Source organism: Nomascus leucogenys, chromosome 19 (genome assembly GCF_006542625.1).
Source record: "Nomascus leucogenys isolate Asia chromosome 19, Asia_NLE_v1, whole genome shotgun sequence".
NCBI lineage: Eukaryota > Metazoa > Chordata > Mammalia > Primates > Hylobatidae > Nomascus > Nomascus leucogenys.
In genome coordinates this window covers 67,319,010-67,390,055 of record NC_044399.1, presented here as the reverse complement: position 1 = coordinate 67,390,055, position 71,046 = coordinate 67,319,010, and the positions used below count along the sequence as shown (strand labels likewise).

The following is a 71,046-nucleotide window of genomic DNA, read 5'->3' as shown; positions in this document are numbered from 1 at the left end:
TTGCCAATACTTACTATCTCTTCTCTTTTTGATAATAGCCATCCTAACACACATGAAGTGACATTGTGGTTTTGATTTGAATTTTTCTGATTAGAGATATTGAGCAACTTTTCATATATTGGTTGGCCATTTGTATGTCTTCTTTTAAGAAATTTAGGTCCTTTGCCCATTTTTAAATAGGGTTATTTGTTTTCTTGTTTTTGAGTAGCTTGAGTTCCTTTTACATTTTGGATATTAGCTCCCTATCCAATTTATGATTTGTAAACATTTTATCCCTGTATTAGTCCATTCTTACACTCCTAATAAAGAGATACCCGAGACTGGGTAAGTTATAAAGGAAAACGGTTTAATTGACTCAGTTCAGCATGGCTGGCAAGGCCTCAGGAAACTTACAATCATGGCAGAAGGGGAAGCAAACATGTTTTTCTTTACATGGTGGCAGCAAGGAGAAATGCTGAGCAAAAAGGGGAAAAGCTCCTTATAAAACCATCAGATCTCATGAGAACTCACTCACTATCACAAGAACAGCATAGGGTAACCACCCTTATGATTAAATTACTTCCCGTCAGGTTTCTACCATGACATGTGGGGATTATGGGAACTGCAATTCAAGATGAGATTTGGGTGGGGACACAGCCAAACCATGTCATTCTGTTCCTGGCCCCTCCCAAATCTCATGTCCCCACATTTCAAACCAAAATCATGCCCTTCCAACAGTCCCCCAAAGTCTTAACTTATTCCAGCATTAACTCCAAAGTCCAAGTCCAAAGTCTCATCTGAGACAAGGCAGCTCCCTTCTGCCAATGGGCGTGTAAAATCAAAAGCAAGTTAGTTACTTCCTTGATACAATGGAGGTACATGAATTGGGTAAGTATATCTGTTCCAAATAGGAGAAATTGGCCAAAAAAAGGGGGCTACTGGTCCCTTGCAAATCTGAAATCCAATAGGGCAGGAATTAAATCTTAAAGCTTTGAAATAATCTCTTTTTATTCCATGTCTCACTGATATAAGTGAGACTTATATCAGGTCACACTGATGTAAGTGGTAGGCCCCCATGGCTTTAGGCAGCTTTGCCCCCATGGCTTTGCAGGGTACAGCCTCCCACCTGGCTGCATTCATGGCCTGGCATTGTCTGCAGCTTTTCCAGGGGCATGGTGCAAGCTGTTGGTGGATCTACCATTCTGGGGTCTGGAGGACAATGGCCCTCTTCTCACAGCTCCACTAGGCAGTGCCCCAGTGGGAACTCTGTGTGGGGGCTCTGCACCCCCATTTCCTTTCCATGTTGCCCAAGTAGAGGTTCTCTATGAGGGCTCTGCCCCTGCAGCAAACTTCTGCCTGGACACCCAGGCATTTCCATACATCTTCTGAAATCTAGGCAGAGGTTCCCCAATTTCAATTCTTGGCTTCTGTGCACTTGCAAGCCTAATACAATGAGTCGGCTGCCAAGACTTGGGGCTTGCATCCTCTGAAGCAATGGCCGAGCTGTATCTTGGCCCTGTTCTGTTTAGCCATGGCTGGAGCTGAAGCAGCTGGAATGCAGGGCACCATGTCCTAAGGCTGCATAGAGCAGGGGGGCCTGAGCCCACCCCACAAAACCATTTTTTCCCTCCTAGGCCTCCAGGCCTGTGATTGGAGGAGCTGCTGTGGAGGTCTCTGACCTTCCATGGAGACATTTTCCCCAATGTCTTAGTGATTGACATTTGGCTTCTCATTACTTACGCAAATTTCTGCAGCCAGCTTGAATTTCTCCCCAGAAAATGGAGTTTTCTTTACTATTGCATCATCAGGTTGCAAATTTTCCAAACTTTTTTGCTCTGCTTCCTCTTGAATGCTTTGCTGCTTAAAAATTTCTTCCACCGGATACCCTAAGTCATCTCTCTCAAGTTCAAATTTCCACAGATCTCTAAGGCAGGGTCAAAATGCCACTTGTCTCTTTGCATAGCAAGAGTCACCTTTAATCCAGTTCCCAACAAATTTCTCATCTCCATCTGAGACCACCTCAGCCTGGACTTCATTGTCCATATCACTATCAGCATTTTAGTCAAAGCCATTCAACAAGTCTCTAGGAAGTTCCAAACTTCTCACATCTTCCTGTCTTCTGAGCCCTCCAAGTCTCTAGGAAGTTACAAACTTTCCCACATTTTCCTGTCTTGTTCTGAGCCCTCCAAACTGTTCCAACCTCTGCCTGTTACCGAATTCCAAAGTCACTTCCACATTTTTCGATATCCTTACAGCAGCACCCCACTCTGCGGTACCAATTTACTGTATTAGTCAATTCTTACACTGCTAATAAGGACATACCCGAGACTGGGTGATTTATAAAGGAAAGAGGTTTAATTGACTCACAGTTCAGCATGGCTGGGGAGACCTCAGGAAATTTACAATCATGGCTGAAGGGGAAGCAAACATGTGCTTCTTCACATGCTAGCAGCAAGAAGTGCCAAGCAAAAGGTGAAAAATTCCCTTATGAAACCATCAGATCTCATGAGAACTCACTATCATGAGAACAGCATGAGGGTACCTGCCCCTGTGATTCAGTCACCTCCCACTGTGTCCCTCCCTTGACCTGTGGGGATTATGGGAACTACAATGCAAGGTGAGATTTGGGTGAGGACTCAGTCAAACCATATCACTCCCAGTCTGTGGGTTGGCTCTTCATGCCATTAACTTTCCTTTGCTGTACAGAAAAGCCTTTTAACTTGATGCAATCTCATTTGTTTATTTTTGCTTTTGTTTTCCATGCTCTTGGGGTCATACCAAAGAAATCACTGCCCATATCATTGTCATGGAGATTTTTTCCCCATGTTTCCTTCTAGTAGTTTTACAGCTTCAGGTATTATGTTTAAGTCTTTATTCCATTTTGAGTTAATTCTTCTATAAATGATGAGATAAGAGTCTATTTCACTCTTATGCATGTGGATATTCAATTTTTCCAACACTATTGAAGAGACTATCCTTTCCCTATTGTGTATTCTTGGCATCTTTGTCAAAAATCAATTGACTATAGATGTGCAAGTCTATTTCTGGGCTTTCTATTCTTATTCCATTGGTCAGTGCATCTGTTTTTATGCAAGTATCATGCTATTTTGATTACTATAGTGTATTAGTTCATTTTCACACTGCTATAGGGAACTACCTGGAACTGGGCAATTTATGAAGAAAAGAGGTTTAATTGACTCAGCTCTGTAGGCTTAACAGGAAGCATGGCTGGGAGGCCTCAGGAAACTTACAATCATGGCAGAAGGCAAAGGGGAAGCAAGGACCTTTTTCACACAGTGGTAGGAGGGAGACAGAGAGAGAGAGAGAGAGAGAAAGTGCCACACACTTTTAAACCATCAGATCTCATGAGAACTCAGTTATTATCACAAGAACAGCAAAGGGGAAACCCACCCCCATGATCCAACACACTTTTAAACTATCAGATATCATGAGAACTCACTCACTATCATGAGAACAGCAAAGTGGAAATCCACCCCCATGATCCAGTCACCTCCCACCAGCTCCCTCCTCCAATTTGACATGAGATTTGGGCAGGGATACAAATCCAAACCATGTCATATAACTTTGTAATGTATTTTGAAATGTGGTAGTGTGATACCTTCAACTTTGTTCATTTTGATCAAAATTGCTGTGACTATTTGGGGTCTTTTGTACTTCCATACAAATTTTAGGATTTTTTTTTCTATTTCTATAAAGAATGACATTGGAATTTTTATAGGAATTGCATCGAATCTGTAGATCACTTTGGGTAGTATGGACATTTTAACAAAATTTATTCTTCCAATCTATGAACATAAGATATCATTCCATCTATTTGTGTCATCTTCAACTTCTTTCGTTAATGTTTTATGGTTTTTGGTATACACATATTTCATTTCGTTGGTTAAATTTACTCCTATATTAGTCTGTTCTCACTCTGCTATAAAGAAATACCTGAGACTGAATAATTTCTAAAGAAAAGAGGTTTAATTGGCTTATACTTTTGCAGGCTGTACAGGAAGTATGGCGGCTTCTTCTGAGGAGGCCTCAGGAAATTTACAATCATGGCAGAAGATGATGGGGAAGCAGGAGTGTCTTACATGGCTGGAGTAAGAGGAAGAGAGAGGTGGGGAGGTGCTACATATTTTTAAATGACCAGATCTTGTGAGAACTCTATTACAAAACAACACCAAAGGGATAGTGCTAAACCATTTATGAAGGATCCACCCCTCCCCCACCAGGCCCCACCTCTGACACTGGGGTATTACAATTGAACTTGAGATCTGGGTGGGGACACAGATTGAAACCTGTTGGGGGAACCAGCCCCCGATAATTCAACATAGGTTCTTTTCTATTTTCTCTAAGTGTCGGCTGGTCTGAGAAATAAAGGGAAAGAGTACGAGAGAGAAATTTTAAAGCTGGGAGTCCGGGGGAGACATCACATGTCGGCAGGTTCCGTGATGCCCCCTGAGCTGTAAAACCAGCAAGTTTTTATTAGCAATTTTCAAAGGGGAGGGAGTGTACGAATAGGGTGTGGGTCACAGAGATCATATGCTTTAAGGGCAACAAAAGATCACGAGGCAGAAGGTCAGGGCGAGATCACAAGGTCGGGGGGAAACTAGAATCACTAATGAACTTCCACGTCCCACTGTGTACGCATTGTCATTGATAGACATCTTAACAGGGTTCAAGAGCAGAGAACAGATCTGACTAGAATTTGCCAGGCTGGAATTTCCTAATCCTAGCAAGCCTGGGGGTGCTGCAGGAGACTAGGGCATGTTTCATCCCTGTCTACATCTGCATAAGGCAGACACTCCCAGGGCGGCCATTTTAGAGGCCCCGCCCTGGGAATGCATTCTTTTCCCAGGGCTGTTAATTATTTATATTCCTTACTGGGGAAAGAATTCAGCCATATTTCTCTTACCTGTTTTTGGTAATAAGAGAAATATGGCTCTGTCCTGCCCAGCCCACAGGGAGCCAGACTTTAAGGTTATCTCCCTTCTTCCCTGAAAATCGCTGTTAATCCTGTTCTTAAGGTGCCCAGATTTCATATTGTTCAAACACACATGCTCTACAAACAATTTGTGCAGTTAATGCAATCATCACAGGGTCCTGAGGTGACATACATCCTCAGCTTATGAAGATGATGGGATTAAGAGATTAAAGTAAAGACAGGCATAGGAAATCACAAGAGTATTGATTGGGGAAGTGATAAATGTCCATGAAATCATCACAATTTATGTTCAGAGACTGCAGTAAAGACAGGCATAAGAAATTATAAAAGTATTAATTTGGGGAATTAATAAATGTCCATGAAATCTTCACAATTTATGTTCTTCTGCCATGGCTTCAGCCGGTCCCTCCATTCGGGGTCCCTGACTTTCCACAACAGAAACCATATTAACTTCTATGTGTATTTGTTTTTAGATGCTATTGTAAATGGGATTATTTCCTAATTTTTAAAAGATAGTTGTTTGTGTACAGAATCAGTAATATACACTGCTGATTTTTGTATGTTAATTTTGTATCTTGCAACTTAGCAGAATTTCTTTGCTAGTTCTAACAGTTTTTTGGTGGTATCCTTAAGGCTTTTTATATATAAGATTATGTCATCAGCAAACAGAGACAATTTCACTTTTTCCTTTTTTATTTAGATGGCTTTTTATTTTTTTTTACTTGCATAATTGTTCTGGCTAGGACTTCCAGCACTATGTTGAAAAGAAGTAGTGAGAATGGGTAACCTTATGTCACTCTTGATCTTAGAGCAAAAACCTTCAACTTTTCACCATTGAGTATGTTAGCTGTGGGGTTGTCGTATATGGTCTTAATTGTGTTGAAGAACATTCCTTCTATCTATATCTATGTCGTTGTTTTTATTATGAAAGAATTTTGAATTATATTAAATGCTTTTTCTGCATGATTGAGATGATCATATGATTTTAATCCATCCTTCATTCTGTTAATGTAGTATGCTATACGTATTGATATGTATATATTGAACTATCCTTGAATTATAGGAATAAATCTCAGTTGATCATGGCATATGATCCTTTTAATGTGTTGTTGAATTCAGTTTGCTAGTATTTTCTTGAGGATTTTTGTATCTGTGTTCATCAGGGATATTGACCTGTGATTTTGTTTTCTTGTAGTGTTCATATCTGGCTTTGATATGAGAGTAAGGCTGGTTTCAAACAAATGAGATTGGAAATGTTCTCTTCATTCTTTTGGAATAGTTTGAGAATTATTGCCATTAATTGTTTCATTGCTTGGTAGAATTCACTTGTGAAGCCATCTGCTCATGGGCTATTCTTTGTTGGGACTTTTTGATTACTGATTCATTTTCCTTGCTCATTATTGGTCTGTTCAGACTTTTTATTTATGCTTCAGTCTTGGTAGGTTGAATATTTCTAGGAATTTATCTGTTTCTTCTAGGTTATTCAATGTATTGACTATAGCTGTTCATAATAGTCCCTATGGTTCTTTATATTTCTGTAATATGAGTTGTAATGTTTCTTTTTCATTTATAATTTTATGTATCTGAGTCCTCTTTTTTTCTTGGTTAGTTTAGCTGAAGAATTGCCAATGTTTTTATCTTTTGACAAAACCAAGTCATAGTTTTGTTGACCTTTTCTACTCTCTTTGTAGTCTCTGATTCATTTATTTCTGCCCTAATCTTTATTTCTTTCTCATTCCTTCTTCTGACTTTGACCTTAGTTTATTTTTTTTCTGATTTCTTGGGGTGTGAGATTAGGTAGTTTATTTGAAGTCTTTTTTTTTCTTAATGTTGGTATTTATCACTATAAATTTCCCTCTTATAACTGCTTTTTCAGCATCCCATAAATTTGAGTGTGTTGTATTTTCATTTTTATTTGTCTCAAGATATTTTTTTATTTCTCTCTTTGATTTCTTTTTTGATCCATTGGTTGTTCAGGAGTGTTTTTTGTAACTTTCACATATTTGTGAATTTTTCAAAATGTTCTTGTTATTTATTTTTAGTATCATACCATTGTGGTTAGAAATAATACTTGATCTTAATATTTTTAAACTTGTTAAGACTTGTTTTGTGGCCAAATATATAACCTGTCCTGGAAAATGTTCAGGTGCATTTAAGAAGAATATGTATTCTGTTGTTTTGGGATGGAATGGTCCATATATGTCTGTTAGACCCATTTGGTCTATATTGTTATTAAATCTGCAGTTTCCCTTCTGATTTTCTGTCTGGATGGTCTATCCATTGTTAAAAGTGGGATATTGAAGTCTTCTATTATATTGCTGCCTATTTCTTCCCTTAGTGTTGTTAATATTTACTTTATATATTTAGGTGCTCTAATGTTGGGTGCATATATAATTACAATTGTTATATCCTCTTAATGGATTGATTCTTTTATCATTACATAGTGACCTACTTTGTTTCATGACAGAATTTGACTGAAATTAATATAAGTGTAGTCACTCATGTTATTTTTTGGTTACCATTTGCATGGAATAACTGTCTATCTCTACTTTCTGTCTACGTATGTCCTTCAGACTAAAGTGAGTCTCTTGTAGACAGCATATTTTTGGATCATGTCTTTTAAATCCATTCAGCCACTCTGTTTCTTTTGATTGGAGAATTTAGTCTATTTATATTGTAAGTAATTATTGAAAGGACTTACTATTGCCTTTTAATTGTTAATTGTTTTCTGATTGTTTTGTAGATCTTTTGTTTCTTTCTTCTCTCTTGCTGTCTTTGTGATTTTTTGGGTTTTCTTAGTGGTACATGTTGTTTTTTTTCTATTTATCTTTTGTGCATCTACTATAAGGGTTATTTTTGTGGTTAACATGGGGCTTACATAACCTTCTGTTTTTAGTGGATAACAACTTTAATCATATACAAAAACTCTACACTTTTATTTTTCTCCATGTTTTATGCCACAGTTTACATATTTTTATGTTGTGTATAAAAATTTATATATATTAGTTTATATTAAATTATTATAGCTATAGTTTTAAAATCTTTTTGTATTTTAGCTTTTATACTAGAATTGGAAGTGAAATACACACCACTATTACAATATTAGAGTATTCTGATTTTGACTGTGTATTTAACTTTCCCTTTGAGTTTTATACTTTCATATGTTTTCTCTTTTCCTTCCCTCTTTCCTTCCTTCCTTCCTTCCTTCCTCTCTCCTATTTTTTCTTTCTTCTTCCTTTCTTCTTTCTTTCTGTCTCTTCCTTTTCTTTTCTTTCTTTCCTTCTTTCTTTCTTTTGTTCTTTCTTTCTCTTTCTTTCTTTCTTTCTTTCTTTCTTTCTTTCTTTCTTTCTTGTCTTGCTCTGCTGCCTAGGCTGGAGTGCAGTGGCATGATCTTGGCTCACTGTAACCTCTGCCTCCTGGGTTCAATCGATTCTCCTGCCTGAGGGAGAATCAAGCAATTCTGCTGAGTAGCTGGGACTACAGGCACGAGATGGGGTTTCATCTTGTTGGCCAGGCTGGTCTCAAATTCCTGGCCTCAATTGATCCACTTGGCTTGGCCTCCTAAAATGCTGAGATTACCAGCATGAACCACCATCTCCGACCTCATATGTTTTCATGTCGTACTTAGCATTCTTTCATTTCAATCTGAAGAATTCCCTTAAGCATTTTTTGTTAGGCAAGTCTTGTAGTGATGAGCTCTCTGAGCTCTTGTTTGTCTGGGAATGTCTTTATTGCTTTTTCATTTCTGAAGGATACCTTTGCCAAGTACAGTATTTTTGCTTGTAGTGTTTTATTTCAGCACTTTGAGTATGTCATCCCACTCCTTTCTCACTTGCAGGGTTTCTGTTGAGAAGTCCGTTGTTAGCCTTATGTAGGTTCCCTTGTATGTGATGAGCTGCTTTTCTCTTGCTTCTTTCAAAATTTTCCATCTTTGACGTTCACAATTTTATTACAATATCTTGGAATATTCTTTTTTTGGGTTAATTTGTCTTGTGATTCTTTGAGTTTCATGGATCTGGATATGTATATCCTTTTCAAGATTTGGTAATTTTTAGCTAGTATTTCTTTAAATAAGCTTTTTGTCCCTTTTTCTCTCTTCTCCTTCTGACACTGTCATAATTTATATATTTGTATGCTTCATGGTGTCCATAGTCCTTTATGCTTTTTCTGTTTCCTTTTTTGATCCTCTAATTGACTAATTTCTGATGACAGATCTTTGAATTCACTAATTCTTTCTTTTGCATGGTTGAGTCAGTTGTTGAAACTTTTTATTGAATTTTTCTATCTTTTATTGTATTATTCAGCTCCAGGATTTCTGGGTCTTTTTTGTCTTTACTATAGTTTCTATTTCTTTGTTAAACTTTTCACTTTGTTCATGCATTATTTTCCTAATTTTGTTTAGTTGTCTATTTTGGTTTACTTGCTTCTCATTGAGCTTCTTTAAGATTATTATTTGAATTCTTTTTCATGCAGTTTATAGATCTCCATTTCTTTGGGGTTGGTTATTGGAGCTTTATTAGTTTCATTTGGTGGTGTCATGTTTACATGATCCTTTGTTATCTGTGTAGTCCTGCATTGGTGTCTGAATTTATTCAGGTTTAGTTCTTTCCACTCAAATGTAATAGGGTGTAGAGAATGGCAGAGAAATTTAGGGAGTTGTCAAGAGAATGGCTATAAAGATAGGTTATGAATTTTTCCTTAAATGGAAAGAGAAATGAAGATAAAAAAGAGGCTGATTTAGATAAGAAGTAAAGAGACCAAATACTCAGGTGCTAATGGGGTTGAAGAAATGTTATGTTGGGAATAGTCCAACAAGCAAGGTAGGAAATCAGAAAGGAGATGTTTATGTAGTTAGTTTGGAGAATGGAGATTGGGCAGTTTTGTGATATTTTCTAGAGTGAGACGAGACTATGGAAGAGGAGTAGTGGTAGAGAAGGTAGTTGAGGTGGAAGTCAGTGTATTTGATGAATCATCCATGTGGACATTGAAATCTCCCAGGAATGTGGTAAGGATTGGGTGGAAAGGAAAAGCAGGTGCCAAAATCTTCGATGAATGAAAGGTTAATAAATGACCACAGTAGGTATGTGGAATAGCTAAATAATATGAACTTCAAAGAAGGAAGAGTCTTCTATAGGAGGATAAGCAACAAGGGGAATTGAGAGGAGTATTATTTCTAGCTTAGGACTAATGAGTTCTTGAACCATGAGAGAATAATGGCCACCTCTTAAGAAGACTTACAGGGAAGGATTTTTATCAGGGGGAGGCAGATTTCAATTTAAACCAAGAAGTGGATTGAGGGGAATATTCCAAAGAGCATAAGAGATCTCATGTTTTCCAGAAGGGTCAATGTTAAGTGAGGGTACAGCTAAGATTTGCTACCATAATCAGATCCGTCCATCCTTTCCTGACTCTTTGCTTAACATATGCCCATTTATTTATCCACTTTTCTCATTGTGAATAACCAAAGGAAATGGCAATGTGTAATTGGAATATTAGGATATAAACTTTGGGAGAAAACTGGATATTAAAGTCTATTAAAATTATTTTAAAGTCCAACCCAAGATATAGCATTACAATAGTGAGTTGTTTCCAGTAATCAATAGAAAATAAGTGGAGGTGCATAATGACCCAGAGAGAATCTTCCCCAGGAACTGAGGTCCAGAGATGTATGACTGGATATTTTAACCTACTGGATCATAAGATTAGAAACATTTAATTGTATATTGTTCCTTTTAAGTAGACTGGGTACTATTCTCACAAGACCTTTGTTATATCTTTAATAGATGAGATACTTGCTATTTTACTTGCTCATGTTGTATGAAAAATTGACATAGGTGGAAGGCCCATGCTACTCTCAGTACAGGTAAACCTGTGGTAGTAATACCACGGTTACAACAATGATGACAATAATTGCCATAGCACTATAGAAAGGCACAATACAGACATCTAAATATAAAGTGATGAGAGTAGGGTACTGACTTCAAAAAATATAAACTGACCTATTGCTATCAATATACTTACAAGGAAGAAATCCTTGTAAAATACAAAAGTATCCAAAGAGATAGAAGACATAATAGAAACATATTTCTTAACAATTTTTAACTCCTGGTTACCATTTGATTGTGATAACCAAGGAGGGGGCACAATCCAGCAAACTAAACATCTGTAGATAACAAAAAACTAAAAATCTCTTGTATTTAGAAAAGGCCAGAAAACCTACAGAACATGCTTCCCTCTCAAGGGATTCTGATCCCAATTAAATGGTTCATATAGTGAAGAGTTTGCATTTTAAATATTTTTGACAATACTTAAACTTAATTTTTAAATTTTTCTCATTTTATGTAAATAACATGTTTTAATTTATTTTTACTCAGCCTTAGGATGAAGGATTTCCTATCATTTTATGAAGAAAATCCATAATTTCATTGACAGAAACCAGCTATGTTTTGTCAAGTAAGGTTTACCAAATATTCTATGTTTTATGTGCCTGTGGTATACCTTTAGGTTCACCTACTTCCCATAGGGACGCATATGGTGGCACTTACCGGGTCGGCCTAGCTGCTCCCTATCATGTCTTAATATTGGTGACTAAGCACTTTTCTGTAAAATGTAACCAAAATGTTGAGATGTTTTTCTTTTCTCGGTACTTCTAAAGACAAATTGACATAGAGAGGAAAAAGAGACTCACAAGTTTTTGGCAGATAAATTTTTTATCTCCAAAAGTCATAAGTACAAAATGGAGTGACAAAGATTTTCACATTTTGTGCATTTCTTTGGTCACCTTTCAGCAGTTAGATAAATTACTCTTCACTTATGATTTTTGTGTGAACCTCCCGGCTCTTCACGCGCAGCTTGTTGACCTGGGACTCAGCAATGTCAGCCCGTTCCTCGGCCTCCTCCAGCTCGTGCTGGATCTTGCGGAATTTGGAGAGGTTGATGTTGGATTGTTCCTCCTGTGAATGGAAATCCATTTATGAGGGAAGAAAGTTCAGAATTTTTCCATTCTTAGGTCAATGGATCTTGAATTTCCTTTTTACTTAAAGATGATTCACTCTAGCAGATATTTTAAGAAACCTAGAGAAATGCTCTTGAATTTTTATTTTTGTTATTTTTGCATTCGCTTCTTGAACTCATAGATAACAAGGAAGGACAGGTGACCTTTGTATCTGAACTTTTAGAACAGCAGAACATCCTAGAGCTACTACTAAATATGCCAGGTGTCCAGCTTTGTTTTTTTTTTTTTTTTTTTTTTCAGAATCCTGAGAATGGAACCAAGCCTTTTAAGAATGCAAGTATGCAATCTATACCAAACCAAACCATTAAGCCTGAATATAAGTTATTGCCATGTGAGTTTAAATTATTGCCACTTAAGTTTAGAAATTAAGCAACAAGTTTGTTTCCTAAAATAGTCTGAGCTGTCTCTGATTATATTTAAATATATAGCAGAGAATTTGAGCAGGTCAGTTCTAGTTTAGTCTCTGGTAACCATTCTTATTTAAAAGTCTCAGTAAGAACCTCCAAAATGTGGCATTCAAATTTAGAACAGACATAAAGCTTAGAATCATTAAATAGTATAGCTTGAGAAAAAACCTCAGCATTTCCTCTTACAGATGAGGAAAGTAGGAACTGGAGAAAGATAAAGCAATTTGTCCGAGGTATGGACAGTAGTTTGTGTGTTTGTCTGTGCACACAAGTGTGTTTGTTTTCTCTCCCTCCCTCATTCCCCTCCATTCCCATCTTTTTCTTTCTCTTACCTTAGATGTCAGGGGTAAAATAAAAACCATCAATGAACAGAGGAACTCATTTGTGATATGTAACTATGCATATTTATATGTAGGAAGTTGAAACTATTTGGTTATTAATCCAGATGAATCATGGGATATGGAAATGAGATAAAGTGGAGTGTTAAGAATCTACTGATTTGAACATAACCAAGACCTTCTGAGTTTCAGAATCTTATATTTAACTATTTACTTGACATATTCACTTGTGTATATGTGGTATTATGTATCTAAAACAGAATTCCTGTTTCTTTCTTGCCCTGCAAATCTGTTCTTCCCTTTGTTCGCCACTTAAGTGTTACATCATCCACCTGGTTACTCAAACCATAAACTTGATAAATTACTCTTAATTGCCTTTCTTTCATCTCCCAAGTGCAACCTATTAGCAATCTTGTAGTTTCTACCTCCAAAATATGTCCTGAATTTCTCCACTTCTCTCTGCTCCACTCTCTTACCCAAGCCACAGAACCAAGCTGAAAAGCTTCCTAACATGTCTCTCTGCACCCACTTGTGTTACCCAATGACCCATTCTTTACATAGTATCCCGAATGCTCTTTTTAAAAAATATAGATCAGGTAATGACTGACCCACATTAAAACCCTCCCTGGCTTCCCAGTACCTTATTGTTCTTACCATGGCCTGGAAGACCCAATGAGCTGCCTCCTACCTGGCTCTCCAGCCCCAGCTGTGGTGCTTTCCTCCTTTTTTTGTCTGCTTCTTGAGCCAGACTCTTTTCCACTCAAAAGCTTTGCATTTGCTCTTCCCCATCTCTAGAACATCTTCTGCTGGCTTGTCAGGCGGTTGGTTTTACCTCAGCCTTGGACCTCCATGTAGCCATTTGTTTTCTTTTGATCCTTCCTCATTTTACTCGTCTTTTCTTTTGTCACTTTAAACTGGCCTGGTCATGTCTGAGAAAAATCACCCCAAGGGGTTGTGAACTCACCGCTTCTTCAGCTTGTCTCTTGTAGGATTTCACCTTTGCTTGCAGTTTGTCCACCAGGTCCTGGAGCCTGAGAATATTCTTGCGGTCTTCCTCAGTCTGAAATAATGTTTTCAAGAGTAAGTTTCTTGAAAGTACAAATATTACATTTTGTCATACATATGGCTTTTAATCCCATGTAGACTAAAGTGAAAACCTAGACAGGCCATTTTCCTTACTTGGTAAGTGAGTTCCTTCACTTTTCTCTCATGTTTGCGTAGACCCTTGACAGCTTCAACATTGCGCTTCTGTTCACTTTCAACTTCACCTTCAAGTTCACGAACCTACAAGAAGATGGACATTTTAAAGACATTCATTTGACCAATTTCTGCTTCTTCACATGACCCACATACTTCTTTTACTCTGCTTTATATGTAGTTTTTAATGCCCTAGTTCAGTTTTCCTTATTATGAGCTTTTGGGCATGAGGGAATAGCTCTCCCTCATGTCAGTATGCCCCACATCATCTAGCAGTGCTAGGTATTCAGAATCATGTGTTGGATTGGAATGAGATAGGAATACATGCTGATTAGGAGACCCACTCTGGCCTCCAGTTTCTGGATCTGCTTCTTCCCGCCCTTCAGGGCCAGCTGCTCAGCCTCATCCAGACGGTGCTGCAGGTCCTTCACCGTCTGTTCCAGGTTCTTCTTCATCCGCTCCAGATGGGCGCTGGTGTCCTGTTCCTTCTTCAGCTCCTCAGCCATCATGGCAGCCTAATTCGCAGTAAAACAGAATGGGTTAAGACAGCTAAGACAGCACATTAAGATTCAAGTTTGACCACCACCGTGTTACCCTTCACTCACATCAGTGATGGCCTTCTTGGCCTTCTCTTCTGCATTGCGGGCTTCCTGGATGATGTCTTCCATCTCTCCCTGGATTTGGGAAATGTCTGTCTCCAGCTTCTTCTTGGTGTTGATCAGGCTGGTGTTCTGTTTAAAATGTGAAATTTAGAAATATTAGGCACATGAGAGAAAAATTAGGAAGCCTCATGTTCTAATGAACCCATAAACGAATTAACTAAATGAATTCATTAATATTCCTCCTTGTTTCATAAATTATCTGAGTTGACATATGTTTAAAAGACAATCAACTGGCCAGGTGCGGTGGCTCACGCTTGTAATCCCAGCACTTTGGGAGGCCGAGGCAGGTGGATCACAAGGTCAGGAGATCAAGACCATCCTGGCTAACACGGTGAAACCCCATCTCCACTAAAAATACAAAAAATTAGCCAGGCGTGGTGGCGGGCACTTGTAGTCCCAGGTACTCCGGAGGCTGAGGCAGGAGAATGGCATGAGCCCGGGAGGTAGAGCTTGCAGTGAGCCGAGATTGCACCACTGCACTCCAGCCTGGGCGACAGAGTGAGACTCCGTCTCAAAAAAAAAAAAAAAAAAAAAATACAATCAACTATGGATGTTATAGTTCAGATAAACAAAAATATAGATAATCAAAAAAATAAAATATTTTAAACTTTATCCTTCATGAAATCTTATAAATAGATTTCTTAATAGTACCAAGATTTCAGCAAGAATGTCATTTTCATACCCTTGTATTTGTTGCTATTCTATTATTACATGCACCTGGGTGTGCAGGAGCTGAACACGCTCACTGGCATCCAGGAGCTCCTGTTCTGCGATTTTCCTGCTTCTCTCTGTCTGTTCCAGAGTGGCCCGCAGCTCCTCGATCTCAGCCTGCAGCAGGTTGGCTCTGCGCTCCACCATAGCCAGCTGCTCCTTCAGGTCCTCCTGGCTCCGGAGAGCATCATCCAGGTGGAGCTGGGTATCCTGTGGAACAAACAGTCATTGAGACACCATGTATTCAGGGTTGCAGGCACCCCAATTGTCCTGGGACCATCTCTTGGACATATTTACCTTGAGGATGGCTTGGGTGTTCCTGTAGTTCCTCAGGGCCTCAGCAGCCATGCGGTTGGCATGGTTCAGCTGGATTTCCATTTCATTGAGGTCTCCCTCCATCTTCTTCTTGAGCCTAATGGCATCATTCCTGCTCCTGATCTCAGCATCCAGCGTGCTCTGCATGGACTCCACGATTCTAATGTGGTTTCTCTTAAGCTGGTCAATTTCCTCATCTTTTTCAGCAATTTTCCTATCAACCTCAGACTTGACTTGGTTTAATTCAAGCTGGATGCGCAGGATCTTTCCCTCTTCATGTTCAAGAGATGCCTTAATGACAGCAAGAGGTGACATTAGTAGGGTAATGGAAGTGCGTGTATTCTAGAGATAAGAATGATTTATCCTTCATGAAACCTTATTTATAAATAGATTTCTAAGTAGTAGTAAGATTTAAGCAAGAGTGTCATTTTCATGCCTTTGCATTTTTTTGCTATTCTCTGACACACATACTGTCTGCCTTTGTGCTGCCATCATACATTTTTATTTTGTTGTTATAGAAATTTCTACAAATTATTGAATGTTATTGTTGATTTTATATGCTTTTATCTCCCTAGGTAGATTGTGCCCTTGAAAGCAGGGCCTTTAACTGATTCATCTTTGTTTGCTCAGTGCGTAGCACAGTTCCTGACATATGGTTATGTTGGTTGTATGCATGATCAGTTCTCCATTCTCATCCCTAGTTCATGGAGCAAAAATTATTTTTCGGTTCTCTTGATTCACCATTCCTTGCATTTAATAGACCCCAATTCCTCTTCTAATTGGTTTAGAGTATGCAATAAAATGCTTACCTCTGCCTCCTCTAAAGCAGCCTGAAGTTCAGACTTTTCTTGCTCAACTTGCTTCTTTATTTTTTCCAGTTCATGGATACGCTTTCCTCCTTCTGCAATCTGTTCAGTGAGATCAGAAATCTCCTCTGTTGGTGAACAAAAAATATAGAAATTTGTTTATAGATGGAAAAGATTCTTTCAAATCTTTTATTGTTAAAGAAAAGGTAAAATGTTCTCACGTTGCAAATTCTTATTTTCCCGCTTCAGGGTTTCAAGTTGGTCTAAAGATTCCTCATAAGCATTCTTAATCTTAAATAGTTCTGTGCTGAGTGAGCGGGATTCCTTTTGAGAAGCTTCAAGTTCAGCATGAGTTTCTTCACACTTCTGTTTCCATTCTGCCAGGATCTGAAGATCAAGGAATGGACAAGAAATTTATTGGACAAAATTTGATGAGATAAAAACCATCTATTCTAGCACTTCTCAGAGTTGAGGTGTTCTGGGATTGAAAAAAAAATTACGAATGAGAAGGATAGAAACCACAGGAGCACTTCCCCTCTCCACAGACAGCTGCTGATGGGTCAAGAGCTACTGAGAACAGCCCTCAGATTGTTTGAATTGGGCACACTGAAGGTAGCAGGCTATTGTTAATTCTATGTTGAAAGTTGAAGCAAAAACTGGAGAGAATACCTTATCGAAGTTCCTTTGCTTTTTGTCCAGGGCGGCACAGGCAGCATTTGTCCTCTCAACATCAATCATGAGGTCCTCAACTTCATTCTGGAGCCTCTGCTTCGTCTTCTCAAGGGAAGCACATTTGGCATTCACAGCTTCTACATGTTCCTCAGCATCCTGCAGACGCTGAGCCAGCTTCTTCCTAAAAAGTGAAATATGGGCAATAAAAGTGAACGGCTGTCAACTGAATTGGGTGTTTCAAAGTGGGTACAAGAGAGTGAATTCCACAATCAGACTTCTTTAATACTTTGCTTCTCAAGCTTGTTTTGTAGGTCCAGTTCTATATTAACTCATTCCCGTTATCCTACCACCAAATACCAAAAACAACCCCAATTTTGGTATTGCCATACTTCATAGAGTGACTTTAAGGCCATCCATGACAAGTATGAGCTAACATTTTACCCTTCCACGTAGCTGGCTTATTCCTCTTCTATAGAATATTAATATCTACCTTGAATTACTGGTTTGTTTTTCTGTGTCTCCACATAATTTTAGTCCTCAAAGAGAAAGTCTGTACTGTACTAATCTTTGTATTCTTGTAGGCTGTCCAACATATTAAGGGCTCAAATGTTGGATAAATTGAATTCAAATGAAATAAACTTGATTTTGTCTGTCTAATTGTATTCCTTATTTGTGCTAGTTTTTAATTAATCCATTAATAATGAAGCTTTTCCACATCAATATACATTTTGCATCGAGAACTCCTCTCAGAATCTCTTCTAAGGCATCTACCAAAACATTAATTCCAACAATATGGCTGTATATGGTCCCAGAATGTTTTTTCCCTAGTTTTTCATATTTTTTGAGAGCAAGGAAACTGTTTGCCCTTACAGTTCCATTTTAACTAAGTCTGGAACATACTTGGCCTCCTCCAGCTCCTCTGTGCGCTGGATGGCGTCTGTCTCGTATTTGGTCCTCCACTGGGCAACCTCACTGTTGGCCTTGGACATTGCTCTCTGTAGCTCGGCCTTGGCTTCTTGCTCCTCCTCATACTGTTCCCGCAGCAGGTCACAGTCATGGCGGGAGGACTGCAGGGCATGTGCCAGGGCACTCTTGGCCTGAGAACATAGAGATTGGTGACTTAATTTTATATATTTAAAGTGATGTTTGATTCCTGATCTCCTATAGGCCACCAGAAGAAAGTCTGTAAAAGTAAGCGAAAAACAAATAACAAGAACAATAATGACAAGAACGACAACAATAAGTGGAGCTTACCTTTATCTCCTCTTCAAGTTGCCTTTTCAGTTCCTCAATCTGTTGTGTAAAGGCTTGTTTGCCCCTTGAGAGCTGTGAAACTAATGTATCCTTTTCATCTAGCTGGCGTGAATATTCACCTATAAAAGACCAAGTCCAGAAAACTCAACCTTACTTTGGAAATTAAAACTCTAAAATAAAAACTTGAGCAGGGAAAGGGAGCCGAGTTTGAAACTTGATGGAGGGCATGGGTGACAACAAACCACCAACATCCGCTTTAACCCTGATAAGCAGATCCACGTAAAAATTAGAAGCATGGAGAAATTTGAGGCAGATTACATGCTTGTGAACAGGACAAAAGATTTCAAGAGATATTTATGATTATTTGATCATAGTCAAAATTGATGAAGAAATGTGAAAAAAATGTAAATCAAGCCAACAAAATATTCTAGTACTTTTTACTTTATGTAAGGCAGTAGTGTTGTCTAATTTGCCTTCCATTGAAAGTTGGTTGAAACAAAGGATTTATACTGTGGAAAATAAGAGACTTTGGGCAATTTCTTCTGTAAGTAGAAATGATAGTCAAAAGAAATTCTGGAAAGATTTTTATATTAAGAAATGATTAAGTAGTCTCCCATCCCCAGAATGAATTGGTTTCTGGATAAGTACTTTCCAAACTAAATGGCATTTACACATGTCTTCAATTTTTTAAGTACCATAATGTAGAAAATGCACTACATTATGTTAGAAAGATAGGAAAACTTTTGCACACCATTTTTAAACTAGTTATCTTGAACTTTATCTCTGGCATTTAATAAGAATTAAATATTTATTCTGAACTTTGTTATAGAAAGAACAGTATTTGAATACCAAAAGTGTAGAGTCATTTTCCAACACTTTAACCTGCCTATTACTTTAATAGCCTAAATTACCCATAAAACAATTTCCATTTTGTTACCTCTACTTGGGGAGATAGAACTTTGGTAGAAAGTTGGACAAGTCAGTAGGAGGGGGAATAAATGCAGAGACTTTCCAATTTCTCTAATCAAAAATCTACAAATCTTACTTGAATGTTTCTCAGCTGGGTTGTGGTCTTGAATATTTCCCTACTTAACCATGTTAGTTACAAGTAATTGGCAAGACTTCAGGAAAAAGACTGGAGTAAACATTCTTGGACAAGTCGCTTCATCACTACCATAATCCACTGTCTTTAAAATGGGGATAGTATTACACAGACTAATGAGGAAAATAAAGTAACACATAGCTTGCGAAAGCATTTTGAAAAGTGAAAAGAGGTACTGTAAGGATACACTTTGTTTTCGATAACTTTTTGATTAAAGCCAAATCTCCCTTAAAGTCTTCAAAAATAAAAGGGCCTGATTCTATTTCTCTCTCTCTCTCTCTAAATATAAATATATATATAATATATATGTATGGATATATATACACACATATATATAGACATGTATTTCTCTCGTATATATATATGAAAGAAAGCAACCTCATGCCAGTGGTCAATAATGTGTTCATATTAGTGGGGATCTCCCAGGGAGGTAGTATATGACCTCAAGTAAATAAATGCAGAGTTTTTCAGCAGATTGCACATGCAGGGTGAATTTGTCATTCAAGGTCAGTACTGGTACATGGCCCACCTGATTCTGTTTGCAGGCGCGCTCTCTGTGCTGTGAGGTCATTGATCAGCCGCTGCTGCTCCTCTTCCTTGGTCTTAATTTCACTCAGTTGATCTTCTAGAGTGCGGCACATCTTTTCAAGGTTTCCCTGCATTCAAAAAGTGGTAGAAGGCATTTCAAGTAAGTAGTTGGACCAAAGAAAGTTTCAGTAATCTAAACATTCCGTAGGAGCTGCAGTACTCATTTATTTTGAGAAGAAACTATCTTTACAAACAAAACCAGCAAAGGTCTTAGATTGTGATGGAAAGAGTAATAAGATACATAGTCCAAGCATACAGCCACTGAATTGCTTGTTAATCTAACTACTTAACTAAATTGTTAAGTTTCTCATATCAGTGATATGAGAAAAAGGGTGCCTGATTTAGTCATGAGACGTTTTTGAGATACAAATCATATTTGTGCTAAAGGGAAAAACAAAAAACCAAATAATCAATGTGAAGTGTTGATTGTACCTTAGCTTTGGAGACAGTCTCCATGTTACTAGCAAGGTCATCGATCTCCATCTTCATCTCACTCTTCTCCTTCTCCAGCTTCTGCTTCACTCGCTGCAGGTTGTCAATCTGCTCCCCAAGCTCGGCCACGCTATCTGCGTGCTTCTTCCTCAGGGTGGCCGCTGTGGCTTCGTGCTGCAGGGTGGCCTCCTCCAGGTCCCTGCGCATTTTCTGGAACTCAGCCTCCCGCTTCTTGTTCATCTCAATCTGGGCTGAAGTGGCCCCACCGGCTTCTTCCAGCCTCTCGCTGATCTCCTCCAGTTCCCGGGAGAGGTCAGAGCGCTGCTTCTCTGCTTTGGCCCGGGAGGCCCGCTCTGCCTCGATTTCCTCCTCCAGCTCCTCAATGCGGGCCTGGGAATGGTGAAAAATATTAATACGAACTCTTGGTGTCAGTAACTTTTTGATGTTTAATTAGCCTCGTGAAAATCATTTAACGTACTTGTAACTCCTTGATTTTCTTCTGCAGCTGCATACCAAGGGCTTGTTCATCTTCAATCTTGCTTTGCAGACCGCTCATTTCAAACTCTTTCCTATTAGAAAAGCCCTTTATGTCAGTCTCAGAAATATTAAGAGTAATTTCCTCACAAAACTGTTGTCCTAAAACTGCTTACTTTTTAAGCTTTTCATCAAGTTGTTGTTTGTCATTTTCTATATCCATTGTGGATTCTTGAGCCAATTTTAGGTCTCCCTCTAGTTTTCTCTTTGCTCTTTCTAGATCCATCCGAATTTTCTTTTCTTGTTCCAAAGATCCTTCTAGCTAAAAGTTAATAATCCATGAATACGGTTCTTAGAATGGTACCACCTTTTGACCCAGATTAAATTTTTAAACATTATATCTATTCAGCAAACTATTTTTCTATGAATTAGGCAGATTTGTCCCATTGACTCCATTCTCTTTGGTATTTACCTAGTCGAAAAAGTTATCGTTTAAAAGGTAAAATGTGCCTCTTTTTCACATTGTTATAATAAGTTACTAGTGAGACATTATGCCTTCTGCATCTCCCCACTGGAATCCAATACTTTTCCAGCTGGGATGGACACCATGCTAATACTTCCAAACCATGAACTTTTTAAATGCCTCCCTTACTCAGGCATTTTCAGTGGGTTCTCTATTAGATATCAGATCATGTTTAAAGCCAAACTTATCTTCCACATTGCTAATTCTGAGTGTCCTTTGTTGCTGTGAGAGAAAACCTTATTGATCATTACAACTTCTTTGCTGCTGCTATGCTGCCTGCTTAGAACACCCTCCCTCTTCTGTAACTGCACATAGCCACTTGTCTTTCAAGCCCAGCTAAAGACGTGTTTTGCTTGTATAGCTTTTCTTTGTGAACACATTAACCTTCCTTTCCCTCAATTCTTTTTATCCATATTGTCTATTATTCATAGTTAACTTTCTTTATTGATTTTAAAAACTTTCTTGTGTGTACATCTTAGTCCTTGTAATAGGGATGATGTTCCATATTCCTCATTCATAGGAGGCACTTGATAAGTACTGACTGTATCATAACGACACAAACTCATGCTTACTTAGTTTGTTACAAAATTTAAAAAATCATGTTTATATAATGTTAGGCTTACATCATCCACTTGTTGTTCAAGTTTGATTTTAGCTTTGGTCAGGGTGTTGACTTTGTCCTCCTCTGCCTGCAGGTCATCCAGGGTCTGCTGGTGGGCCTCCTGGAGAGCCTTCTTCTCCTTGGTCAGCTTAGCGATGGTTTCGTCCAGACCTGCCATCTCTTCTGTGAGGTTTTTCACCTACAAAGGTGAAGAAAGTAGCTTAGTTGTATAAAGCAGCTTAGTTAGGTGGCAGAACCTCTATACAGTACTGTAGAATATGATTGATACCTTGTTTTCTGTGGCATGTTTCTCCTTCTCAACCTTGGCCAGTGTCAGCTCAAGGTCATCAATGTCTTTCTTGAGTTCTGAACATTCATCCTCCAGTTTCCTCTTCTTGGCTGTCAGCTCAGCATTGATCTCTTCCTCATCCTCAGCTCTCTCAGTCACCTCTTTGATTTTGGCCTCTAGCTGGATTTTGGTTTTGATCAGCTGGTCACACCTTTCCTCTGCATCAGCCAAGCTGTCAGCTTCCTGAGAAGAGGCAATCGATATTTTAGATTTTAGTTTCCTAGACATTTTCAGATTTTATTAATATTTCGAAACCAAACAAGTAAATTGTCTTAAGGCTTCAGGTTAATTTTTATTAGCTGTCTACCATTCAGTAAATATTTATTGGGCACTTATGAGTCTGGTGATAAAGAAAGGAACTTAAGTCATGGTTCCTGGTGAAATTATGTTACAATTATATTTGCTATAACATATATAATGTGTTGGTATATAATTTCGGGTCAGCCAATTTTCTTTATTTAATATTTATTTTCAGGAGCATTCAATATATGAAAAGCCAAGAGACAAAAGGATTGGGTTTCTAGCAGGTTGCTAAGAGAGAGGGGTACTATCAGAAAAGTGCCTTGAAAGGAAGAAATGTCATCCAGTGACAGAGTAGACAAAGGGAATGGAACATGTTCAAGGTGATGCTTAGAGAAGTAGCAAGCATATTTCTCATAAGAAGAAATAGGAGTTGGGATAAACTGTGAGGGAAGGACCATGTTTCTCATTCAAACTTACATCCCTGTCTGGAACTTCACCCAATATTTATTAGTGGATAGTTGATAGAATATTGTTAAACAGAGGTTTTATAATACTATCTGCAAAGGAGAGGTATATTCTTGGATAGATTATCTCCTGTTTCTTGAAGACATGATGAACCACTCCTCAGTGTGGAAAACCCTGATCTATACAAAGTACAGGAAAGTCACAGTACCAACCTGGGTATTTGCAATTCATCATTCTTTAGATTCTCTAAGTATGTGTCCCAAACTTGTAGGCACAATGGGACTAGTCAATTCCCTTTCTGAATTCAGAGAACTGGGAGGGCAACTTTTAATGTTTCTGCTGTTGGTTTTGGTGGCAGCAATTGAACTGTCTTGTTATTTGCGTTACAAAAATGGGTTAGATAGTGGCTCTTGATCAAATATTTCTCTCCAAGCCTCTGGATAGTTACTGGGACATTAGAATAAGAATATCAACCCTATCTCTCATACTTTGCATAAAAATAGACATTATCTATGGAAGGCATTGCCATTATCTTTACCAGAAAGCATTGCCATTATTCTTGCCATAATCCTACCCTTTCAGGTACTAAAATGTTTCTAAAAATAAAGTTGAGCAGAAAGTTGCTCAGGGATTGTAGATACAAAACTCAGAATATTGATTTCAAGTTAATGCGTTTTCATCAAAGTCTCCTTCCTCACTGACAATATTTTTCTTTTTCACAGCTCTTATTGCATTTTTCAGTAGGGAGAATTTAGGGAGCAAAGCTCACTTTATTTCCTGTTCACATTCTGCTGTGGAAAACAACAGAGGGGAAGGAAAAATGCTTTTATTTTTCCCTTCTTGACATCAAAGAATCCTACCACAGTGATTTTTAGTAATATTGTGTATGGAATTCTATAGAACATTCTAAGGAGTTGTGGATTATTAAAGATTCATAATCTGTCCCTTATTTGGTAGAATCTAGGTCTCTCCTTAGTGACCACTGAGCTGAAGTTTTAGCATCAGATTGCAGGAAATGACTTCGGGATACTCACAGCTTGAACCTGGAGTTGCAAGTCATTTTTTTCTTGCATCAGAGTAACCATTTTTTCTTCCAGCTCTTTCCTTTTTGCCTCGGTCTTAGCCAGCTCTTCTTTGGTTTTCTCAAATTCTTCCTTCATGTTGGCCATCTCCTTCTCTGTCTCTGCACTCTTGAGGAGGGGTTTGATCTTGAAATACAGCTTCATCCAGGGCCAGTGCTTCACATTCATGAAGGCACGGATATTGTACTGGATGCAGAAGATGGACTCTCTGTCATAGGAACAGAAATGTCCAAATCAGATTATAATAAGAAGCAGAATTAAAACACCTAAGATGATGAGTTAAGTAAAGAATTCTTATTAATACCTTCTTTCCACCATTTTCTGGTACTCCACTCTTGCCAAGAACCCTCTGCACATGGCCTGGGTTCGGGTAATCAGCTGTGCCAGCTTCTCATCTCGCATCTCCTCTAGGAGCCCCAGAAGACCAGCTTTGAAAAAGACCTATGTGTGGGAAGAATTTCAGATCAGAAAATTTACATAAAGTTCAAAGGAACAGGAATAGCATCAGGTAGGATTTACAGAATATTACCTTGGTGTGACCAAATTTATACTGGGTGTGGTCAACATCAATGGACCCCAGGAGCTTCTCGGAAGCCTTCTTGCTATCAATGAATTGTCCTTCAGGGATAGCACTTGCATTTAATACCTTGTATCTGTTTAAGCCAGACAAAAAAATGATATGGCTGCTGTCACAGACAGGAGATCTTCCTGTCTGGTTATAGAAACAACATAGCCACTGGGTAATCCGAAATAAACAAGAAATCATATCTACCCCTTTATCTATCCTCTGTTTATTCAAAGGACTTCAGAGTTTTCTTATGTCAATATGGAGTTTGTTAAGTGAGTTTATCTTCTCTTCAATTTTAAGAGGAGGTATAAAGGATTCTTTCACTGAAAAATGTTTTAAAAGTAATAAAAACCTCTTAAAATAATTTACAGCAAAAATGTCTGACCTCTGTTTGAAGTCTGCATAAAGGATTCTGCTTGGGAAGCCTTTCCTACAGATGCGGATGCCTTCCAGCACACCGTTACACCTCAGCTGGTGCAGGACAAGCTCATGCTCCATGGCACCTAAAAGAATGAATCCACATGCCATACTTCGTGGTCTATTGCAAACATGCTGGAGCTTGTCTGGATATCAGAAATGTCTTACCAGGAGTTTTAGTTTCATTGGGGATGATGCACCGCACAAAGTGGGGGTGAGTGCTCCTCAAGTTGGTCATCAGCTTATTCAAATTCTCCTGTGGAACCATGTGAGTTTATACTTTAAAAAATGTACTGTTTTCTACATTTATATTTATCGACATAATTATTGAGATCTATGACAGTGGTTTAATTCTAATGAATAGTATCCAGATGAAAATTTTCTGGAATCCAATTTCTGGAATTTCCACATTCCTAATATGTCCCCCTATTTTCTGTTGGTGTGCATTAGAAACATAGTTTTCTACTTGCTGTTGAAGTGACTGTTCGCTGCTGTTGAATTTCCTAGTATATGTTTTAAATTCACTGTGACACTCTAAATATATGGAAATACTCTACCCATTCTCTTTTTGCCTGGATACATGGTCTGATTTTACTACTAATCAATGCCTTCCTCTAATTCTCCCACTTTTTTCTTTGTCTTTTCTTCTTCTTCTTTTTTTTTTTTTTTCCTGAGATGGAGTCTTGCTCTGTTGCCCAGGCTGGAGTACAGTGGTACAATCTTGGCTCACTGTAACTTCTGCCTCCCAGGTTCAAACAATTCTCCTGCCTCAGCCTTCTGAGTAGCTGGGATTACAGGCACATGCCACCACCCCCACCTAATTTTTGTATTTTTGGTAGAGACGGGGTTTCACCATGTTGGCCAGGCTGGTCTCAAACTCCCGACCTCAAGTGATCCACCCACCTCGGCCTCCCAAAGTGCTGGGATTACAGGCATGAGCCATGGTGCCCAGTCACACCCACTTCTTTCTTTACCTGACTTTCACTTGTATCTGTGTGTCTATCAAATGCTTATTCCTTGCCATAGATACAGAGCTGTGTCCTCCTGCTTATTCCACAGAAAGTGGCCTTTATTAATGCCTATTCTGGGAATTGGTAGAAAACTGACAGCCATGTTACCAAGCGTGTAAAGTTTTCCATCTTTTGAAAATCCTGGTTTTTCCGAATATCTACAGCATCAGTTATTAAAGATGGAATCAGAAATAGGATTGCTAAAACAAAAATAGACTTTTATGTTTTTCCTTTTTTTCGTTGAGATGGAGTCTTGCTCTGTCGCCCAGGCTGGAGTACAGTGACATGATCTCAGCTCACTGCAACCTCTGCGTCCTGGGTTCAAGCGATTCTCATGCCTCAGCCTCCTGAGTAGCTGAGATTACAGGCATGCACCACCATGCCTGGCTAATTTTTATATTTTTGGTAGAGACGGGGTTTCATCATGTTGGCCAGGCTAGTCTCGAACTCCTGGCCTCAAGTGATCTGCCTGCCTCGGCTTCTCAAATTGCTGGGATTACAGGCGTGAGCAACTGTGCTTGGCCGTAATTTTTTTTAAGTGCTATTTATTATCACATCTGGTTTCTTATTTTCTTCTTTTGACTCGGGCTCCAATTCCCACCACTGTTCTATCTTTAGCTTTCAAAATCTACTCATTTCGATTCTATACCAATGTATCTTTAAGCACCTAAATCACTTGGAGGCTTCCAAAGCCTCAAGCAAGTCTCAGCTTTACTTAATCCTATCCCACTGGAGTCTTTTAAGTGTTAAATGACCTCATTCTCAGGCCCCAGCATCGAATTTTGCCATCTGCTACTGACTTCTGCAATTCACTTTCATCTCCCCTGACTCCTGTGTCTTCTGAATAGTGAGGTATCTCTTCCAAACTATCCCCAAGCTCCCTAAAACTGTTTTACCACTACCAGCTGAACTATCTCGTTGAGTCACATCAGTTCTAGAATCCTTGAAAGGTTAGTTTTTTCCCCCACACCATAGAGTATATTAATATCCTAAATCTAATTAGACAGAGAAAATGAAGTTTGTACCCTGAAGAGAGCAGACACGGTCTGGAAAGAAGAACCCTTCTTCTTACCACCTTTCTTTCCACCGCCAGCCTCTGAGGGGAAAAAGAAGGCAATCATAGGACAGCCTTTCTCTGTTTTTTTTTTTGACGAAGTTTCACTCTTGGTTGCCCAGGCTGGAGTGCAGTGGCATGATCTCGGCTCACTGCAACCTCAACCTCCCGGGTTCAAGCGATTCTCCTGCCTCAGCCTTCTGAGTAGCTGGGATTATAGGCACCTGCCACCATGCCCAGCTAATTTTTGTATTTTTAGTAGAGACAAGGTTTTGCTATGTTGACCGGGCTGGTCTTGAACTCCTGACCTCAGGTGATCTACCCACCTTGGCCTCCCAAAATGCTGGGGTTACAGGCACCGCGTCTGGCCTCTGGTTATGTTTTATACATTAGGTAAAAGATTAATTATATTGATAATTACCTGCTTCCGCTGCCGTTGCCCCAGCAAAGAGGAGAGCCAGAGTCTTCATTGCAGACTTCTGGTACAGCCCCACCACAGTCTCATTCAGGGGGTCCTTGTTCTTGTCCAGCCAGCCGGCAATGTTGTAGTCCACGGTGCCAGCATAGTGAATCAAAGAGAAGTGGGCCTCAGGCTTGCCTTTGGCAGGCTTGGGCTTCTGGAAGTTATTAGATTTTCCAAGATGTTGTTCATACAGCTTGTTCTTGAAGGAGGTGTCTGTTGCCTTGGGGAACATGCACTCCTCTTCCAGGATGGAGAAGATGCCCATAGGCTGGAAGAATGAAAAGAAATAAATGCCACTTGAATTCTGTCTGCTTATAGAAATAACATGTAACATTAATAATTATCCCATCTGAGTAAATTCACCCTTTAATTCTACAGAGTTAACGAAAACTCGTTCCTTTGGTCAGAAGTCATTAACTTAACAAATATTTATTGGGTGCTGATCAGGAGCCACGTGCTGTGTCAGGCTCTGGGATATGACAGAGTAAGACAGATGAGGGCTGTGCTCCTGTGGAGTTTATGTCTTTACCCCAAAGACCTGAGAGCAGTATTTCTCCAAGTGTGACTTGCAAATTAGCTGCATCAGAATCACCTGCTCAAAATGCGATTCCGATGTTTCATCCTACACTTACCAGAAAATATTTCTAGGGGTGAGACGAGGGAAACCTGCAGTTGTACCAAGTATTCTTGGGGAGTCTTTCACACACTGGATTTTAAAAGCCCTTGCTTTAACGTACAGTAGTAGAAATTCATACTTCAAATGCAGTAATAATGACTTTAGGATGACAAAAAACAGTAAGTAAAAAATATTCTAGTCAGTGCACTTTTTGTAAGGAAAGATGACTTTAAATGTAAGACTTTGTATTGCAAACTGTGGGTAAGTGTTGTGTTCTGGACTCTACAGAAAATATTTAATCTCCTTTTACCAGAATATCTACTTCAGAGTTGGCAAAATAAGGAATTCTCCTCATGTTTTTCACAAGTAGAAATATTTAGCCATTGCCTATATCACGATTTTATGATTTTCTTTTAAATACTATACAGCAGTATGATCTGTGGTCTGCAAAAAGCAAGCCAACCTTCTCGATGAGCTCGATGCAGGCAGCCAGGTCCATCCCAAAGTCAATGAACGTCCACTCAATGCCTTCCTTCTTGTACTCCTCCTGCTCCAGCACGAACATGTGGTGGTTGAAGAACTGTTGCAGTTTCTCATTGGTGAAGTTGATGCACAGCTGCTCCAGGCTGTTGAACTAAATGAGTTGAAAATACAAATTAGCATTCAATTTATAATGAAATCTTCTCTTTGAAAGGGGTGATTTTTAGTTAGCCAAATTGCCCTTTTAGGATGGTATCGTTTTGTCCTACCTATACCTACGCAATGAAGTTTTTGCTGCTGTTAGCATACTTGTTAAAATTGTCTCTTTAACACCCGTCAACAAGCTCTGAATGATGCTTTCCTATGCAATAAAAAAAGTTGTTTGGAGCTGGAGGCCATTATTCTTAGCAAACTAATGCAGGAACAGAAAACCAAATACTATATGTTCTCACATGTAAGTGGGAGCTAAATGATGAGAACACATGGACACATAGAGGGAAACAGCACACACTGGGGCTTATTGGAGGGTGGAGAGTGGGAGGAGGGAGGGGATCAGAAAAAATAACTCATGGGTACTAGGCTTAATACGTGGGCGACACAGCTTACCTATGTCACAAACCTGCACATGGACCCCTGAACTTAAAAGTTTTTTTAAAAAGTCGTTTGGTTTTTATAGTATTTGTTTTTGTTAGAGGTTTCTTAATGATTATGATTATGTTGTAAGCTAGCTAAGTTTGCTAGATCTGAGCTATTATGGTCTGTATGTTGTCCTTAATAATAAAAATTCAACAGCTAATATTTCTTGAACATTTACTCTACAATAGACACTATGCAAAGTGCCTTGTATAAGTTACTGCATTTAATCCTCACAGCTACCTTTGTAAGTGGTATCATTTGCTCATTTCATGGGTGAGGAAACACTATTAGGGAGGCTAAGTAACTTGTGTAAGACCATGGTAGTAAGGGTCATGGCAGGAACCCCAACATTTTGATGCCAGAGCCAGTGTTTGTAACTACTCCTAGAACTTGAGTAGACCTGCCCTGCTTTATTATTTGGGACAGCTACATAGAAACACAATTGAGGATGCCCTTGTTTAAGGGCACTATCACCATACACAAAAGTCAAAGGAGTTCTATGAGGGGGATGAATCTGGCAAGCATATGCGAAGTGCAAGAAGCCAGTCACAAAGAACACATATTATCCGATTCCATTATAAGACATGAACAGAATAGCCAAATCCAGAGATAGAAAGTAGATTAGGGGTTTCTGTGGCCTAGGGGGAGGACAAAATAGAATTTCCTGTTGGGATGATGAAAATGTTCTGAAATTGTTATGATGATAGCACGTACCTGTGAATATACTAAAAACCATTGAATTTTATACTTTAAATAGGTGAATTGTATGATATGTTAATTATATCTCGATAAAGCTGTTACTTCAAAAAAAAAAAAAAAAAAAGCTCAAAATGATTGCAAGTACCCTGTCTTTAGTTTTCTTATTTTAAAAAGTGTGGATTGCTTTTTCTGTTCCTGCTTAATGACAGATTATTCCTTTCTTTCCACGTTGGCTTGGAAATGTGTGGAAGTGCCTCCGTTTCTAAAATTTCATCTAGTTTCAATCAGTCCATACATAGATAAAAGTTTAGAATTGCGACCTCTAAATGGGACACATCTGAAATACTGCTGTCAAGCGGAGGATTGCAGTAGCCCTATTTGCTAAGCTGTGTAGCAGGTATTCTTTCTCAGACAGACAAATTTGAGTTTATTTACGATGCCATTTCTTTTTCTTTTTTTTTTTTTTTGAGACGGAGTCTCGCTCTGTCGCCGAGGCTGGAGTGCAGTGGTGCAATCTCGGCCCACTGCAAGCTCCGCCTTCCGGGTTCACGCCATTCTCCTGCCTCAGCCTCTCCGAGTAGCTGGGATTACAGGCGCCCGCCACCACGCCCGGCTAATTTTTTGTATTTTTAGTAGAGACGGGGTTTCACCGTGGTCTCGATCTCCTGACCTCGTGATCCGCCCGCCTCGGCCTCCCAAAGTGCTGGGATTACAAGCGTGAGCCACCGCGCCCGGCCATTTACGATGCCATTTCTATACTCAATACCTGGGTATTGCAGAGGTTATCCTAATAATTAAACACATTTCATTTCTCGGCAAACAGAATCTCGAAGTCTTTCTTTTAAAGACCTCGTCTTCTCCACCGCCATCTTTGATCCTATTGTTGCCCTCAGTATCTTACCGTTTACTGAGTGCTGCCTGCATGCTTGGGGACTGTGTTAAGGGCTGAAAATTCAGAAATCTTGAAACTAGCAGACAGATCTCAGAAGTGAGTCTGTGATCTGGAATGCTAAATGCTTTACCTACAGGTCCTAGTTGAATTTGCCCAATGATCAATCAAGTACCATTCTCATTATTACACAGCTAGTAATTGGCAGAGCAGGAGTTTGAATCCAGGTCTGTCTCATTCCAAAGTTCATTTCCTTTCATGGTCTTTTGGTGCTCTTTCATGTGTCAGTTAAGTTTATAGTGCAGCTATTTTTCATAGACCCTTTCCATAAGTGACTACAGTCATGCTGTATGACCGCAGCAACAAGCTTGCTTGTTGGAAGCTTTTTTGGTACAAGTTTTCTGCTAACTCACATCAAAGATCTCAAAGCCAGCAATGTCCAAGACCCCAATGAAGTACTGCCTGGGCTGCTTGGTGTCCAGCTGCTGGTTGATGCGGGTGACCATCCACAGGAACATCTTCTCGTAGACAGCTTTGGCCAGAGCACCCACTGCATTGTACACCTTCACAGATAAAGTTTGTTGGTGTTATTAAAGACATGTCATGAAGGCCTGGGATGTGTGTGATTCATTGAGGTCATGCACTTACCTGCTGCACAGTTTGACCTTTGGTGACAAACTCATTGCCGACCTTGACCCTAGGGTAGCAGAGGGCTTTGAGCAGATCTGCAGAGTTCAGATTTTGGAGATAGGCTGCTTTGTCAGCAACTGCAGAAACATAATTCAGATACCCAATATGACTTACTCTGGGACCCACAGTTCAAAGGGGCATAGTATTAAGTAAATAACTTTGTAGAAAGTCTGTGTGTGGGTACATCTGAGTATATCCATCAGGAGCTCAGCTGTAAAGAAGGCTTGAGTTTTGGAATGGACATTTTTGCCTTTATTTTCTCATTAAACCCAGATGGAGATTCATTTGGTACCTTCAGTGCCATCTGGCTCAGCTTGCTCCTCACGCTGCTTTTGCTTGAATTTCATGTTCCCATAATGCATCACAGCCCCTGTGAGCTTATAGATGGACACTCTTTCATCTGAAGTGAAGCCCAGAATTTCAATGGCACTCTACCAGGAGAGATGAGAAGACAAAGATTAGGGCACAAGAGAATTTATACTGTATCCTTTACACACATATAGACGGCTGTTATTGCCATTCCCATGCATAATGGATTTTAAATTAAAATTCATGTATAACTTACATCTGTAGCCATCAACTCTTCTTGGTCATCAATGCTGGGCACTGTGATCTCCCCTTGACTGACGAAGGCGTAGTCATATGGGTTGGTGGTGATCAGGAGCATTTCTGGGTCACAGAATTCAGGGCATATGTTTTACATTAGAAGATAGTACAGTGACAATCTTCTAGCTATGAATTTATTTCTTACCAATTAGATCTGGCTTCTTGTTAGACATGATCTGGTAAAAAATATGATAGCTTCTTTCAGCCTTTAGCTGGAAAGTAACTCTAGACTTCTCCAGAAGATCTGCAACGGATAGTAGACATCAGATTATGGGGAAAAATTACACAATGTCCTGGAGTGATTTGGGGACTTGGGATCATTAGCTAAATCTCATTGGCGTCTTGAGATTTCAACTGAATGTTCCTGTGAAGTACCACATATTATGTCTCTACAAACACTATTGCAGTTCCTCCTGCCTCCTGGGAAAAAAAGTGAAATATGCTTGGCTCAAGATATTCACTTCTCATACAGAAGATCCTTGACATTTGGAATATAATTGAGTCCTGAGACTCCCTCTGCAGGGTCCTGTCGCCATATAATAGAGGGATTACTAAAAGCAACAGTATTAAAGCTTAGACTAGGAATAAGTCACATGTCCTCAATCCCTGGATAACTTGTTTACTTCTAGTGCTAGTTTTTTTCTTAAAAAAAAATTGAAATCATTCTGAGGCTGGAATACTTTGGACATGCCCAGCAGTTCCTGGCAGTTCCCACAGAAGCATTACCTCATGACTGGAGTGGGTAAAGCATACTGTGGGCTATGGATAAGACTGACATTAACCACAAACATGTTTGGCAGCAGACTGGTGCTTTACAAGCTCCATGTTCAGCAGGAGCTGCGAAGTGTTCCTCCAAACCAATATTTGTCATTCTTGGATTCTATTTAGGAGGTCCTGTTACTCACATGTTTCAATATCAGCAGACGCCAGTTTCCCTGTCGTACCGAAGTGGATCCTGATGAATTTACCCTTGTAAGTAAAAAAGATGCTGTTATACCCAAAGCTTGAAGTTTGCAGTAGCGATGCCATTGAAATAATTCAGACATGCTTTCTCTGGCATCTAAAGGCAGAGAAGACCCTTTGGCAACCAAGAGACTTACAAAGCGAGAGGAGTTGTCATTCCTCACGGTCTTGGCGTTGCCAAAGGCCTCCAGTAGGGGGTTGGCACTGATGATTTGATCTTCCAGAGTCCCCTGCAAAGGCAAGAGCAGTCCTTGCATCTGGGGCTTGGGAATTTCCTACCTGAGAGTCCCGACAGAGCCTGGATTCTGACTGTGACAATCAGACTCACCTGCATTTTGCCAGAAGTAACTTCTTCCTTTTTCTTATCCCCAGTAACTGCAATTGTTGCAAAGTACTGGATGACACGCTTGGTGTTCACAGTCTTCCCTGCACCAGATTCTCCACTGTCAAAGACCAAACACATGAGAAATTAAGCACTGTGACAAATAGAACTACAACTACCTCATGCCTTTGTCCTTATATCTCTATTAGAGAGCCTTTTACATCTTTCTTTTCAGCCTACGTATAGCTCATATTATTTCTTTTGCTTTGCACTGACAAGAAGTAGAAAAAATCAGTCATTATTCATTTAACACGTATTTCTTGAGTGTTTATAATGTGTCAGCTTTTTTTCTGGGTGCTGAGGCCTGGGCTTGAGGGGTCTGAAAAGCAGCTACTCAGCACCTCTGTAGTGAATGGACCAATTAGTAGGAAACTCTATGAAACGTGCATGTGTTTTTCCATTTCCTCGGACTAGAGACATGGCTCAAGTTTGGTCTTTGAAGGAACGGACATTCTCTAAGTGGGCCTTAAAAATGAACTGCTAGTAATATTTCCAAACTGCTGTACCTTTTGAAGGCTGTATGCTGCTCATTGCACTGCACTGGTTCCAGCCAAGCTCATTTTACACTTTCTACACACCGAAAAGTTCTGTGGAACTTTCAAGACCAGCAAATGAGGTGATTTAGAACATTATTATTTTACATTCTAATGCAATGTAAACCTTATAATAAAGCTAAACCAATATCTAGTTCCAGGTTGATCATTCAGTGCTTTAGTAGGGAACATTAACTAATTTCTTTTTTTGGTTTGTCATTTTTCCGGCAAGAACAAACTGCCAATAAATCTCAGAATAGGAATACATACGTGATCAAGATAGACTGATTCTCCCGATCTAGAAGAAAAACAGTGGAAAATCAGCATATGTATCAGTTATACAAACAAAACTTTCTATAGGGAAACAGGGCATTTGAGTATAAGTATCATGTGTTCAGTGGGGTTTTTCAATATATTATGGTAAAGTTATGGGAGTGTCCTGTTGGTTTAATATAAAGAGCAGTATTCTCCAAAGCTAGATACATTCCGTAGTTGTCATCTGTAGATTTCAATGGCATGCTGTCTGCTAATTAATGCATATAGCTGAAAAATGCATAATATGCTAAAGGCTTGGACTGTCATTTAATAGATTGAAATAGTGTTAATCAAGCCATGACTGAGATTTTGCTTCTAAATGTGTCAGTTGACTTCACAAAGAGAAAAAATTTAGTATCTTTTGGCCACAGACTAACTTCAATATAGCTTCGATCAGCCCTCCCAAAAGTGTACCATTGTGTTAAAGAAAGATGAGGTAAGAGAGGATGCCTCAATCAAAATAAAATCTTTCTAAGGGGGGAAAACAATTTCTGTTTATATGTGTGTAGCCCCAAAACATCATCTTCATTCAAACAGAGGATATCATCTCTGAGATGTGCTCTGATAACTTTAAAGAGATGACAGTACTTGTATAAGTGTCTAATTTATAATTAACAAGAAACTGAGGCACCAGAAGGATTGAACTCCTATTTTTCATTTCTATTCAGATAATATATGATTTATATGATTCAGTTGTTACTTAATCTTGGCTCTTATTACTTAAATATATAAAATAAATTGTGTGTTTCCAAGCAAGGAGACCATAAACAAATTAAACTTAATGGGATGGAGTAATAGCATGGACTAGTAAAGTCAAGGAGGTGTAATCAGGAGAGCTGAGTTTTAATATGAGCTTTGACAGTATATACTTCTCTGTGCTTTAGTCACCTCTGCTGAACAATCAGGGGCGTGAATTGGGTTTTTTTCTAAAGGCCTTTTATTAGTTCTAACATTTTGTGATTATGGATGGTAAAATAATTCATATGAAAACCAGCTGAGCCACTCACCAGTCAGCATGAACTGATAGGCATTGTCAGAGATGGAGAAGATGTGGGGTGGGGCCTCCTGGCGCTTTTTGCCTCGGTAGGCTGTCACCACCTCTGCATTATACACTGGCAACCACTTGTAGGGGTTAACAGTGACACAGAACAGGCCTGAGTAGGTCTGCACCCAAAAAAAAGGGAGGAACAGAATTATTTGATGGGGACCTTAATCATCTACTACTTTTCAAAAACTATTAACTACTCTCATGAGTACAAGACCGTGAGAAAGAACTCACATAGATCATCCAGGCTGCGTAGCGCTCTTTGAGGTTGTACAGCACAGCAGGCTCATGTAGATGAGTCATCATGGCCATGTCCTCGATCTTGTCATATTTGGGAGGGTTCATGGGGAAGACTTGGTCATCTTTCACCGTTACGGTCTGTCCAGTCAAACAAGAGAGGCCAAATCAAAAAATAAGTGCTAACTTAACCCAAAATGAGGCAGAGTCTAATCAGCTCCAGGTGTTTTTACTCACAGCTCCAGCTTCGGTCTTAGCTGTCACCTTCCCCCCTTCCCTGCTCTGCACTGTTGCTTTCACAAAGGACTCCTTAGGGTCCACCACAAAGACTGATGTCTTGGCGTCAAAAGGCTTGTTCTGAGCTTCAATTCGCTCCTTTTCAGACTTTCGGAGGAAAGGAGCAGCCTCCCCAAAAATGGCCATCTCAGAGTCGGAACTCATGGCTGCAGATTATTGATGGCAGCCCAGTTAAGGACCCTGGCTGGGAGAGGAAGAAAAGAAATTGTAGAAATTAAGAAACCAGACCATTAGATTCACATTTAAAACTTTTTTAAAAAATTTACTGGCCAATTGAGTGCTTAGCGTTGCATTGGGTATGACCACCTCCCTGGCTTGGTTGAGGATAAAATGTCAGTCTCCTTGTTCTGTGCCAGTGCTGACAGATACTTAATCATGCATTTGGAAAGACACTGTTGTTTCTGGCTCACCTATTGCAGTCTCTTAGCTGCTTTCTCTGTTTCATTTGTTATGTATATTAATCTTTATAAGCTGTCTATCATTGGCTTATGGAGAACATAAAGCTATAATGGTGGCAGGATAGTCTCCAGTTCTTTCACTTATAGTTTTTATCTTCCCAACTGGATTATAAGCACCTTGCAGGCAGGGAGCACTCTTCTTTTTATGGTATCCTTCACACCTCTTAGAACAAATGCTGGACACGGAGAAAGGCTCAAAGCTGGCTTGGTGAATTAAAAGAACAATAGGAATATGTTGCTATAATTTTAGGAACTATTCTGTACATGACGGAAATATTTTCATTATAAACTTGGGAGTTACGAAGACTTCCTAATATACAGGAAAGCAGAAATGTGTGGATCTTTGTTTTGCATTGTTAAAAAATATTCTATTATCCATCAATTTCTGTTGTCTCTGTATAATAATTTTGACAAACTCAACTTCTTCACTGATCTTTAGCATTTCTCAAATATTTATTATAAAACATTATTACCTATGTTTTCTTGCTTTATTATTAACATTTTTATAACAACTTCACAAAACTTGTTCTTTTCAGGATCCCCGTCTTGCCACATTAACTAGCATTCATTAATGCTGTCAATAATCTTCATGTATATTCTACTTTATAATAATAAAGATACCTTTTCCAGGGAAGCTCATTTGGATACACTTCTCCCATTGGAACTATATTGACTCAGATAACGTAATTAAAATGCTTCATCTTGCTGAATATGCTGACAAACATGTTTTGTATTGTGTGTGTGTATATATACATATGTGTGTGTGTGTATATATATTCGTTAATTTTTATTTTACAGATTGTGAAACAACATGCAGATTTAAGCAATTTTTCCAAGGCAAAGATTCAGACCATTCTATTTATCCAATTAGACATCATCTCTCATAGGTTTTTATATTTATAGTGCTGAGGAAAAGCCATAGTATAGAAAATTTAAATTTTCTCTATAATTGAGTAACACTTTGAAATATTACATTGCATATTGTAATGCAGTCATTTAAAAGATAAACTACAATGCTGGAAATAGTGAATGAAATTCACTATTGTGAATAAAATTCCCAAAGACTCTGAGAAAGCATTTTCATATATTGCAAGGTATATGAGTTAAGAAGAACCAGTTTCTAAAGTCATTCTCCATTTTTTAAGAGAAGTGCGATCAACCATGAAATGGAAATGATTTTTTTTTTATCACTCCCCTCACCCCGCCCCCACCACTGTCCAAACCACTGCAGAAGATTCCTTGCACTCTGTGAGGAATGAGAAAAAAAAAAATCAGAATCTTACCGTAGAGATGCGACCTTAAAGTGGATCAGAACTGTAAGAAAAAGAGCAAACCTCTTCTGATTAAATTATAACAGTTCCCAATTATAGAATAATTCTTAACTGAGAGCCAGGAAATGACTGGGAAGACTACAACATCTAATTAAAATTGCTACGGAGTAAGCTGGTGCTTCACTGGCAGGACTGCCAGGGACAATGGGAGCCAGGATGTGTGGCATGCACGCGGGCAGCCAGACATCCCTTACCGTCCTCCAGACAGAGCCGTGTCCTCACACACACTTACCTTGAAGCTTTATGAGGAGAGACAAGTCATACTCATTCCAAGGGTACTTTTATAGGCTCAAATATGGAAAACACGTAACCTCCTCCTCTTTCTTAAAACATATTTGGCAAAACATGTTTTTGGCATTGAAGGTCTCCAAGCCTAATTCCCCTCATATTAAAGATGTTTGGATATAATTAGAAATATTTCCTCTCATATTGGGTTAAGTATATGAATCAATCTCCTATAAATAATTTGAGTCGTTGGCAATCTTAAAGTTGTTGGCCTTTGGAATGTAAGGTGTTGTTTCAAAGACAGCTAAGTTCTGGAATCCCTGGACTTTGTTGCCTACTGCTCTTCTGTTTCACAGAGGCGCCTGTGTGAAGTCTTTTCAACTGCCTGCGCAGTTACAGATAGTATACTCGGGAGGAAAGCTTCTGCTCTTTAGCAGAGGGTTATAAAAACATTGTTGCTTTCTCTCAAAAAGATTTCCTTTTTTTTTTTTTGCAATTTATTGTGCTTTTTCAAGGTTGCTTGGAAATTTAGTTTTGAAACTTGCTTCATGAAGGGCAGCCAAAGATAGCTTCTTTTGTTTCCTTCAATCAGTCGCCTCTTATTCATTGTCAAATCATTCCACCGGCACTTCAGACTTGCTCCAAAATTGCATTGCCTTGCCAAACAGAGATGTCCTGCTTCTCTCTTTTTTTTTGGTGCCCAAGTTGCTTGTGAAATCTTGTTTCCTCTATGAAACTCAACATAAGAAAATATTGGAGACAGGGCATTTCTCTGTCTAAATATGCAGCATCGATGATTTTTCCTCTATCAGCTGTCCATGGGATATATTTAATATTTTGCTTACAAACAATACCTGAACATTGTTTTCTATTTTAATTTTAATTTTTTAAAAAAGTTTATTTTACTGTCTTTGTGGCCTCGTGTCTCTCTCTGTCAGCATTGTCTGGCTAGGACTAGGACAACATTTGCTTAATATACCTGGTTTTGCACCCACATTTATATTATTGTACTTATATCTCAATTGATTTAATGGCTATAGCTTGCCTTATGAAAGAAGATATCTGGATATACTAGTTGTAAAGGTCACATAGTTTTATTACCATAAGGAATCATCTAATTCATCTTCCTCGTTTTACTAATAAAGCAACTGAGATCCAAAAAATAGAAGAGAATCTCCACAAATCACACAGCAGTTTAGACTCTGGTCATCTGACTTGCGGTCCAGCGTACTCACTTGTGACACACTTCTACCTGGGGTAGATTAAAGTCATAAGGAAGGGTATTGCAAGGATGTGCCTCTAAGAGGGCCTTTCCTAGCCATCTGTTAGCCTGCTTTGTTACCACAGGTACCTAATTTTACTTTCTTACATATCTGTTTCTTTACTAGGCACCTGCAAAATGTGGGTAATGATTTTCAGGAAGACAGAACATTTTAATAATGCTCTCGATAGGATTTGATGGGAATCTTCAGACAACCTTTTGTCTTGCTCTGGATAAACTTTTCAATAAGTAGGAAGTAAGATATTGTTTTTGTTTATTACTGCCATATTATAAAACACTTAAGCAATTCCAGGTGATACAGGAACAAAGTGAAAGAGGGGCTTATGCAGCGAGAAGAGCAATTCCACACCCCTTTCTAAGGCCAGTGCGACAGTGTGAATCCAACTTACCTGTTAAACTACCATGTCTAATTTACATCATTTTCACACAGTGCCATTTAGACCAAGATACTCTTGCTTTCTATTTGATGGGAAGTTACCATTTAGCTCTTCCTTTATTCTGTCAAGGAAGGTTATATTTTTGGCTATGCATCTCAGCTGCATCCAGTTTTAAAAATCTTGATCCTCTAGATTTTGATCCTCTTGATCCTCTAGATCCTCTAGATCCTCTAGATCCCCTAGATCCTCTTGATCCTCTAGGAAAACGTCTCTGAGTGGTCCAGGTTGCTATGATATCTACTTTTTGTACCAAACTCATACCCATCATCATGTGTGTTGAATATACATTTGAATAACCTACTTTGAGATCATATTTTCTTGACACTTTTAGTCATTTATTTTGGCTCTTTATATAATTATACGGGAGACCATAAAGATTGGAAACGTAGGCTAATAGCTCATGGATACTACATTATAATATGTAAAATAATATTCTCTATGTCTCCAGATTTGATAGACATCCTGTAGTTTTCATAGGGAGAAGAGTCATATTTAATTTAATTTTGAAACTTGCTTCATGAAGAACAAGGTCATGTCAAACCCATTACCCAGTGCACTTACTGTGGGCATGTGGTACATTGGAATTGATAATGTAAATATCCATGGGCTAATTAAGAATATTTTGTGTTTATATTCTTGATAACAGTTATTCAACAAAGAATTAATGATACAATTCAGTTTGAATCCCCTATGTGAGAATATAGCTAGTACTATCCTGAAAAAGATTCACGTTAGGGGAAGCAGGAGCATTCTAAGATTTTACTGTACTCAGATATCAGGAAAGGTTAGAAAGAAATAAAATGGACTTCCAGATTTCTGTTCATTAGAACAGTCTTTCTGGATAAGTGACATCTTTACAGCCTTAAAGTGTTGCTGTAGACCCCCAAAAAAGTCGCCAATTGAATGTGATTGTTTGACAACTCTGACTATTCAAACTTTGACATGGCTTCAGGAAAGAGAAAAGACAAGACCAGTCTAAGGATATTGTTTGCAAACTACCCTATGCTTTATTTCCTTTGCAACAGGGTAGAATACACAATAATTACAGAGAGAAATGACCAAAGATGTCACATTTTGTGCCTGTCTTCAGTCATTCCATGGCATCAGGACATGATCACTCTTCACTTATGACTTTTGTGTGAACCTCCCGGCTCTTCACCCGCAGTTTGTTGACCTGGGACTCAGCAATGTCAGCCCGTTCCTCGGCCTCCTCCAGCTCATGCTGGAGCTTGCGGAATTTAGCTAGATTGGTGTTGGATTGTTCCTCCTGAGAATAAAAATGGAATTGTAAGGAACTCATACTTGCATCATTCTAGACTCTAGACCTAATAGAAGAAAGGACTTGGCATCTATGGAGAAGTAACATCTAGTGCTTATCATTGAAATTAATTTTAAGATTTGTTTATTGGGGTCATATATATATATATATATATGTATATACATATCTCACATTCCTATTTTGGCAACCAAAACACATATATTTTATGAAAATAGAAGAAAAATATAAGCTTAGAGAGGAAGGCAAGAATATTAAAGGCATAGTTGTTAATGCTTGCTGTAAGATGATGATTTTCCCTTGAGTTAGATTTTTTTATCATATTAAGAATGAATTAAGTTTTTAAAATTTGAAATAAAATTGGATTTTGTCATGTATCATTTTGGCACATTTCAAAATGGTTACTTTTTTCCTCCTGCATTGGATGTAATGATTCTATTGACAGATTACCTAATATTAGGTAACGTTTACATTGTAAGAATTAACCTTATTTAATCACTGGAAGACAATTCCTTTAATAAAGTAAGACTTTTACTACTTAGTAATTTATCTTTGCTGTAACTGTCTTTATGAGTAAAATTGCCTTTAGTTTTTCTCCCTCTGTCCTCTCTTGGGCAGGCTTTGGTATGAGGGTTATGTGAGCTTCTTAAAATGAACTGGACAGCTTTCCATCTTTTCCCGTGCTCTTGAACAGCCTACATAGCTGGGGGATTATCTGTTCCTTGAAATTTTGAAAGACCTATCTGGACTTGGGTCCATTTCCAGAAGTAATTCAGCCAACTTGGTAATTTATATTCTCCTAGAAAAATCATCAGTTTTTTTCAGGGTTTCAACTTTATTGATAGATGTGTTTTATATTAAAAAATAATCCTCTATGTATATAGCTTATTCCCTTTCTCATTTCTAATGTTGTTTGTATTTTCTCTCTTATTTTTCTTGATTAAACTAGTTATAATACATTTATTTTATTAATTCCCCAGAAGTTACAAATATTACTGAAGTTATCAAATAGAAAATAGTATACTCTAATTCATCAATTTCTACTTTTATTTTTAACAGTACTTCTTACTTCTACTGTTTTTTTTTTTTCTGAGATGGAGTCTCGCTCTGTCACCCAGGCTGGAGTGCAGTGGCACAATCTCGGCTCACTGCAAGCTCCGCCTCCCAGGCTCACGCCATTCTCCTGCCTCAGCCTCTGAGTAGCTGGGATTACAGGTGCCCGCCACCACGCCCAGCTAATTTTTTGTATTTTTAGTAGAGACGGGGTTTCACCGTGGTCTTGATCTCCTGACCTCGTGATCCGCCCACCTTGGCCTCCCAAAGTGCTGGGATTACAAGCGTGAGCCACAGTGCCCGGCCACTTCTACTGTTTTATTATTATTTATAATTTCTTTATTGGACTGTCTGTTTGTTTATTTTTACTTTTGGTTCATAATGAAAGCATTTAAAGCAATGAATTAGCCTTCAAGCACAGCTTTGACTACATTCTGTAGGTTTGTAAAAGTAGCATCTTCCTTGTGATTTTACTTATAATTAATAATTATTTAGTAATTATGTTTTTATGTTTACTTTAAACCAAGAGTTATTTAAGAAAGTTAGTTTTCTTAATATTTAAGTACCCAATAATTTTTGCTTATATTTTGTCATCACTTTACAACTCTGTCATACTGTGGCCAGAGAATATGGCGTGTATTATTTCTGCTTTTAATTTTTTTCAGGTTTCTTGGTGGATTGAAAGTTTACTTTTAAAATGAAGCTACTGATATTACAAATGATACGCAATAATTATTGTACAAAAACAAATGTTAAATATGCGTGCAGTAGTCTATAAAGCAAACAGCTTGTTTACTATAAGAGGTAGTAATTATTTATTAGCTTAATTTGAGGACTTCAGTCTTAAAAATACTTACAGCCTCCTCAGCTTGTCTCTTATAAGATTTCACTTTTGCCTGAAGTTTATCTACCAAATCTTGAAGCCTGAGAATATTCTTTCTATCTTCTTCTGTCTGAAAGATTATAAAAAGTCCAGGACCTTAATTACTAAAGCACATGACTATTGCATAATTGCATATGAGTATTTCACATAGACTTGGACCAGTGCTTAGCTGCTAAAAACTACTGGCCGTACCTGGTAAGTGAGTTCCTTCACTCGCCTTTCATGTTTGCGCAGACCTTTGACAGCCTCAGCATTACGCTTTTGCTCACTCTCAACCTCTCCTTCCAGCTCCCGTACCTGCAAATAAGTAGGCTCTTAAGAACTTTGATCCAATAAGGCACTGAAAGCAGATGGAAATAGACAGATATTGGGAGACCCACCCTGGCCTCCAGTTTCTGGATCTGCTTCTTCCCACCCTTCAAGGCCAGCTGCTCAGCCTCATCCAGACGGAGCTGCAGGTCCTTCACAGTCTGCTCCATGTTCTTCTTCATCCGCTCAAGGTGGGCGCTGGTGTCCTGCTCCTTCTTCAGCTCCTCAGCCATCATGGCGGCCTAAATAGCAAATAAATCAAGAAAACCAAGAAAGTTATAGATGTCAGGAAATCTTACTGCTAAATCAGTGGACAAGTGTGCCTGCCACTCACATCAGTGATGGCCTTCTTGGCCTTTTCTTCTGCATTGCGGGCTTCCTGGAGAATGTCCTCCATCTCTCCTTGCATTTGGGAAATATCTGTCTCCAGCTTCTTCTTGGTGTTGATCAGGCTGGTGTTCTGTTTAAAAAGAATTTGTACATTTAAAAAATTGTGTTACCAAAGTATTTATTGGTAACCACTTCTTGAAAAAAATTCAGATAAAAATTTGCAAGTGAAAAAATGCCTTTTAATATTAAAGAATTAAAGGATTGTGTTATGTAGTATGATAAAATAGAAATGTTATAGAATATTCAGCATCTTCAAGTGTATAGGTCACAAGCAGACCAAGTAGCTCTATAATTTTATAATTATCATTTACTAATAGAACATTCACAGGGATAAAAATATAATGGACTTTCTCATAACATTCCATTTCTCCAGAATGAAATGTGAATATTGATAATGAGGGCCAATAAAGATATTAACACAATAGAATATGGGGCAGCCTTAGAATATTATACAAAGCAAATCAACAATAGTTTTTCAAAGCAAAACAGTGAAAGATTTCTCAATAATGCAGAATTACTATTCTGTATTATTTGAAAAGAAAATTTGATAGACATATTAGGTCTAGCTGTCTTATGAAAACTTAGGCTTATCTATTCTGGGACATAAAATTTACTAAGGAAAGTTCTTTGTGCTGAATCCCACCTGGGTGTGCAGGAGCTGAACACGCTCACTGGCATCCAGGAGCTCCTGTTCTGCGATTTTCCTGCTTCTCTCTGTCTGTTCCAGAGTGGCCCGCAGCTCCTCAATCTCAGCCTGCAGCAGGTTGGCTCTGCGCTCCACCATAGCCAGCTGCTCCTTCAGGTCCTCCTGGCTCCGAAGAGCATCATCCAGGTGGATCTGGGTATCCTGTGAAACAAACCGTCATTGAGACACCATGTTCTCAGGGTTGCAGGCACCCCAATTGTCCTGGGACCATTTCTTAGACATATTTACCTTGAGGATGCCTTGGGTGTTCCTATAGTTCCTCAGGGCCTCAGCAGCCATGCGGTTGGCATGGTTCAGCTGGATTTCCATTTCATTGAGGTCGCCCTCCATCTTCTTCTTGAGTCTGATGGCATCATTCCTGCTCCTGATCTCAGCATCCAGCGTGCTCTGCATGGACTCCACGATTCTAATGTGGTTTCTCTTCAGCTGGTCAATTTCCTCATCTTTTTCAGCAATTTTCCTATCGACCTCAGACTTGACTTGGTTCAATTCAAGCTGGATGCGCAGGATCTTTCCCTCTTCATGTTCAAGAGATGCCTTAATGACAGCAAGAGGTGACATTAGGAAGGAACCAAAAGCTTTATGAAGTTTTTCTGCACAGCAATAATTTTGTGTTATGTGTCTTTTTATTCACTCTATGCAAATGTACCTAATTATTTTCCAAATTTTTTTATAACGCACAATTTTATATGTACCTCTGCTTCTTCTAAAGCAGCCTGAAGTTCACACTTTTCTTGTTCCACTTGTTTCTTTATTTTCTCCAGTTCATGGATACGTTTCCCTCCTTCTGCAATCTGCTCCGTGAGGTCAGAAATCTCCTCTGTCATTTGAGTAAAAGACAGGTAGGGATTTGGTTAAACATGTGACGTAAGGGAGAGATTCTTCCAAGTTATGAATATTACTGAATATGATAGGGACTCACGCTGTAAGTTTTTGTTCTCTCGCTTCAGGGTTTCTAGCTGATCCAAAGATTCCTCGTAGGCATTCTTTATCTTGAACAGCTCAGTGCCAAGGGAACGGGCCTCCTTCTGGGAGGCCTCAAGCTCAGCATGCGTTTCCTCACATTTCTGTTTCCATTCTGCCAGGATCTGAAAAACCAAGACCTGTTACCTGCTGTAAAGACAAAAGAGTAGAGTAAAGAGCAGAAGATGCTGGAGGAATTACCTTATCGAAGTTCCTTTGCTTTTTGTCAAGGGCAGCACAGGCAGCATTTGTCCTCTCCACGTCAAGCATGAGGTCCTCGACCTCATTTTGCAGCCGCTGCTTCGTCTTTTCGAGGGAAGCACATTTGGCGTTCACAGCTTCTACATGTTCCTCAGCCGCCTGCAGCCGCTGGGCCAGCTTCTTCCTTGAATATTATACATGTTTTCAGAGAGAAGTGAACCATAATATGAATTATGAGCTATTACCACACACACTGAAGAGTATTAGAAACTTCACATTAATGCTGCCCAGCCACCGTTCATTCTTTCAACAAATATCGATGAGCCCTTTTTATGAACCAGACACTGGCTACGCAGCAGTGACCAAGACAAAAAAGGTCTCTGCTTCATGAAGATCACAAACAAGTGAGAGAGGTAAACAATAAGCAAATCAGAACATCCATAATAATACCTTACAGATACAAGTGCAATGAAGCAAAATAAAATAGAGTAAATGGTGGGCAACTACTCTTAGATATTCAGTGAAGGCCTCCATGAAGAGATATTTGAGTCAAGAGCTAAAAGAAGTCAGAGAGTGAGCCAAAGGGAAGTCTGTGGAGAGAGTATTTCAGACAGAGAGAACAGCAGGTACAAGCTCCTGATGCAGCAATGAGCTCATTGTGCTTGACAAAAAGCAATGAAGCCCCTAATTATCAGTGTAATTATTTGCTCTTCTTTGTTTTCTTAACTAGATTTTAGGATCGTAAGGCAGGGACCATATTTGATTTATTCATGTCTTATTCTCAGGGCCTGATTGTGACTGGCACATAAAAGCAGATTAATGAGCATTTGTGGACTAATTCACTGAATCTTCAAAGGTCATGTCTTTCTGATTCAATATGCAAAGTTTTCTGCTCATTCTCTCATATCTGTGCACATACTTGGCCTCCTCCAGCTCCTCTGTGCGCTGGATGGCGTCCGTCTCGTATTTGGTCCTCCACTGGGCAACCTCGGTGTTGGCCTTGGACAGTGCCCTCTGCAGCTCGGCCTTGGATTCCTGCTCTTCCTCATACTGTTCCCGCAGCAGGTCACAGTCGTGGCGGGAAGACTGCAGGGCATGCGCCAGGGCGTTCTTGGCCTATGGGGACAGTTACACCTTCATTTTACTGGATATTTAAATATTTAACTCTTAACTTTCAAAACCTTTTGAAAGCTGGTGTAACAGCCTCCGTGTAGAATCAGCTCATGAGGGAAAAAATCAGTCTTAGAATCATAATTACTTTTATCTCCTCTTCAAGTTGCCTCTTTAATTCTTCAATCTGTTGAGTAAAGGCTTGTTTGCCTCTTGACAACTGAGACACCAGAGCTTCCTTTTCATCGAGCTGGCGTGAAAATTCACCTAATGGACAAAAGAAATGGCACCATTTTTTAAGTGAAAAACAAGATTCTGCCAGCCCATGTTAGAAAGAAATTTTGACTCATTTTCCCAAATTGAGTGCTCAGATGGTTGAATTCTATCCTGACATCTTCATGCTCAATGCAGGTTTTCAGTTTTTATGGTGAAACTTTCAGATCAATCGGAATGAATAAATACAGCTTAAATTCCTTTTGTCCTTTCCATAACTAATTCTATCAGAATTATATGATATTGTGCAAAACCTGGTGAGGACTGTCAAATGAGTAAGCTAAAATGTCTAATTCTACAGAGTCCCCATTTCATAGGACTTTTGAGAGACTGGGATATTCATTGCCCCATTCTGGAAGTTAGTTGACCCTCATATAAATAAAGAGAAACCTGGCCTGAAAGAGAAGCCCTGAATTCATGCTGGAGTAACCGCTAATCCCAGTGTCCTCGCAATGAGCAAATACTCAAGGCCGTTCTGGAACAGAGCTTGATTTTGTCCTATTGAAACCTTTATCTCCAGAATTGTCCCAAGATGACCTTGCACATAGGTCAGATGTCTGAGCTGTTCAGTGAATCAGACATATTCTCAGCTGCTTTTATTAGGCTCCCACGTCACCAAATCAGTCCGTTGTTATTAATCACATCCTCTCCACCCAGAAGCTGCACGGAAGAGGGGAGAGTTACCAGATTCAGTCTGCAGGCGCCCCCTCTGTGCAGTCAGGTCATTGATCAGCCGCTGCTGCTCCTCTTCCTTTGATTTCAGTTCACTCACTTGGTCCTCTAGAGTCCGGCACATTTTCTCTAGGTTTCCCTATAGAAGAAAAAGTAAAAGAAGAAAACACAGACCTTTTAAGCGAATAATAATCACCTTTGCAGTTGCTGTAACTTCTCCCTGAACTAAAAAATACAATATTTATCTTAATATAGAAAATAAACCAAGTTATCTTATATGTAATGTAATGCATAAAAATTTTTCTTTCTTTTTTTTTTTTTTTTTTTTGAGATAGAGTCTTGCTGTGTCCCCAGGCTGGAGTGCAGTGGCGTGATCTCGACCTCCTGGGTTCAAGGGATTCTCCTGCCTCAGCCTCCTGAATAGCTGGGACTACAGGCGCACGCCACCACGCCTGGCTGATTTTTCTTTTATGAAAGCTAATCATGAAGCTCTGTTCAATATTAATATGAAAATGTTAAGGTTATATTCTAATTTTAAGATTTTGTTAGAATTGTATAGTGTACATTTTCTAAAAGCGTGTTCTAAAATACTTCATTGCCTTTATGTACGATGAAACTTTTTTTATTTCAATTTCCTTGAAATAATTGGAGACCTTTGTTCTATAACTGGAGACTTGGAGAACACAGATGGCTTATGTTCAAAAGCTGGTGTTGTCATTTATTAATGGTGTGATGGGTCTAAGTGCTTGGCCTCTTTGAATTTCTGATCCTTTATTTGTTAAGTTGAAATAATAAAAAATGCTGATTTTTTGTGCTTACTTCCCTGAATTACTGCAGTTAACAAATGACTTAATGTGTAAAAAGTGCCCTGTGCAAACTATGATGTGTCCATAATGCATTATTGTCAATAACAATTTCCCAGAATTTGTAGTACCTTGGCTTTGGAGACCGTTTCTACATTACTAGCAAGGTCATCGATCTCCATCTTCATCTCACTCTTCTCCTTCTCCAGCTTCTGCTTCACTCGCTGCAGGTTGTCAATCTGCTCCCCAAGCTCGGCCACGCTATCTGCGTGCTTCTTCCTCAGGGTGGCCGCCGTGGCTTCATGCTGTAGGGTGGCCTCCTCCAGGTCCCTGCGCATTTTCTGGAACTCAGCCTCCCGCTTCTTGTTCATCTCAATCTGGGCTGAAGTGGCCCCACCGGCTTCTTCCAGCCTCTCGCTGATCTCCTCTAGCTCCCGGGAGAGGTCAGAGCGCTGCTTCTCTGCTTTGGCCCGGGAGGCCCGCTCTGCCTCGATTTCCTCCTCCAGCTCCTCAATGCGGGCCTGGGGATGGTGAAAAATACAAATTCAGCTTCTTTGTGTCATAACTGCCTCCGAGCCAGACTGATGAAAATCATATACTTACTTGCAATTCTTTAATTTTCTTCTGCAATTGAATGCCAAGTGCCTGTTCATCTTCAATCTTGCTTTGCAGATTGCTGATTTCAAACTCTTTCCTTTTAGAAAAGTAGCAAAGGACAACAATTTAGTCCATATCTAATGTTGGAAGCAAATCCATAAGCAATTCTTTCTTACTTACTTTTTGAGCTTTTCATCAAGTTGCTGTTTCTCATTTTCAATGTCCATTATGGACTCTTGGGCCAACTTCAAGTCACCCTCAAGTTTCCTCTTAGCCCTTTCTAGGTCCATGCGAAGTTTCTTTTCTTGCTCCAAGGACCCTTCAAGCTAAATATAAATAATGTTGAATCAGAAGGAATGCTTATCTTCCTTTAGAAGAAAATAATGTCCTTGATGATACTAGACTTACATCATCCACTTGTTGTTCAAGTTTGATTTTAGCTTTGGTCAGGGTGTTGACTTTGTCCTCCTCTGCCTGCAGGTCATCCAGGGTCTGCTGGTGGGCCTCCTGGAGAGCCTTCTTCTCCTTGGTCAGCTTAGCGATGGTTTCGTCCAGACCTGCCATCTCTTCTGTGAGGTTTTTCACCTACAAAGGTGAAGAAAGTAGCTTAGTTGCTATAAAGCAGCTTAGTTGGGTGGCAGAACCTCTATACAGTACTGTAGAATATGATTGATACCTTGTTTTCTGTGGCATGTTTCTCCTTCTCAACCTTGGCCAGTGTCAGCTCAAGGTCATCAATGTCTTTCTTGAGTTCTGAACATTCATCCTCCAGTTTCCTCTTCTTGGCTGTCAGCTCAGCGTTGATCTCTTCCTCATCCTCAGCTCTCTCAGTCACCTCTTTGATTTTGGCCTCTAGCTGGATTTTGGTTTTGATCAGCTGGTCACACCTTTCCTCTGCATCAGCCAAGCCTTCGGCTTCCTTAAGTTGAAAACAAGATCAAAATTGGGAAGAAAGAATGAAATACTTCACAATGGATAAGAGTGTATGTTTCTGCATTTGATCTTTTGAAGTTCCTATATTCATTTGTTTACTCCTTCACAAATTTTTGTTTTATGAATCACCCTATTGTGTACATTTTCCATGTGTGGGTAAGCCAAAATGTACCAGCTGTTGTTCTGTTCCCCTAAAAGAATGTATTCTACAGTAGATTAGAAAACCTGTTTCCCAAAAGCTACCATTAATGTAGAAAGCAATTAGTGACATAACAGATCAGAGAATTTGGATCAGAGATGGTTTCATGAAAGACTTGCTATTTGACTTGGGCCTTGAGAGGGGTAGGATTTGCTTTTGCAGAAATCAACTTATTGTGGAGAGGAGCAGGAGGGTTGTGGGGAAGCATTCTAGCAGGACAAATTCAAGATACAGCTGCTACTGATTTTTTTGTTTGTAGTACTGGAGGATGCTCCTGATTATGATGTACTAAATTCAAGTTGAAACATAAAGTAATCAAGAAATTCCTGGCAACCTGCTGTTTCCAATTAAGGGGGTCAGAGCAGGCGAGAAATGAAGGAGACACTGGAATATATACTCATCAGTAATCCTCCATATCAGCCTTTGAATACATTAAGGAATGCAGGGTGCTGTGTATAACTGTGTAATGAATACAGTGGTTTAGTACAGATTCTGCATCAATCTCTGGGGACAACAGAAGAGAATACAGGACAGATTTGGAGGGCTCTTTCCTTCTGTAATCTAGAAGGAGTTATTACACTGCTCGGAGTTATTACACTGCTCAACATTGACAGAGAGACCAGTCTTAACAGAAAAAAATATGACTTTATGATAAGTAGACCAATTCAATTCACTCCAAATAAAACATAGTCTTATAAATTATAGTCTGAAGTTGATGGAAGCAGTTCTAAAATGATTGGTTCAGGAGAGGGCAGTGAGCAGGCTGGATGGAAGAAGAGAGAATTGGGAAGTAGGCTGAGCAACTTTGGTGCTGATGCAGCAATGTGGGTGTGACATGATGGGACACGGACTGTGGAGACAGATTAGAAAGAGGGAGTCTGAGTTTTTGAGATCAATATCACACGATAATTCAGTAAAATTTGATGAGAGTGCTGTCATGTGTCAGCTGTTCCTGTTATAATTTAAGACCCATGGACATTTAGAAGTTCAAGGAAGTTTCAGAAAAATATTACTCTCTCCATGCTGTCCTCCCCTTCGTATTTTATTTGGGATTGTATCATATTAAAATAATTTTGATGGACCGTATTTAAAGAGAAAATAAGTCAAAAATCTTGTGGTTTGATGAAATTGTGTACAATGGAAAATGAGGGATATTTCTACCTCACTGCCCTGGTGCTGGTTTGTTGGGGGTTACTGGGCAATGGAGGAATGTTTGGACCTTTTCGTGCCATTGGAGTGTTTTAACCTTTTCCTTCCAATGAGTGTCTCCCATGCGATTACCCAACCCATGGCCCACAATGGCCAAAGTTCTAGCACCTGCATCCTGGTTAGTGATACCAAGGGTGATATTCCAACTCACAGCCTGAACTTGGAGCTGCAAGTCATTTTTTTCTTTCAACAGCGTCACCATCTTTTCTTCCAGTTCCTTCCTTTTTGCCTCTGACTTGGCAAGTTCGTCTTTAACTTTCTGAAATTCTTCCTTCATGGTGGCCATCTCCTTCTCAGTTTCTGCACTCTTCAGCAGAGGCTTGATCTTGAAGAAGAGTTTCATCCAGGGCCAGTGCTTGACATTCATGAAGGATCTGATATTGTACTGGATACAGAAGATGGCCTCCCTGAAATTAAATTGATGCAAATTAATATTGTGTGGTTGATGCAATGAGATGAAAGCTTGGCAGTGACAGTTGGAGGTTCTGCTCCACCTTGTTCCTACTCTGTTTTCAAACACGCAGATGAAAAAAATTCTATTTCGGGATGATGGTCAAGGTCTTGCTAAGGTCACTCATTTCTCTATATCACTGCTTCACAAACTTTGGCATGCATAAGAATCACCTGAAGGGCTTGTTAAAATACTGACTCCTGAACCTCACCTCCATAGATTCAGATTCAGATTCAGAAGATCTAGGGTGGAGCCTGAAAATTGGCACTTTTAACAAGTTTGCAAGAAATGCTGATGTTGCAAGTCCAAGGAGCACCCTTTGAGAAGCCTTGCTGTACATCAGTGCTTCTCAAACATTGCTACTAAAACACCACTAAGGGCAGTGAAGGCGGAACACAGCTCTTTAGGGGTATGTGGGGCATGAGATATTAAAAACTCAGAATTTCTTAGAAAATCTCTGCCTTTATATGTTAATGTTGTGTGAATTTTGTATTCTATTCTCTAATACCACTTTTGTTTTCATCTAAATGATTTTTACAACTAATTACCCCATATATAGACAATTACCCAAATATATATATATTGTGGATCATGACCAAAATTTATTATTTTTAATGAAATGGAATATAGTTGAAAATATTAGCATAATTACAAGTGGTAAAAATAAAATTTGCTTCATGTAAATTATTTATATATCTGCATACACATATGTATATGTGTAGATGTATAGGTGGCAGTGTAAAATGCCTTTCTCAACATGGAGAAATGGTCCTGATCACATACATCCTGTACTTTGAGACACCTGGCTCTATAGTCTTTGAACTCTGTCCTCACATCAAATTAGATCACCAAATAGCTACATTCCCTGATGCATTGTGTTAACTTACTGCAAAAAGTCTTTCACAGATAAATGGCCCCTAATATTTTAAATCATGATAGTTTGATAATATAAATGATCAGAGGGAAAAAGTTGTCTCTACAGCCTGTGTAAAACCACTCTTGAGTATACTGTCTGTTTTGCAGGTCAATGTCCCTTATATAATGATCTGTCCAATAAATTCATATTAGAAACAAGTGCTAGGGCAAAAGTTTGCTTCTGCTTACTCACTGGTGTATTTTATCTTGTTAGATAAGAAGTACACACTTCTTACCTAACTTCTCAAGTTTTTACCCATACGATCAGATGGTGATGGTTCCTTCCTTAAGTTTTCTGGTACATGTATATTCCCACTTCATTATAGGACTCTTATTCATTTCTTCTTTAGTGTCCTTATCATAAGCTGAGTCTTAATTGTAAGCCATTTCAAATATGTTTTTGAAGACGGAATATGTGAATAAACATTTTTTATACCTTCTCTCCACCATCCTCTGGTACTCCACTCTTGCCAAGAACCCTCTGCACCTGGCCTGGGTTCGGGTCATCAGCTGGGCCAGCTTCTCATCTCGCATCTCCTCTAGGAGCCCCAGAAGACCAGCTTTGAAAAAGACCTGTGAATGGAAACAGTTGCAGATCACAAGCTTTAATAAAGTTCAAAGGGACAGGAATAGCATCAGGTAGGATTTACAGAAAATTACCTTGGTGTGCCCAAATTTATACTGGGTGTGGTCAATGTCGATGGATGCAAGGAGCTTCTCAGAGGCCTTCTTGCTATCAATGAATTGCCCTTCAGGGATTGCACTTGCATTTAATACCTTGTATCTGTTGAAGTACATATAGCTTTTAAAAACTAGTTTACTGATGACACAAATGCTAGCTAAACATTAAATGATTCATTTTTTAAAGCAGAGCTTTAAAAAAATATTATTCTTTGTTCACAAGGAGAACATTGTTTATTTGAATGGTCAACCCTTTGGCAACCAATTTTTACTCCATTTGCCTTTCCCTCGCAGTTGCAACTTTCCTCTCTATCTCATCAGATCCTGTTCTTAGGAAAAGGTTCTGCCTTAAGAAAGGCACACATTATGGTATGCCTAACCAATAAAATGTAATGTTTTATCTTTACTAGATGCATTTACTTTTTAAGGCCCTGAATCCAAGAGAGTTACTTTTCATTGAAGAATTTGGTAGACAGTACACTTTAGGTATTCACAACTATCCTAATCACCTAAAATCAAACTTAGACATGCTTTGGATCTTGAGCCCTGTAATCCTCTGTCAGTGCCACCTGACCCAGACCTGGGAGAGATCAGCTCCTAGCAGCTGCTACCCAGTCCTTCCCCACCTCTGCCTTTTCTTTAATTCTCAAGATGGGCTTATCTAGAGAAGAGAAAAGGGACCCGAGGAACAGTCATTGTGACATGTTCCCTCTGCCTCCAGGAAACCCTGGGAGTCTAATATGTGAGAGAAAAAGGTGAACATAGATGATAGCAAAGGAAATGACAGAAAATGAATAGCTATGTTTGTATGAAAGAGTTTCTAACTCAACCACTTAATAACTGTGACTTTGGGCAAGTACCTTAATCTCCCTGAGCCTCAGCTTATTCATCTATAAAGTGAAGTCTTAATAGTACCTACCTCTACTGTGTTTTTGCGAGGATTAAACAAGAGAATCTAAACATATGAAGCACTCAAAAAGGTCATTCTTAATTATTATTGGAGTTAACGTGTACATCTATGAGCTAAGCCAAGTGCCTGGTAAATCCAATGAAAATTCCACAAGGTGCTTAAAATGTTGTATATTTATATTTTAAAAGTATTTGAGGCTGGACATGGTGGCTCATGCCTGTAATCCCAAAACTTTTGGAGGCCAAGGCTGGCGGAAGACCTAAGGTCAGGAGTTTGAGACTAGCCTGGCCAACATGGTGAAACCCCATCTGTACTAAAAATGCAAAAATTAGCTGGGAGTGGTGGCATATGCCTGTAGTCTCAGTTACTTGGGAGACTGAGGCAGGAGAATCGCTTGAACCCAGGAGGCAGAGGTGGCAGTGAGCTGAGATCACGCCATTGCATTCCAGCCTGGGCGACAGAGCAAGACTTTGTCTCAAAACAAAAGTGTTTGAGACTTGAGACTTGTAATTTTTTTACTTCTTTTTGCGACAAAACTAACAAGTAGAGGCATATGTTTCACTAAATTGTTTTGCTTGCATTAAACTTGTTCATATTAAACTTCAGAATACACCATAATCAGGAGAAACTGACCTCTGTTTGAAGTCTGCATAAAGGATTCTGCTTGGAAATCCTTTCCTACAGATGCGGATGCCTTCCAGCACACCGTTACACCTCAGCTGGTGCAGGACAAGTTCATGCTCCATGGCACCTAAAAATTCATATTTATTTCACTGCAGAGCTGTTGAAAAGGAGGTGTGGCAGTCATCCTTTGCACTTTCATTATAGAACGTCTTACCAGGAGTTTTTGTCTCATTGGGGATGATACACCTCACAAAGTGAGGATGGGTACTCCTGAGGTTGGTCATCAGCTTGTTCAAATTCTCCTGTAAAATCAGGAGAAATCCTGTCATTTTAGGTTCTAGACATGGATATGAGCAGTCATTGGTATCTATAAAATCAATATCTATAGCTGAGTTGAATGACCAGTATGGACTGTGTTCATATAAGGCCACACTTTGAATGCTTCTTCTGAGATGCACTTTCCTCCTCAATAGATCTTTCTGCACTTGAGTTTCCGGGAGTTACACACAGAACAAGGAAAGCACCCTGGCGTGTGCTTCTTTTCAGTTTATACCAACACCATCCTTCCTACCCTGGTCCCTGACCATACACATACATTTACAAGGCCATTGCCTTCCCATGTGAGATGATCGCTCTTTCTTCTAATAAATTCTATAGTTCTCCAATAAGGAATGGAAGCCTGCACCACATTTGGACATTTTCCTTATAATACAGCTCCTCTTTTCCAGCTCTATCAATTTTTAGGGGATAGAGATTATCTACAGGGGAGCAATCCTACCAATTATAATTGAAAATTGACTCGATTAAGAGCAAGGATACTATATTAGCTGCACTGCAGATTTGCTGCTAGAATTCATGAGTTCATTAGCCATACTGATGTCTTTTAGTCTCTCTGAGTTCATGTCATTGCTCTTTTTCATGGCTCAGCTAGATTATGAATGGCAGAGTATTATGGTCTATAAAATTTTCTATAAAATATTTCTTATTATTTGACTTAGCATGAAAAGTGAACTAATAATTTCTGAGTAATTTAAATCCCTTCTTTCCAAAGTTAGATCAACAGAGTCACTAGTTACTATCAGTTCCTTTCTAAACTACTCATGGAATGATCTTGTACTTTTAAAAGCAAATTTTATACATTGGGTACAGTGTACACTGCTCTGTTGATGGGTGCACCAAAATCTCAGAAATCACCACTAAAGAACTTATGCATGTAACCCAACACCACCTGTTCCCCAAAACCTATTGAAATAAAAAATAAATTTAAAAAAAGAAAAGATGAGGTGAATTTTGCCCAGCGATATGTCAAAGCATATTACAAAGTAATTTTAATAAATGTAACGTGATATTAGTATATGAATAGATAAATATATCCTTACAACAAAAATAGAAGTTCAGAAAAACAGACCCATGTAAAAAAAAAAATCCCAAAGTAATTGGAGAATGTCAAAAACAATTTCTTCCTTACTCTGAAAAGGGCAGACACTGTCTGGAAAGAAGAGCCCTTCTTCTTACCACCTTTCTTGGCCCCTCCACCAGCTCCCTCTGAAGAAAAAGGAAGAAAAGAAATACAGTTTTGAATTGGCAGGGCTATTTCTTGCCTATTTGCTGATTTCTGTGTTCATCGAGTGGAGCCTTTTTTCTACCCAGCTGGCCTCTCTGATTGAGCCTGAATGAATCTTATTTTTCAACTAAGTTTGCAGCCACTTATCTGTGATTCTTTCTCCAGTGGGAAATGAGGCCAGGGATATTCACCTGACCGTATAGAGAGGGATTCCCTAATATTAGGACATGTGGGGAGCTAACTTCAAAAATCATCAACAGAAGCTAGTACTGAGAGGTGGAAGTTTGTCACTCTGTTGCCTAAGATTTATACCCTCAGATACTCTATAGATCCTGCAGATGTGGAAGAAGAAGTAGGAGAGAATCGTAGAAGCTGAGGCTTTTCATTCATTGAGAGCCTGATAATCCTCTCTGACTCTGCAATAGGGCTCCTGTCAGTAGTGGAGTGAGCCACAGATGTGTAATTACAAGGCTGCCTATCTATTCAATACTTGGAGGAACTAGGGGCTTGGTCTGCAACCCTTCTGCCAGGCCTAAGAGATCACTAGCTTCAATTTAACATCACATTTTGTAATACCTAGAGAGTATTATTAACATTTGAGCATTACCTCCTTCAGCAGTTTGAGCCCCAGAGAAGAGGTGAGCTAGAGTTTTCATTGCAGACTTCTGGTACAGTCCAACCACGGTCTCATTCAGGGGGTCCTTGTTCTTCTCCAGCCAGCCAGTAATGTTGTAGTCCACAACGCCAGCATAGTGAATCAGAGAGAAGTGGGCCTCAGCCTTGCCTTTGACCACCTTGGGCTTCTGGAAGTTGGCAGACTTGCCCAGGTGCTGGTCATACAGCTTGTTCTTGAAGGAGGTGTCTGTTGCCTTAGGGAACATGCACTCCTCTTCCAGGATGGAGAAGATGCCCATAGGCTAAAAAGCAGATCACAACACAAAATTGTACTTCTATTTTTTTTTCTGTCTATAGAATTAAAATAAAAAGCAGTGAATAATATAGTTGCCACAAAATATGGTTTTGGAAATGCAAAACCAACCTTCTCGATGAGCTCGATGCAGGCAGCCAGGTCCATCCCGAAGTCGATGAACGTCCACTCGATGCCTTCCTTCTTGTACTCCTCCTGCTCCAGCACGAACATGTGGTGGTTGAAAAACTGTTGCAGTTTCTCATTGGTGAAGTTGATGCACAGCTGCTCCAGGCTGTTGAACTAAGTAAATAGATATGTTTACTTCTCTCTTAAGCAAATTGAGTATTTTTTAAAATACAGAACTTTTCCATTTTAAAAATGTGTCCAAGAGCCTTTATATTACAGATGTTAAAATCACTGGGTTAAAGAGACTTTGAAATAAAAGGTGAAAAGTATGGAAGGTTTGAGGGCATGTGGAAGCTACTATTTTTCTGCTGTCATTTTGTAGAAAATCCTACCATTATGATATTCTTTTCCTGCATTTGCTTAAGTTTATTCAGGTATTTTCCTGAGTACCTACGTAATCATCCTGTGTTTATTCCCATTATCTTCTACATTTTCCAGAAGGTTTACAGTTTTCTGTTGACTCATTTAGGAGCCAACTTGCAACCCATGAGAAGCTGGCTGGGAGGAGTCTATCTTGCGTGGCAATCACATGGTCAGCATGGCAAGTGAACAATAATTTGCCACCCCTGTTATTCTTTAATGTGAAATGAAAAAAAAAGATCAAGATACCAAGTATTATATAAAGTATGACAATATACATTTGTATTTTTAAAAATTCCCCGAACAGCACTTTGGGAGGCCAAGGCGGGTGGATCATGAGGTCAGAAGATCGAGACCATTCTGGCTAACATGGTGAAACCTCGTCTCTACTAAAAAAAAATACAAAAAAATTAGCCAGGTGTGGTGGCAGGCGCCTGTAGTCCCAGCTACTCGGGAGGCTGAGGCAGGAGAATGGCATGAACCCAGGAGGCGGAGCTTGCAGTGAGCCGAGATCACGCCACTGCACTCCAGCCTGGGTGACAGAGTGAGACTCCGTCTCAAAACAAAACAAAACAAAAAAAATCACCAAAATGTTAACATTATATATAAATAGTAGAATTATGTGGAATCTTTTTCCTTGGGACCTTCTATATCCTCTGCAATGCCCTAAGTTTTGCTTGTATAATTAGAAAAAAAAATAAACTTCTTGAAAACTATAATCAAGAAAAATATATTTTGTAATCAAATATGAATTTTTATTTCATGATATCATACTAATGAGTCTTAAAAGCTAATTGCATTTGTTACTGCTGACTCTAAATTATTAACGTTTCTCAGCTCTTATTGTCTCTAAGTATTTCTTAAAATAGACCTTCAATCCCACTATACTAAGCTAATTCAGAACTCTCTTTGTATCATATAACAAGTTGGGGAGTCCTTATTAAGTGCATTGTCGTTTTTTATAGAAGTGGAATTGGTACTACAATAACTGCCCAGTTACACTCTTTTAAGGCTTAAAATAATTTCGACAGTGGTAAGAAAAGGTCATAGTCTTCACTAATTCCTTCATATAGATATTTCCATTGCCTTACTGTAAAATCCTCTCACCAACCAGCTACAGACTCACATCAAAAATCTCAAAACCAGCAATGTCCAAGACCCCGATGAAGTACTGCCTGGGCTGCTTGGTGTCCAGCTGCTGGTTGATGCGGGTGACCATCCACAGGAACATCTTCTCGTAGACGGCTTTGGCCAGAGCACCTACTGCATTGGTCACCTTAAAAGACAAAATTATAACTCTCAAAGTTATTAGAGGCCTGTGAAAATGTTTTCATCCCTGGCAGTTAATTTGAATTATGCACCTACCTGTTCTACAGTCTGGCCTTTGGTGACGTACTCATTGCCGACCTTGACCCTGGGGTAGCAGAGAGCTTTGAGCAGATCTGCAGAGTTCAGACTCTGGAGGTAGGCCGCCTTGTCAGCAACTAAAAAGAAGAAAGAGGAACAATGTTATTGTGGCCCAAAGAAACCCACTTCCTTAAAAATATTTTTTAAACTACAAGTATTCTGTGCAGTGTTTCAAATATCTCTTTCTGAGTATCCTCACCCATTTGTTCATTAAGTTCAAGTTTTTGATTACGGGGTAGTTTGCCCTAAAGAACTTCAATAATTATAGGAAACATCTACCTAGTGCTTATGTTTCCCATTGCACATTATTTAGGTATACAGATACTTTAAAACTTAATTCTTAAAAGTGAATTTACCTTCCCTAGGAAAATTCCTGGGTAACAAGTTAAGAATGTGATTTTCAAACAAATGCAAAATCATGGGGGTGACTTAGTTGATACCTTCTGTGCCATCTGGCTCTGCTTGCTCCTCACGCTGCTTTTGCTTAAATTTCAGGTTCCCATAATGCATCACAGCCCCCGTGAGCTTGTAAATGGAGACCTTTTCTTCATTAGTAAAGCCCAAAATATCAATAGCACTCTGTCAATATAACCAATAGGATAGCTGTTAGGTTGTGATCTACACGCTTACTGTTAATACTGCACATTCCCATTGCTGGCCTGAGGAAACTACCAATACTAATGGGAGACAAAGAACCCCTTAGATTGGGTATATAGAGAGTTGGTCAACCAAAGGCCAGCACAGAGCATTAGAATTATAGGTGCATACCCTCTGAAGATTCAAAACGGGAACTTAGAACAGAGAACAAGGATAGTAAATCTAAGGAACTTGTTATATTGAGAGATGGTAGGAATCTAATGCAAGTCAATTGCAAAAAAAAAAAAAATAGTTTAGAAATTTTCAGAAATGATAGATCTTTGGAAGAATGTAAGGGGTAAGTAAAATGCTATAGGGGCACATCATACTCTTTTTATTTGACTCCAAGGGGCATGTCCATTTGCATCCTGGAATCTTCCTTTGCCATTTCCACTAGACACTGAATATTTATCTGGATCACCATTACTCTGACCCACCATAATAATTCCAATTTTCTTGCGTTCTACTTACATCTGTGGCCATCAGTTCTTCCTGATCATCGATGCTGGCCACACTGATCTCCCCTTGACTGACAAATGGGTAATCATAAGGGTTTGTGGTAATCAGAAGCATTTCTAAGTACAGGGAACAGAACAAAGATAAGCATAATTATCTTCTTCATTAAAACAAGAGATTTCTAGACAAATTGTGAGGCACTATATTATGGGAACTCAGGGACCCCAAACAGAGGGACCGGCTGAAGCCATGGCAGAAGAACATAAATTGTGAAGATTTCATGGACATTTATTAGTTCCCCAAATTAATACTTTTATAATTTCTTACCCCTGTCTTTACTGCATTCTCTGAACATAAATTGTGACGATTTTGTGGACATTTATCACTTCCCCAATCAATACTCTTGTGATTTCCTATGCCTGTCTTTAATCTCTTAATCCCATCATCTTCATAAGCTGAGGATGCGTGTTGCCTCATGACCCTGTGATGATTGCATTAACTGCACAAATTGTTTGTAAAGCATGTGTGTTTAAAAATATGAAATCTGGGCACCTTGAAAAAAGAACAGGATAACAGCAATGTTCAGGGAACAAGGGAGATAACCATTAGGTCTGGCTGCCTGAGAGCCGGGTGGAACACAGCCATATTTCTCTTCTTTCAAAAACAAATAGGAGAAATATCTCTGAATTCTTTTTCTCAGCAAGGAACAGCCCTGAGAAAGAGTATGCATTCCTAGGAGGAGTTCTCTAAAATGGCTGCTCTGGGAATGTTTGTCTTTTACAGCTGCAGATAAGAGTTGAAATAAGCCTGGTCTCCTTTAGCGCTCCCAGGCCTATTAGGACGAGGAAATCCCGCCTAGTAAATTTTAGTCAGACCGGTTGTCTGCTCTCAAACCCTGCCTCCTGATAAGATGTTATCAATGATAATGCGTGCCCAAAACTTTATTAGCAATTTTAATTTTGCCCCGGTCCTGTGATCTCGCCCTGCCTCCATTTGCCTTGTGATATTTTATTACCCTGTGAAGCATGTGATCTCTGTGACCCACACCCTATTCATACACTCCCTCCCCTTTGAAAATCACTCATAAAAACTTGCTGGTTTTGTGGCTTGGGGGGCATCACGGAATCTGCCAACGTGTGGTGTCTCCCCCAGATACCCAGCTTTAAAATTTCTCTCTTTTGTACTCTTTCCCTTTATTTCTCAGACCGGCCAACACTTAGGAAATAGAAAAGAACCTATGTGAAATAACGTTGAATTATCAGGGGCGGGTTCCCCCGATATCACATGATGTTTGGTTGATGACTGACGGGCACTGGAGAGGGGTTTAAAGGATATTAGGCACCATCGCGAACACCTTGAAGTTGATGTCATGGTGCTTTTATAAATCCTTATTTAAAAAAAAATGGCTGGTTACAGTGTCTCATGCCCATAATCCCATCACTTTGGGAGGCCAAGGTAGGTGGATCACCTGAGGTCAGGAGTTCAAGACCAGCCTGGACAACATGGTGAAAACCCATCTCTACTAAAACACAAATATTAGCCAGGCATGGTGGTGCATGTCTGTAATCCCAGCTACTTGGGAGGCTAGGGCAGGGAGAATCACTTGAAGCTGGGAGGTGGAGGTTGCCATGAGCTGAGATTGCGCCATTGCACTCTGGCCTGGGCAACAAAGTGAGACTCCATCTCAACAAACAAACAAAACTATTGTAATCCAAAGAGGATAATTACATAATGGGAAAAGTTGTATCACTATAGTGTTGATTATATACAATCCAGAACTGGAAATAATCTATCTGTAAAGAGGGTATGGTTAAGTAAATTGTGCTTATTTCTAGAATAGAACACTATGCAACCATTGGAAATAATGATGTGGAGCTATATTTAGTGACATGGAAAAAGCTATGATACATAATTGCTCAGTAAAAAAGTAGATTACAGGAGAGCATGTAACCATGATTTCAGTAATGAAAATTGTATGTATGTATCTATATGTAGAGATATGTATACAGAAAATGACTAGAGAGATATTCATCCAAGTGTTCATGGTGGTTATTTCATAGTAGTAGGAATTAGAGATGTTATTTTCAGGTTTCCTTTTGCTTTCCTTTGAATTTTTCTAATGAGCACATACAAATTTTTGCCAAACTCACAAAGCTATTTAAAAAATAAAAAGGCACATAAACTTGACAAAATTCAGTCATAGAATACTAGGTTGGACTATGCATTGATAGGTACTGATGCAGTAATTCTGGAAAAGAATTATGACATTTCTTACCAATTAGTTCTGGTTTCTTATTCGAAGTAATCTGATAAAAAATATGATAACTTCTCTCAGCCTTAAGCTGGAAAACAACTCTAGACTTCTCTAGCAGATCTGGAAGGAAACAAATAACAAATAAGAAAATTGTAAAAATTCATGTGACATGTGAATTTGATTTTTGGTCAGTTTTTTAGATCATACGAATCAGAAATGATTTTAAAGATATCTGAACACTTACATGTTTCAATATCAGCAGATGCCAATTTTCCAGTAGTGCCAAAGTGGATTCTGATGAATTTACCCTTGAAATAAAAGCTAATATTACTACCTTGTTTTTATATAATATTAAATCTTTGAGAAATTCAAAACATTTGATGCTGGTACTTTAATATTAAATCAATTCAGAGAGTATTTGTATCAGGTAGAAAAAGGTGTATCTCCTATTTTATAAGTAGAAGAGTTTTATCTTTGATTTAAAAATTGTAAATATTTATTAAGTATGTGAAGTTATGGATACGTTAATTAGCATGTCAGTCATTCCATAATGTACACATAACATATATCAAAACGTCACATTGTATTTCATAAGTACAATTATTATTTGTAAATTAAAAATAAAAATTTTAAAATTGTGAATAAGTGTAGATCGTGACAGATAAGGGAAAAACGCCATATATCCTTCAAGATGGGGTTTGATCCATGTTATTCCATGCTCAGAGGAAAAGGAAAGAACGATGATGTAATAGAATGGGAATGAAAAAGGTTCAGAGAATGTAATTACAAACATCTCATAAATTTTGACCAGCGAACAGCATCTATTAGCGTGTCCAAGAGACTTACAAAGCGAGAGGAGTTGTCATTCCTCACGGTCTTGGCGTTGCCAAAGGCCTCCAGTAGGGGGTTGGCACTGATGATTTGATCTTCCAGAGTCCCCTGCAAAGGCAAGAGCAGTCCTTGCATCTGGGGCTTGGGAATTTCCCACCTGAGAGTCCCGACAGAGGCTGGATTCTGACTGTGACAATCAGACTCACCTGCATTTTGCCAGAAGTAACTTCTTCCTTCTTCTTATCCCCAGTAACTGCAATTGTTGCAAAGTACTGGATGACACGCTTGGTGTTCACAGTCTTCCCTGCACCAGATTCTCCGCTGTCAAATCAAAACTCAATCAGATGTGGTCTCAAAGCTAGCAGCTATCACAGCCATGTAAAGAAAGCATAAAATCTACTTACGTGATCAGGATTGACTGATTCTCTCGGTCTACAAAAGAAATTATAGACATTTAATACTGTTTTCTTACATATTTGTAAATGATAAGTAAAGTAAAATGGAATGAACTTAGTATTATTCAGTCTGGACTTTGCAACCTTTAGGGCTTGGCAGGCTCTAGACCTACCACTTTCTCCCTCCCCAACTTTAGCACACATCCACCCATTTAAACAGAACACCACTACTTTTATCAGTTTTATATTCAAATCTTCCAAGAAATATTTCCTTTGAGGAAAAAAATTCTAAGATGAAGGAAAATGTTTGAATGCCACTCTATAAGTGATGACCACGTGGCTGTGTATTCCTGAAGCACCAGACTTTTTCTTTTTAATACTCTATCACTAAATAAACACCGAAAGTAGACTTGGCTCTTTGGTTGGGTTTAGATGATGATTTAAGTTAGGGATGTATATATTATGGGTGCAAGACGTAATGAAGAATGAGCATTAGAGATATTTTTAGTGTGTGAAAAGGACTAAGTACAGTAAAGGTGATAGCTTTAGAAATACGGCTTCGGTCATATTTTTAGGAAAAGGTAAAATTTTGTTTTGATGTTTTACTGTCTGAACAGGAATTCTCTAAGCCCCTTCTCATGGTGCCACAAGTAGTTTAGATTGGTCTAGCCAAGACAATATTGTAGGAAGCAGATTCAACATCTACCTGTCTTAATACCAAATGCACCTTAAATCTGGAGCCTGTTCAGTTTGGTTCTGGGCAAAGGGCGATAGCATTGTGCCATCCTTCATACAGAGAGACTGTTTAATCTGTCACAATTGAGGATGCTGAGGCTAAAACTACAGAGACAAGTTTTACTCTTCCGTTTTTTGGCTCATAGTAACGGAGACACAGTTTGTGTGATTGTGTGTGCATGAGTGTGTGTGTGTGTGTGTGTGTATACATACACAGAAATATTTGTATTTTTGCTCAAATTTATTTGAGTTTCTGAGTCATTCAGAAGTATACTAACTAACCATGGCCAGCCTCTGTTGACCTTTTCAAAGTTTAAGAGATCATTAGCAATTATGTAATATTATGGATTACAAATCAGCCTTTCTCCCCTTCCTGGACCTTCTCCTTCATAAATACACCAGCCTCAACTAAAAGGGATGATCTCAAAGAATGTGTTGAGATTGCCTCGAGTCTCTTTCTCCTATGGTTCTGCTCTAAAGGTTTATGCACTTGCAAAGCATTCAGCTCACTCACCAGTCAGCATGAACTGATAGGCGTTGTCAGAGATGGAGAAGATGTGGGGTGGGGCCTCCTGGCGCTTTTTGCCTCGGTAGGCAGCCACTACCTCGGGCTTGTACACTGGCAGCCACTTGTAGGGGTTGACAGTGACACAGAAGAGACCTGAATAGGTCTATGAGAAGGAAAAAGAAAGAATAAGTACCCAAAGACCTTTCCTGTTATTTGTGCAATTAACTTATTAATTGAATGTTTTTTTGAGACAGGGTCTTGCTCTGTCACCCAGGCTGGAGTGCAGTGGTGCTACCTCAGCTCACTGCAGCCCCAATCTCCTGGGCTCAAGCAATCCTCCCACCTCACCCTTCCAAGTAGCTGGTACTACAGGCATCCATCACCATGCCCAGCTAATTTTGTATGTGCTTTTTGTAGAGCTAAAGTCTCACTTTGTTGCCCAGGCTGGTCTGGAAATTAATTGAATTTTAACAAAAAGGAGCACTTTAAGTGAGCACTCTTATTTCTTCAAGGCATCAGCGTGAAAACTAGTTGGCAAGTTCAACACTGTTATAGCAGAATCCTGAGGGAAGTGACTACAATTCAGCTTTCTTATTGCTCTCCTCAGGGCTTTTCACAGTGATTTGTACATAGCAGAAGAAGAAATACATGTTATTAAACACATGTGCTATGAAACTTTTATTGTTTTATGGAAATGGTTTATATTTTCTTTGCAGCATTAAGACAATTCAAATTTATGAGAACATAAATTTGGACATAAGCTAAGTGGCCAACAGTAAGGGAATGGTTAGGTGAACTATGGTAAATCTTCTAAGACAATTTGATGCAGGCATTTAAAAAAGTAAACATGAAAGTATACAGCGACACTCAGGAAATATTTACAAAATGTTTTTAAGTTATAAGGAAACAGGACACGAAATGATATATATATATATACATGATGATTACAATAGGGGGATTTAAAAAATCTTTGACAATTGGTTCAAGACAGGCACCAACTAGTTAGACTGGATGCTGACCATCAACTCTAGGTACACTTGCATAGGTGTTGCCTAGCTAAATAACAGCACTGGCTAAACTATGCAAAAATATGAATATAATATAATAAATTTGATTTAAAAATATTTACTGCATGTTTATTATGTGCAGGCCTTTGCCAGACAGTATAAATGAGACCAGATAAATGAGATGATGTCCCTTGAGGAATCCCCAGTATATGTAGGAGACAGTCATGTAAATGAATGATCAAGGGGAAGCATGGTCAGTGTTAAGGTAGGGACAGAAATGAAAGGACAGAACATCTCACTGCTTGGGGAAGTGGGAGAGATTTCGTCGAGGAGGTGACATTCCAGATAGAAGGGACCAGAACACACAGATACAAATTGCTGTTATTTCAGGGGAGTGAAAATGAATGAAATTTGTTTTTTTCAAAAAAAAAAAAACATTTTAGGCCAGGCATGATGGCTCATGCCTGTAATCCCAGCACTTTGGGAGGCCAAGGCACGCGGATCATTTGAGCCCAGGAGTTCGAGACCAGTCTGGGCAACATAGTGAAACTCTGTCTCTGATAAAAAAAAAAAAAAAAAAAAAAAAATAGCCAGGCATGGTGGCACATGCCTGTAATCCCAGCTACTCTGGAGGCTGAGGCACAAGAATCGCTTGAACCCACGAGGCAGAGGTTACAGTGAGCTGAGATCGCACCACTGCACTCCAGCCTGGGACACAGAGCGAGACGCTGTCTCAAAAAAAAAAAAAAATTAAAATAGTTTAAAGTGTTAAAACATGTTTATCTTTTCACTCTGGATGATTCTGCGGCTGGAGTGGGGAAAAGGAATGGGGAAAATTACCTGTGATTGAAATATAAGCAGTGACTGCTCAAATGCCTGTTGAAGGGTTTCTGGGCAAACCCAGTCAACATGGACAGTGGCCTTCCCCAGCTTTGGATGGGAAAACAAGGAAGTGCTGGCTGTTGAGCTGTGCTTTACAATAGCAATCATGAAGCCTTTCAACTAGTTATGCTACAATGAAAGTGAAATGGGTCACTACCTGTGACCTGTTTATGCTCAGTGGAAGAAGCGGGATGGTAGGGTACATGAGGATGATTATACAGAGCACTGGCAGGGGACACTCACGTAGATCATCCAGGCTGCATAACGCTCTTTGAGGTTGTACAGCACAGCAGGCTCATGCAGATGAGTCATCATGGCCATGTCCTCGATCTTGTCATATTTGGGAGGGTTCATGGGGAAGACCTGATCATCCTTCACTGTCAGAGTCTGATAAACAGGAAAGATAACCGTTTACATTAATTGAGTGACCAAACAACAACAACAAAAGTCAGTAAAATGTGGGAAGCTCCTGGGATTCTACTCACCGCTCCTCCCTCAGTCTTCACCGTCACTTTTCCTCCTTCTCTGCTCTGGATGGTCCCTTTGACAAAGGATTCTTTGGGCTCCGCCACAAAGACAGATGTTTTGGCATCAAAGGGCCTATTCTGGGCCTCAATGCGCTCCTTTTCAGACTTTCGGAGGAAAGGAGCAGCCTCCCCAAAAACAGCCAATTCTGAGTCTGCACTCATGGCTGCTGAACTCAGAGGTCCTAAAGGAGATAAAACTTTCACATTAGAGAGTCTGGATTGCCATGTATACCAATAAATCTTAATATTTATTGTATTTCATAGGCCCAGTTGGAAATTCCACTAGACAGGTCTACTGTTCACCATACTATAGTTACTGAGACAAACATAATCACAAGAACGAAAATGCATCAGGTGGTGTCTGTGTACCCAATACCGTATTTAGGGCTTTGCATCCATTGTCTTATTTCATCCTCCAAGACTCACATTCTCATTGGGAACTGAGTTACAGTCCAGTGCTGCTGTCAAGTAGCTTGTGACCTTGGGTATGTCATTTGATTTTTTTGAGCCTAAGTGACTCCATCTTTAGAATAGGGATTATAAATTCTGCCTCTCCAAATTCACAGCCCATGATATATGGTGAAGATACTTCGAAAAAGAGGTTTAAATGATGACTGAGAAAGTAATTTGAAATCGTTCAGGCTACCATTTGTATATAAGATGTCATGTCTTATCATGTCACAAAATTCCATGTCTTGAATGTAATGTAGAAGAACTTTATTTCCTCCTTTACCTGTTCAGCCAGATTTGTTCAAGTTCAGTGGCTTATTGGAGATTATAATTTTGTTTACCTTTTTTTTCTTTTAGGTTAGGTGCTTAGTATAGTTTCTCTGACATAATTTTTTGCATATTAAATACAGTTCATCAGTTTAACCCCCTTAAACTAATTAAGGATAAAAACAGTAGCCAACGTTAACCTCATTCTTCTACATCTAAGGGCTCCCTTTACTATTCCAAATTTTCCTTTGAAGCACGCAGGCCCTGTTCGCTCCGTTATGTGATCTGTAGATTGCCAGTGGTATCAGTAGAATGAAAGGTTTGGCAAATAATTCTACCGCAGTCATTACATGATCAAATTACTTGAAACTCATTTGAATCATCTCTCCTAGTCTCTCCCTTTAGAAATGTAGTAAGTAGTGGGAGGGCAGATTAATACCTCTATTATATATAAGAAAAATGTCACAGCACTCAGCATTGTGTAAGGCGACTTTTTACAAGGGCTTTAAGAAGTTTAAAGGAAGGATTGTCTTCCATTTTACATTGTTGGATATTATGTTTACTAAATGAATTCTAACAGCAGGATACATTTTTATCAAATTTGAGATTTTTAGCCAGGGAATCTGAGGGTAGACTCTTTTTTTCCTGCACAGACAATATATTTATTCAAAGCGATTCCCCTGCTCAAATGTCACCCCACCAATGAGCCGTAAATGAGGATGTGTGCATTGTCCTGAAAGGACAGGTCTCCCTTTCTCACCCCTTTCCTGAAGCACAGTTGTTAGAGGGTATTTACTGAGACAAGCACTTTCTGAAAGGTTGCTAAGTGACAGAAATCCATCCCAGAGACTCTTGCATTCTCCTCCAGGAACTGGTTAGTCCAAATCTTACCTTGTTAGCAAGTGAGAAGATGTAGCCTGGGAGTGAGACAGTTCTATAAAAGAAAAGGGAAAAGCACTTGATTAGTTGACCAAAAAGAGGGGGAAAAAAATCCCATTTATGGCATTACTTGCTATTGTAAACAGAAGTAACAAAATTCATAGAGGTAAAATGTGCAGTTCCAGAAGGAGCAGTACCAGAACTAGCAGCTGCTGCTGACACTGGGCAGTGTGACCAGTGTCCCTCTTGAAAGGCCGGTCCTGCTCCCACTTACCTTGGAGCTTTTTAAAGCAGGACGAGTCAGCCTCATTCCAAGGGCTCTTTTATATGGATAGCTATGGAAACAATGCAGCTGCCTCTTCTTTCTTAAGTCAAAAGGAATTGTTTGGCAAAATACCTCTTGGCAATCTAGCGTCCCCGCATAATTCTCATTCATATTAAGAATGGTTGGATATAATTAGAAATATTTTTCTTATTGAGTATGTGGATAAATCTCCTATGGATAATTTGAGAAGATGATCTGAAAGAGTCAAGCTGGTGGATAAAGGCAGTGGCTGGGCAGCCAGGATACCTGGCTTCCCTTGGAACTTCTTTTGGCTTTGCTGGGCATACCATTCTGGCTTGCCTTGCATCACTTTTGCATATTTCACGTGTTAAGTCACATAAATAAAATACAAATATGTATTTTAATTTTGTGACAGTTAATTTTTACCTGTTGGTCCCTTCTTTCCAGCCCTGCAAAATTAAGCGACGTGCCTTCAACAGCTTAAAGAGATAGAAGGTCCTCTCTGTTATTCCAATATTCCTGTAGTTTCAGGAATTTCCTTGCTCGCTTACCTTTTTGCTTTTGCCAAAGTTGTTCCCTCTACTTAGCACACCATTTCCTGTCCCCCTACCCATTTGACTTGCCTGCAATAAAAAAGGTTGAATATTTTCTAGTAGCAGAGGTGTTTTTAGAGAGTACTTTTCAACATTTTTTTGTGTCATAGCCCGCTGAGAAAAAAATGACAATATTAGTGTAGCATGCTAGAGTAATGTGGAAGGGATTTGTCTATATCTGTAAAGGGCTTGGGGAGAATATTTTTAATTTTTTTTACATTCCTTTATGTAATATAAATATAATAACTATGATACGCATAGCATTAAGGAAAATATTAAATACTGAATATGTCAGAAACTTACAAATAATATCTTTGTGAAAATCCTAAGGAAAAATTTGAGCTATATCCCACGAATAAAACTTGTTTGTATCTGACTTTATACTTGAAATATGACACAAATTTCCTGATCAAATTTTCAAAAATGATACAAACAGTATCTGCGTTCTTGATAATTGCCATAGCGGGGACCTTTGTCCAAGAAGGAGGGATGAAAATGGAAAACCAAGTAATTTACAACTGTTGGAGTATTTTAAAAATTTACCAGCTCTTCTTTTTCCTTCATTGAAAAATATAATGTTGAATATTCTCGTATAGTGAAAATAAGTTTTTAATCCATTTAAATTCTCTTTCATATCAAATATTTCAAAGGATAATGAAGCTCTAATCTTCAAAAACTTCATGGGTTAAAGGAGTCATCAGCTGCTACATTGGTCAAAGGACACACCAGTCACAAATACACGGAAGTACCTGATCTATTCAAAGTCTAAGGTTTGGAGCTATTATTGTGAGCTACCTCTTCCAGTACAACCTACTTAGCCTTCTGGCACCTTTACTCTGGCTGGATGCTCTCTGGGCTGCATGCCTTGTCCCAGGCATCCTGGAACACCAACCCTCCCAGCAATTCCAGGGGTCTCTTGACTGCAGAAGACAGCATTACATTCTCAGCTGGCT

At 39.1% G+C, this 71,046-nt stretch overlaps 2 protein-coding genes across 4 annotated transcripts; both read right to left on the bottom strand.

The window, feature by feature from the left end:
- Positions 1–11,624: 11,624 nt before the first annotated feature.
- Positions 11,625–38,113, bottom strand: MYH1 (myosin heavy chain 1). The gene is made up of 40 exons (XM_003274683.1): positions 38,091–38,113; positions 37,811–37,841; positions 36,010–36,253; positions 35,770–35,913; positions 35,498–35,654; positions 34,446–34,473; positions 33,589–33,703; positions 33,398–33,490; positions 33,203–33,266; positions 32,443–32,541; positions 32,257–32,360; positions 31,984–32,122; positions 31,650–31,768; positions 31,415–31,564; positions 28,761–28,931; positions 27,640–27,949; positions 27,190–27,260; positions 25,323–25,410; positions 25,123–25,240; positions 24,699–24,822; positions 24,474–24,610; positions 24,122–24,377; positions 22,320–22,562; positions 22,053–22,229; positions 21,083–21,228; positions 20,911–21,001; positions 20,433–20,822; positions 19,942–20,068; positions 18,311–18,429; positions 17,957–18,153; positions 17,054–17,237; positions 16,606–16,771; positions 16,388–16,512; positions 15,561–15,869; positions 15,270–15,473; positions 14,496–14,621; positions 14,235–14,405; positions 13,873–13,977; positions 13,658–13,753; positions 11,625–11,886 (listed from the first exon to the last, which is right to left on the bottom strand). Exons 3-40 carry the CDS (start codon positions 36,211–36,213, stop codon positions 11,734–11,736), a joined length of 5,820 nt encoding a protein of 1,939 aa, XP_003274731.1. The 5' UTR covers positions 36,214–36,253; positions 37,811–37,841; positions 38,091–38,113; the 3' UTR covers positions 11,625–11,733.
- A 2,671-nt stretch (positions 38,114–40,784) lies between these two features.
- On the bottom strand, positions 40,785–69,511 carry LOC100599179 (myosin-2). 3 transcript variants are annotated; one of them, XM_003274682.2, is made up of 40 exons: positions 69,412–69,476; positions 69,227–69,269; positions 67,577–67,800; positions 67,335–67,478; positions 65,209–65,365; positions 63,969–63,996; positions 63,771–63,885; positions 63,580–63,672; positions 62,978–63,041; positions 62,755–62,853; positions 60,495–60,598; positions 59,828–59,966; positions 59,346–59,464; positions 59,107–59,256; positions 57,564–57,734; positions 57,132–57,441; positions 56,429–56,505; positions 55,175–55,262; positions 54,970–55,087; positions 53,406–53,529; positions 53,182–53,318; positions 51,531–51,786; positions 49,715–49,957; positions 49,447–49,623; positions 49,219–49,364; positions 49,045–49,135; positions 48,573–48,962; positions 47,651–47,777; positions 46,842–46,960; positions 46,503–46,699; positions 45,584–45,767; positions 45,342–45,507; positions 45,115–45,239; positions 44,648–44,956; positions 44,357–44,560; positions 43,658–43,783; positions 43,395–43,565; positions 43,207–43,311; positions 42,989–43,084; positions 40,785–41,069 (listed from the first exon to the last, which is right to left on the bottom strand). In XM_003274682.2, exons 3-40 carry the CDS (start codon positions 67,778–67,780, stop codon positions 40,917–40,919), a joined length of 5,826 nt encoding a protein of 1,941 aa, XP_003274730.1. In that variant the 5' UTR covers positions 67,781–67,800; positions 69,227–69,269; positions 69,412–69,476; the 3' UTR covers positions 40,785–40,916. The 3 variants fall into 3 exon arrangements, with proteins under 3 accessions (XP_003274730.1, XP_003274729.1, XP_030656384.1); XM_003274681.3 differs by lacking the exon at positions 69,412–69,476 and adding an exon at positions 69,489–69,511 and having other exon boundaries at positions 40,787–41,069; XM_030800524.1 differs by lacking the exons at positions 69,227–69,269; positions 69,412–69,476 and having other exon boundaries at positions 40,787–41,069; positions 56,429–56,499; positions 63,580–63,699; positions 63,792–63,885; positions 67,577–67,780.
- Between the last annotated feature and the right edge of the window lie 1,535 nt (positions 69,512–71,046).

Bases quoted from the DNA above. Each gene is read 5' to 3' on its own strand.
- LOC100599179 (XM_003274681.3), bottom strand. From the start codon at position 67,780: ATGAGTGCAGACTCAGAATTGGCTGTTTTTGGGGAGGCTGCTCCTTTC. The intron at 60,599-62,754 runs GTAAGAAATGTC...CCCTGTACTTAG, and splicing joins TAAGAAACCAGAACTAATTG to AAATGCTTCTGATTACCACA. The intron at 44,957-45,114 runs GTACATATAAAA...GCTGTCATTAAG, and splicing joins CTGCTTTAGAAGAAGCAGAG to GCATCTCTTGAACATGAAGA.
- MYH1 (XM_003274683.1), bottom strand. From the start codon at position 36,213: ATGAGTTCCGACTCTGAGATGGCCATTTTTGGGGAGGCTGCTCCTTTC. The intron at 33,704-34,445 runs GTATGTATTCCT...GGTCTTTGACAG, and splicing joins AATCAGTCTATCTTGATCAC to TGGAGAATCTGGTGCAGGGA. The intron at 24,378-24,473 runs GTATTAATAAGA...TTCCTATGACAG, and splicing joins CAGAAAATGGTGGAAAGAAG to AGAGTCCATCTTCTGCATCC.